This window comes from Mirounga leonina, unplaced genomic scaffold (genome assembly GCF_011800145.1).
Source record: "Mirounga leonina isolate KUSES-001 unplaced genomic scaffold, KU_Mleo_1.0 Mir_151, whole genome shotgun sequence".
Classification (NCBI taxonomy): domain Eukaryota; kingdom Metazoa; phylum Chordata; class Mammalia; order Carnivora; family Phocidae; genus Mirounga; species Mirounga leonina.
Window position 1 is genome coordinate 33,327,717 of NW_023270377.1, and position 55,587 is coordinate 33,383,303.

The 55,587-nt window shown below is 43.4% G+C and overlaps 2 protein-coding genes across 6 annotated transcripts; one reads left to right on the forward strand and one right to left on the reverse strand.

The window, feature by feature from the left end:
- The first annotated feature begins 388 nt into the window (after window positions 1-388).
- Window positions 389-26,344, forward strand: FLACC1 (flagellum associated containing coiled-coil domains 1). Its single transcript, XM_035008345.1, has 13 exons — window positions 389-540; window positions 1,078-1,152; window positions 9,192-9,371; window positions 10,598-10,691; window positions 11,433-11,494; window positions 13,185-13,282; window positions 14,301-14,353; window positions 16,222-16,321; window positions 17,942-18,045; window positions 21,787-21,849; window positions 24,522-24,611; window positions 24,744-24,853; window positions 26,224-26,344. The coding sequence occupies exons 1-13, from the start codon at window positions 428-430 to the stop codon at window positions 26,342-26,344; spliced, it is 1,263 nt and encodes a 420-aa protein (XP_034864236.1). The 5' UTR covers window positions 389-427.
- A 3,294-nt stretch (window positions 26,345-29,638) lies between these two features.
- Window positions 29,639-54,012, reverse strand: CASP8 (caspase 8). 5 transcript variants are annotated; one of them, XM_035007389.1, is made up of 12 exons: window positions 53,674-54,012; window positions 52,999-53,100; window positions 52,268-52,377; window positions 51,381-51,450; window positions 42,474-42,811; window positions 38,326-38,431; window positions 37,354-37,492; window positions 37,201-37,245; window positions 36,728-36,813; window positions 34,753-34,894; window positions 31,363-31,864; window positions 29,639-30,264 (listed from the first exon to the last, which is right to left on the reverse strand). In XM_035007389.1, the coding sequence occupies exons 5-12, from the start codon at window positions 42,776-42,778 to the stop codon at window positions 30,129-30,131; spliced, it is 1,461 nt and encodes a 486-aa protein (XP_034863280.1). In that variant the 5' UTR covers window positions 42,779-42,811; window positions 51,381-51,450; window positions 52,268-52,377; window positions 52,999-53,100; window positions 53,674-54,012; the 3' UTR covers window positions 29,639-30,128. The 5 variants fall into 5 exon arrangements, with proteins under 5 accessions (XP_034863280.1, XP_034863282.1, XP_034863279.1 ...); XM_035007391.1 differs by lacking the exon at window positions 52,268-52,377 and having other exon boundaries at window positions 53,835-54,012; XM_035007388.1 differs by lacking the exon at window positions 52,268-52,377.
- Between the last annotated feature and the right edge of the window lie 1,575 nt (window positions 54,013-55,587).

The window sequence follows — 55,587 nt, forward strand, 5'->3', positions numbered from 1 at the left end:
GTAGCCTGATGGAACAAGGGCTTGGGAGTCCAGTAGACTTGTGCTTATTTCCAGCCCTGCAACTTGCTACCTCTGTGATCATTCTGAGCCTCAGGATCTTCACCTGTAAAATTGGGATAACAATAATCGATCATTTGTTGTGCAACTGGCTCACAGTAAGCACTCAATGGAGGCAAAATTTAAATTGCTTTAGAGTCAAGTCTATGGGGTACCAAAGGGTGAGATGTTATTCTATAATCAAGACCTTACACCAGATCAACAGCTTCCAGAATCTACCATCTGTGATTTGGGCTTTTGCTGGGTCCTTCCTAATTTGTTTCTAAATGTTTTTGCTTTGACTATGAATGGTGTAACCCTCTGCTGTTACTTTCCAACTTCAGCAAGAGCCTCCTGATCTAGTGGCCAAGACCGCCTCTGACCTCCTGCCATGTACCCCAACCCTCTCATCTACTGCACCTGCTGGGACCCCTGGAACTTGGGACCACGGAAGCTAATCAAGACCCCTCGGCCACCAGCCAAGACCTCCATAGGGAAGCCCAAGTAAGGATAATAAGGATGGAGTTCGACCTGGGGACTAGGTTTCCATTTGTAGGCTCTTTTCTCTAACAATATTTCCAGTCAACTAGGCAACAAAATCCCAAGAAGATCAGAAAGCCTAGCTTTCCACAGCTTTTCCAGCCAACCTGTTGGCAGCACATCACTCTTGCCAGTCCTCCTTAGGCTCAGTGTCATTTTTTTTCGGTGTCATTTTAAATGAGGAAATCTCAGAGTGAGTGCAGCAGGGAAAGGGCGACTTCCAACCAAAGGGCCCCAGAGCCCCCCATGGGGGACGAAGAGCTTTGGGAGCTGGGGGACAAGCTATGCTGCCAACCCCAGGTCCCCTGGGAAGTGAACCTCCTCAAGTAAACCTCCTTCTGCTAGAGACTCCCCAAGACCTTCCTGACTTTAAAGATTTCAGCAGTTGGAGCATGTAGTCCAATTTTGGGTCATCATGGCCATGTACCTAATCTGGGAGTGCTAAAAGGGGTTTCTGAATTCCTAATTTTCTCTCTTCCATTATTTATTTTTCACTTTCAGGCTAACTCCTCTTCCTCCAGCTGCAAAAAAACAAAGTTGTGTTCAACCAACAACAAAACCTGTTGTTGCCCCAAAGTGAGTATTTTTACATCCATGCGGGCAGGAATTACCAGAATCCGCTGTGATTTCCCCCACACCTCAGATCCTACATGTAAATTGTGTGACCCTCTGCACCCACAGCTTTCAAAATCACAAGAAATGAGCTCTCATTTAGGATGCCCCTGAGAGCTGCTATTTCCTGCCCTAAAAGGAAACAAATATGTGATGCACATCACAGGCAAAGAGCCTTGGGGACCCTCCCTGGCATTTATAGTGGTGACTCACTTTTACTGATTACTTTTCTACGTCTACGGTTTTCTGTAGATTGCAGATCTGTTTTTACTCAAAAATTAAATTTTTATCCATATTTTGTAAACTTAGAAGTATAACTTAGTTTTAGGCCTTTGCATGAATCTTTGTATTCAATGTCTTTATTTATTTGGAAAATATTTATTGAGCCCTATTATTTTCTGGGCATTATTTCAGGTGCAAGGAAACAACAGTGAACACAGCAGAGTCTCTGCTCCTAGAGCTTACATTCTGGTGGGGAGAATAGATTTACACAAGTTCACACACCCAATGCATACACCCTACCTAGGGCTAGGTAGAAAATAACACAGGCAAAGGGAGGTGGGGATGCTGAGGGTGGGATTGTGATTTTATATAAGGAGTTCAGGGCAACCCTTGTGTAAAAGGGACAGCAGAAGCCTGCTGATATCTGGGGCTAGCACTCCTGGCAGAGGGAACAGCAGGTACAAAGGCCCTGAGTGGGAACCCGTTTGGCACATTTGGTCTTTTCCAGGAAAGCGTAGAGGCCCATGTGGCAGGAGTGGAGGGCATAAGGAGACAGTGGTGGGGAATGAGGTCAGAGAAGCAACAGAAAGGATGAACGTGGATGGCAGAATAATGGCCCCCCAAAGACATCCACATCTTAATCCCCGGAAACTGCGATTATGTTCTGTTACTCATCAAGGGGGAATTAAGGTTGCAGATGGAATGATGTTTGCTAATCAGCTGACTTTGAGATGGACAGATCACCCTGGATTATCCGGGTGGGCCCAATGTTATCACAAAGGTCCTTATGCCTGAAAGAGGAGATGTGATGTGGTCATTGGCTTTGATGGAGAAAAAAAGGCCACTAGGAACACAGGAAGCTTCTAGGAGCTGGAAAAGGCAAGGAAACAAATTTTCCTGTGGAAGCTCTGGGAGGATTATAAGCTTGTCAACACCTTGATTTTTAGCCCAGTGAGACCCATTTCGGACTTTGGCCTCTAGAACTGTAAGGTAAGGAGTTGGTTTTGTTTTAAGCCACTGAGCTTGTAGTAATTTTTTGCGGCAGCGATAGGAAGCTCATACAGTAAAGTCTGCTGGACAGTGTAAGGACTCCGGCTTTTACTTCCAAAGGGACAGTGTATTCGCTGCTAGGCCTGCCATACCAAAACAAACAAACAAAAAACACAGACTGTGTGGCTTACGCAACAGAAATTTATTTTCTCACAGTTCTAGAGGCTGGAGGTCAAAGACCAACGTGCCCACAGGGTTGGTTTCCTCTCGGGACTCTCTCCTTGGCTTGTAGATGGCCACCTACTTGCTGCCTCTTCATATGGTCTTTTCTTTGCGGGTGCTCATCCCTGGTGTCTCTCTGTGTGTCCTGACTCTCTTACAAGGACACCAGTAAGGTTGTATCAGTGCCCACCCTAAGGGCCTCATTTAACTTAATCCCCTTCTAAAGGCCTTGTTTTCAATACTGTCACATTCGAAGGTATTGGGGGTTAGGGTTGCAACATATGAAATTTTGGTGGACACAAATTTTCAGCCCATCATAGATGGGAAAACATCAGAGGATTCTGAGAAGAGTGACATGATCCAACTTGCATTTTGAAAGGACTGTTCTGGCTACTATGTCGAGAATGGACTACAGTGACCAACGGTAGAAGCAGGGAGGCCAATTACATCTTATCTGGATGTAATTCTAGGGACCCAAGCAAGAGAAGATGGTGCTTAGACCTGGTGGAGAACAGCACAGGTGGGGAGAAGTGGTTGCCTTTGAGATATATTCTGAAGGTAGAAACCGGTAGGATCTGCTAATGGGATGGGTGTTAAGTACGAGAAAAAAGCAAAAGGAGGAGTCAAGGATGACTTCAAGATTTGGAGCTGAGCAACAGGAAGGATGGAGTTGCCATTTTCTGCAACTGGGGAAGACTGCGGGAGATGCACATTTGTAGGGGTTTGAGCATAGCAAGTTCCAGATGCCTCGTACTATCCAAGTGGCAATGTCAAGTAAGCAGTTGGATATGTGGGTCTGGGAGAGAGGTCTGGGCTGCAGAAACACACTTGACAGTCATCAGCATATACGGGATACCTAGAGCCCTGGGCCCAGATGAGATCTCCAAGGCAGGGAGTGGAGCCAGAAGTAGGCAGAGGTGGGAGAACAGAGACCCAGAGCACTCCAGTGTTGAGAGGTTGGAGAGACCCCAAAAAGAAGACTGACAAGGAGTGGTCAGTGAGGTAGATGAATAATCATCTACCTGGTGTCCTGGAAGCAAAATGACAAAAATGTTCCAAGAAGGAGGGTCTAATCATCTGTGTCAGGTACTGCTGATAAGTAATTAAGATGAAGGCTGAGATGAACTATTGGATTGAATGGCCTGAAGTTCACTGGCGACAGTGAAGAGGATTGTTTCAATGGTGGAGGTGATAAAGTCTGATTAGAGGGGGACCCATTCATAGCAAGGGATCAACTGAATGGCCACGTAGGTGAGCTGGTTCCTAGTGCCTGTCTTCTGTGTGCTAGCTAGCGCTCCTGCCATGATCGCACCTGATGACCCCCATTCCTAGTCAAGCTCAAGGCCTCAGTCTCCCAGTGCCTCTTGTGGGAGCGACCTCACTCATATCCACCCTGCCCACCAATTAGCCTCTGCTAACACTGTCCTAGTCCTGCTTTGCAATATGGTGAGGGACACTTTGTGGGTACTTTTAAAATTCAAAGACCTGGTCACTGTATTTATAACTTTCCAGTGAGACCCTGCTGGGGCTCCACATCAGCCAGTCTCCAAGTCCTGCTGAGTCAGCACTGAGTGAGGCTGGGAAATGGAGCAGGGGGGGACCAGGAGGGCCTCACTCTCAGGAAGGGGCTCAGGTAGACGTTGACATGACCTACAAATGGGAACATGAAGAATCTGTTCACCGATCAACTTTTAACTTGGGCCTCCGGCCTCAAACACACATCTCTATGAATTACATCCTTTTTGCCACTCCTATAATTTTCTTGCAAACATACAATGTACTTTTTGTATTTCAAAAGTTTTAATTCTTACATGTGAACTGTAACACAGTTGTCGTAACCTTGTTTCGGCAATTTTTTTTTTATTCTTATGTTAATCCCCATACATTACATCATTAGTTTTAGATGAAGTGTTCCATGATTCATTGTTTGTGCATAACACCCAGTGCTCCATGCCGAACGTGCCCTCCTCAATACCCACCACCAGGCTAACCCATCCTCCCACCCCCCTCCCCTCTAGAACCCTGTTTGTTTTTCAGAGTCCATCGTCTCTCATGGTTCGTCTACCCCTCCGATTTCCCCCGCTTCATTCTTCCCCTCCCGCTACCTTCTTCTTCTTCTTTTTTTTTTCTTAACATATATTGCATTATTTGTTTCAGAGGTACAGATCTGAGATTCAACAGTCTTGCACAATTCACAGCGCTTACCAGAGCACGTACCCTCCCCAGTATCTATCACCCAGTCACCCCATCCCTCCCACCCCACCCCCCACTCCAGCAACCCTCAGTTGTTTTTTTTTTAATATATCAGTCGCCTTGAAAAATGGCAGTAGGCAGACTGCTCTCAATTCCTGGAAGACACAGTTAGCAAATGCTTTATCTGCAATTTTTATAGCACTTAACTTTTTGTTCTTCTATTTTCAGTATTTATGTGCCCCCCCCTTTTTTTTCTCTTCTAAAATAAAAAGAATCACATTCCATTTCTCTTGGTATGGAGCACTGGTTTGCATACATTAACCACTCATTGAATTCATTGAATGAGAAAACGTGAAGCCCTTTGACTGGCATCAATAAAGTCTCAAAATTTGGTTAGTGTAATCGGAGTAATCTGAGTAGGTTGACAAGGAAAAACAAGAGTCAAGGAAGAGTCATTCTGGACCGACCACACCTTTTACTTTTCAGACCGTGAAATACAATCCCAACAAAATAAGTGCGCATAAGCCACACTCGGACCCTTGGGGCGGTTCTGAAGTGAGTGTAATGTTGAGGAAGGTCTCTGTTTGCGCTCAAGGAGATCTACCAACAACAAAAAAAGACATAAACTCAATCCATGGTCAGCTTTTTAAAGACCCAGGCTACTCAGTGATTCCCCCACCACCATCACCCCAAGGCTTTCCTAAATTCAGAGTAAGCAAAAAAATTTGCATTGTAAAGAGTTTCCGGTTTATGGATGGGAGCATGTGGTTGATAGTTGAGTTGTATTTTAAGTGGCTTTAAATCTTTTTTTAAAAGATTTATTTATTTGAGAGAGAGAGCACACAAGCCAGGGGGAGGGGCAGAGGGAGAAGGAGAAGCAGACTCCCCACTGAGCTGGGATCCCAACATGGGACTCAATCCCAGGACCCCGAGATCATGACCTGAGCCCAAGGCAGACACTTAACCAACTGAACCACCCAGGTGTCCCTTGAAACTTAATTTTTAAAAAAGATTTATTTATTGGGGCGCCTGGGTGGCTCAGTTGGTTAAGCGACTGCCTTTGGCTCAGGTCATGATCCTGGAGTCCCAGGATCGAGTTCCGCATCAGGCTCCCTGCTCGGCAGGGAATCTGCTTCTCCCTCTGACCCTCCTCCCTCTCCTGCTCTCTCTCTCTCATTCTCTCTGTCTCAAATAAATAAAATCTTTAAAAAATAAAAAATAAAATAAATAAAATAAAAAAGATTCATTTAGAGAGAGACAGCGGGTGGGGCCAGAGAGAGAGAGAGAATCCCAAGCCGACTCCCCACTGAGCACGGAGCCTGACTCAGGGCTCCATCTCACGACCCTAAGATCATGGCTGAGCTGAAACCAAGAGTCAGATGCTTAACCAACTGAGCCACCCAGGCACCCCAGTGGTTTTAATTCTTTTAAATTTAATTCTTTTAAATTCTTTAAATTTAAATCTTTTAAATACATGTTAAGTCCCATTGTATTATCTTTTTTTAATTTAGATTTTTTTTTTTGTCAGTGAGAGAGAGGGAGCAAAAGCAGGGGGAGCAGCAGAGGGAGAGGGAGAAGCAGACTTCCCGCTGAGCAGGGAGCCCACTGCAGGACTCCATCCCAGGACCCTGGGATCATGACCTGAGACGAAGGCAGACACTTAACCGACTGAGCCACCCAGGCATCCAGTCCCATTGTATTATTAGTGTATATTGTGCATTCATGCCCATTTTTTATCACAAAGAGTAATGTATTTGCCAGTTAAAATAAAAGGTTGGTGGTCGTATCTGGAGTAGACAAATCCTTGGGCTGGTTTTCTCAAGAGAGTTTTCAATGCTTCCCTGGAGGCCCCTTTTCGGAGTGGGAGATATAGGATCAAAACCAGACTTTATTAACCCAGGTGGAACTGCCTCCACCAGGAAAAATCCTCCCAACCCCACACCCCACACCCAGCAGACTTGGGAAGAATCTCATCCTGGTAACCACTCCACGACCCTTAAAGATATTGTGTTTGATCATGGGGAAAATGGAACTCCTAAAGCAGGCTTCAGTTGTCTCTCTTCACAGCAGTTGCCTGAAGGAGGGGTGGAGGGTGGGGGTGGGGTGCGGTGGGGTGGGGGGGGTGTTTGTGTGTGTGTGTGTGTGTGTGTGTGTGTGTGTGTGTGTGTTGAGGCAGAGGGAAGAGGCCCTGGCTTCATATACCTAAGCCTAACTATTCTTGTCAGCATATCGGAAGCTTGTTACTCTTATTCCAATCTTTCAACCTTCCAGGTGAGTTCCCTTACAGCTACTCTTGATATGTGGACACCTGATATGTTCATGTTTCTGCACCTGAAAACAACAACTAATTATGACCAGGATTAACACCGGATCTCAGAATAGTAACCATTTCCTTATCCTGAATTCACTTCACTGACTGTTTCAGGTCCCACATCACCAATTTCTGGTGCAAATAAGAAAGGCTTTTGTGAAGACAATGTAAATGTCCCTCATGTGTGCATTTGAGATTATGCACCATGGGAGCCCTTTGGATTCTCACGCCAAGTCTGCTGGCTCTTATTTTAGGAGTGGTTCTAATAGGCATGATTAGTCAATTCCCCACTTTTTTACTACCTGCCTTTTGATCACAATCTGTATGCCAATGATCCCTGGACCGTTGAACATTCCCTAGTCCCTGAGTAGAACACTTTGAGAGCTGAAAGGGGCCTCAGAGATCATTCTGGTAATGTCACTTTTTACAGATGGGTGGGATCAGGGTGTAGCTTCTAAGCTTCGACCGTTTCCTTGCTCCCTGGGTGCTTTCTGAGCACGCCTTTCTCTTGCAGAGTGACAGTCGATTTAGGAAAACAAGAGGAGAGCAACACATTACCTAATGTGAGTAAAAACAGCAAGAGGGCCGGGGGACTAACATTTATTGAGTGCCTGCTGTGTGCGGGCATAGGCCTTTTACACGTACCTACCTCATTGAACCTTTGCAATGATCCTCTGAGGAGGGGCTATAATTACTGCATATAACGTAGCTGGTAAGTGGCAGAAAAACTGGAACTCAGCTCAGCCAGACCCGAGAGAGGGCGTCTAATTACCACACTCTACGGCCTTGTGTAGGGCAAGGAGAGTGTGCCAGAAACCAGGCACTGACAACCGGTCCAGGCGAGGGTCCAGCTCATGCCCACATGTCAGAATCCTGCTGCCACACTTGGGAGCCTACACATGTGGGGGGGAGGGGCATCAGGGCGCTCAAGGGGAGCAGGGCCAGGACCCTGCTGGAGAAAGAGATGGGGATTAACCCAGAAGGACCTCAATAGCTGCCAAAGAGTTTGGGCCTAATCCTTCTGGTGTCTGAGAGCCTTCACAGGTCTGACGCGGGCCCAGCACCAGGTAAGATTTACCTTCTAGAAACAAACATTATTTGATGGAATATTATTGATGCTTTTCACTACTTTCTGCTTTTATCTATTTTCTTCCCCCCCCCTAAACAAAAATCATGCAGTTCCTTAATAGTCAGGAAAAAATAATAAACAAACAAAAATGTAATTGCCCTCCAGATGGAGGGGATGATGAACTTTTGGGAAGCCAGAATGAAGGCAGAGAGGCCAGCTGGGACTGTATGGCCAAAGCCAAAGAGAAAGGTGAAGGTGGCCTCGGGCTCTGCCAGGGACAGGAGTATGGAGAGAGGAGACAAGAGAGAGGAGAGAAGAGGAAGTTGGGATACATTTAGGAGATAACAGTGACAGGGCTGGTGGGGCCTAGGGCTGTCCTGCACAACTCGAGAAGGTACAGTCTCATCTTGGTCCCCGCCAGCTGGGAACCCTGCCAGATTCCTGACTTTGATCTAGTGGGGAACAGAGGAAGAACTGACTAACATAGGTATGTTTGTTTGTTTTCATGACTGTGCTAGTCATTTTCTCATGTTATTTTGGTTTTCCTCACAAAAGTCCTTAGAGGAAGAGTTATTATCCTCTTTTCTGATGCGGAAACTGAGGCACACAGATGTTGAATAACTGTGGTTGGGGGCAGAGCCAGGATTTGAACACAGGCCTGTCTAGTTCCAAAAACTGAGCAATTTCCATGGCACCTGACTTCCTCCTGGCCTCTGGCCATGTGGAGAACGCAGATGAGATACAGGGCTTGGGGCAGAGTGCCTAATGGGGGGTCAGCAGTTAAGTTTTGCACATGTTGAGCTTGAGGGATCTTTGCGGACATCTATGAACCACTTGAGTCTTGCAACTGGATCTCAGGAGAGACATCTGAGCTGGAGGTATGAGGGTGAGTGGTATCTGGGGAAGGGCGCAGGAGAGACGTGGGCTCTGGAATCCTACCCGTCTTTTGTTTAAGATGTGAGTAGCACTCTAGTGAAAGATTTAGAGGACTCTCAGCACTCCAAGTCTGCAAGATTATCTCACCTTCCACCTTGATGCCCAGGAAGTGATAAATGTGTCACCTGGCTATCGCCTCATTCGAAATAGGGAGCAGATTTACGTCACCTTGGGAGATGAAATGTTTGATAAGAAAAAGCGGTCGAAAGCAGAGATCGTGGACAGAATCAAAATTTCCAGGTAATATCCTTGGACCTATATATCCAGCTCCTCCGAGCTATCCCCACTGGGCTTGGCCTGGCCTCAAGGAGAAGCCCCTAACTTCCATGCCCAGTCCACCGAGGCCCTGTTCTGAAGGTAGTACAAGGCCACTTCACTCCTCATCCCCGTGAGCTCCTCACCACCCCCACCTCTCTACCTGATCCCATTCGAGACAGGATGAGGGTCAAATCAGGAAGCTGATCTGGAAAATGACCGGGTGTAGTGTAGTTTGTACTAAAGGAAAGCAATTTTTCCTAGAGTGATGAACAGATGAAATATGCATAAAATAGTATAGTCTGAATTTGGAAGGTGAAAAGTAAGAGTAAAGTCAGGGTTTCTGGATGCATCTCTTTCTCATTATGCCCAAAGATCACTCAGTTCATGCTTCTGGGAGGCACAGTGTGGAAGACTCTGGCTGAGTCCCCCCCGGTGCCATCCTCTCTGTCATTCAGGCCCTACCCACTCGATCCTCCAATGCCGTAGAAAGTCAGTTCTCGCGTCTTTTTCCATTCTAACTCCTAGATCTCTCATTCATGTCTCTCCCTCCCTATCTCCTCCTACACCCTCTCTCTCGTTTCCTCGCCCTCTTGAATGGAGGACCTCATCTCTGCTGCCTCCCACACAGCACCGCCCGCTGCCCTGTCTACTCCAGCTCAACCAAATAGAGCTAAATAATTTCCAGACATCATGGAGGCTTCAGACCTGGAAACGCAGAACAATCGTTATCTATTCTGAAAGCCATGCTCTGAAATCCCCTCTTCGTCCTGTGTCTGAACAATTCCTCGTCTATGATTCACTGTCAGCCTCGATCCCATCCCCCACCTTCCCATTTCCCAATCCTCTGAATTCTTCCTCCTCCATTTCAACTGTCATTACTGAATCAAAGTCAAACCCTCACAGATTTCTGACATTTTCCTTTCTATTCAACAGGTAACCAATCCACTCCTCCACCCTACTACCCCTCCCCCCACTTCAGGCTAGCTTACCCAAAAGGGCTGGGTCTGAGGCTCAACCACCCTGCTGCCCAACTCCCTCTCCCAGACTACCCTTCCACCCTGGCCCCCAGCCCCATGATGATGCAGCCAGTGCAGAACATGGCCTGGCCCTCACCTGGCTCCCTGCCAGGGACAGTCACAGACCAGGAGGTGCCTGACTGGCACGGGATGGGAACTCTGTGGGTGATGGAAGGATGATTTGTCCTGTAGGACTGATATCATTACTGACCTCGAAGAGCAGATCTCAGAGCTGACCGTGATCATTGAGCAAATGAACAGAGACCATCAGTCTGCCCAGAAATTGGTGAGTGACCCTTGAGTTAGCTAACATCTCTGTGGGTGGGGGAAAGACGAGCGTTTTCAGATCAGCTGCTATGTTCCAGGCAAGACACCAAGCACTTTACTCGTGGGAGCTAACTCAATTTCCAGGAGCTCTTCAGGGGCCTCCAGTGTGTTCATTGCCACAAAGTCACCACACCACGGGGTGCCGGCCATTTCCCCTTGGGCTTGCTGTGGCTAGTTAAACTTCAGAGAGTGCTAAGGCTCTTCCCCATGGCAACAGTGTGGTTAATGCATCCACCGTGGTCCAAAATCTGCCCAGAAGCCTTCAGTACCCACTTCCGGTCGCTGTTAAAATTGCCAAAGCCTACTTTGGAATCTGCTGATGTCAGCTTGCGCACTCCGTGTTCCCTGGGGATTTGGGTGACACTTCCTTTAGACTTTACCATCTGTTTAATCACAGTCGCTTCTTCCCCACCTCAAGCAGGGGTGCCTGCCGGCCTGGTCTGGAGTGATAAACCTGAGCAATGCTCAAAAACAGCCTCCCCCACGCCCCACTTGCCTGTGCTTATTGAAACCCACTTGTGAAGGTCACTTTCCAGCAGTCCTGCTCTTCAGTGGCGATGTGCTCTCTGGGACTGCCGAACACAAACGGGAGGCGGCGGGGCACGGCATACCCCGTGAATGCGAAGGCTTCTCAGAAGTTGCAGCTTGCGTGGGAGTGGGGTCCTCCATCCTATATCGTTAATGCCGGCCTTGTTTCCAGCTCTCCGAGGAAATGGCTCTCCACTGTGCTGAGATGCGGGAGAACTTCGAAAACAAGAACAGGTTTGCTTTCTGGACAAGCCCGAAGGCTCCTGCTTCCCTGTGGGAGGGATGTCAGTTCACTGGGATTCCAGACGGGGCCAAATGGAGCTGGGTGGGCACAGGTGGGGGAAATGGGCAGGACGGTTTGACCTGAAGCCAACCAAACGTAGCCCGGAGAAGGTTGTTCCTGGCGTTGCACTTCCTCATCCCATCCTTTCCCTTCAATTATAATCTCCTTTTTTTTTTTTTTGGTGATTGCGGAGGAGAGCCCTTTTTTGTTCTTTATGAGAGTTCTGTGGTAAACAACTGTTGTTCTCAGCCCAGGCGCCTCCTCGCATTTCCCCTGCCTCTCTACTTCCTCCCCCTCTTTCTCTCTCTCTCTCTCTCTTTTTTTTTTTTTTTTTTTTTGTTCTGTCGTTTCTACTTTCCTTGGCTGCTCCCAGGATGTGGGCAGAATGGGAAGAAGGTATGGGAGGGGCAGCAGAGTCACAAAGACAAGGCGAGGTGCATTGTCTTGTGGGTGAGGAAACCTACAGGAGCTGCCTCAGGAGTCCTGGTGGAAAGAATTACACATGGTTGAGTCATAGCCTTGCTTTCAAAAAATAATGAGTAACTTATTTGTTTTATAATAGATTTCATTATTTTTTCAGAGCAATTTAAGGCTCATAGTAAAATAGAACATAAAGTACAAGAATTCCTGTAGACAGCCTGAGCCCACATTCCCACAAGCTGAGTAATCTTCCTGCAGCCCTGTGGTGCCTTTGTTACAGCTGATGAACCTACATGGATACATTATTATCACCCAAAGTTCGTAGTTTACATTAGGGTTCACTCTTGGTGTTGTATATTCTGTGGGTTTTGACCAATGTAAATTGACAGTGTCCACCGTTATTGGATCATACAGAGTAGTTTCACTGCCCTAAAGATCCTCTGTGCTCTGCGCATCCATCCCTCCCTCCCCAGTAGCCCCTGGCCACCACTGATCTTTTTACTGTCTCCATAGCTGTGCTTTACCCAGAATGTCATACAGCTGGGGTTGTACAGTATGTAGGCTTTGTGGACTGGCTTTGGCCACTTACTAATATGCATCTCATGTTCCTGCATGTCTTCTCTTGGCTTGGCCGCTCGGATAGCCTCTCACTTCCCTCAACTTGATCACTGCCAGCTTCTGCCTCCTGGAATGGAGGTTAAAGAGACCTTGGGCTCGGGGCACCTGGGTGGCTCTGTCAGTTAAGCGACTGACTTGCTTTCAGCTGGGGTCATGCTCTTGGGGTGGTGGGATCGAGCCCTGCACCGAGCTCTGTGCTCAATGGGGAGTCTGCTTGGGATTCTCTCTCTTCCTCTCCCACTGCTACGCCCCCCCCCCAAATAAATAAATAAATCTTTAAAATGAGAGAGAGACCTTGGGCTCTAAAATTATCCTGGATGCTAATACAGCCCACAGTTTCCCAAGAGAGCCATAAGCAAAGACTGTGCTCTTAGCAGGGAGTCATGGCCCCCACTGGCTCCATTCAAATAATGGTTGGTAAAAACGAGTCTTCTCACCTTCTTCTGGGTGAATGCCAAGAGAAACACATCAGGAAGCGAGGGCGCTGCAGGCTGCCCACAGCTTCCTGTGTGAGAGTAGGATCCGCTGAGTGTAACAGCTCAGCTCAGCTCTGGACTTCTTTTCACTGATTGATGATTGTAGCCTTTTCCCCGGGTCACACAGGGAGCTCAAAGAGGCTCACGCAGCAGAGCTCAGTCAGTTGGAGAACAACTACAAAGCATCATTGAAGGCAGAGAAGCTGGCTGCCCAAGAAAAACTAGGTACGGTCTGGACTGGGGAGAATGACCTTGGTGAAGGGCGAGAGGCTGACCATGGCGGTGGATGAGCTGTGGCTAAGCTTTCCAGATGTCCTCCTAAAGCTCAGGGAAGGGGAGTGACTGAGAATGAAACTGCAAACAGGAAAACCACGTCACCAATGTCCTTCCTACACCCAGGAGATAGATTGGCCTGTGACCAAGTGTTGGGATCTGAGCAAGTCCCTTAATCTCATTTATCCCATCTAAGAATTGAGAACAATAATACCTGCCTCCATCAGAGAGATAAGATTGTGAAAGCACTTTTTAAAATATATTTTTTAATTCTATAAATATACTATTATAATTCAGCAAGTTACCTCACCTGTGAAATGATGGTGTTTCATTATATTTTAATGGACACACTATGATTTGTATGGCCTTATAATACATTAGGGTTGTGTTGGCCATTTATCCCATTATTTATGCTACCCTCGGGAAGGGCAAAGTGTATATCCTTCAGAATTCTGAGGTTATAGACTAATCTCTACAGGGAGAAGGAGAAATTCTATAATCTTCTCTCTTTCCTTTGCCTTACATTTTTAAAAGATGGTATTTATAGCTTGCTGATTTTCCAATTTTCTAAAGAGAACATTTATCATTTTCAAAATCAATGTACACTAGGACACATTATTTTAAAAAGAGAGAAGCAGATGCATACTACAAAGTTTTACGCCTCTTTTCCCCCCAGGGATTAGTTCTCACATTTGATGTGCATCAGTATCACCTAAAAAGCCTATTATCCATAGATATTGGGCCTCTTCTCTGAGACCAAAATTCAGTAGGTTTGGCCGGGGTGGGGGGTGGGCAACACAGGCATTTGGATTTCTAATAAGCTTCCAGAGTGATTCGTAGGTACAAGACGGTTTTAACACGTAGAGGATGAGTTTGAGGTGGAAAAGGTATACATGAGAGCTCATACTTGACTTTGAAAACATGCATTTCAGAGGAATAATGATGACCCTGTTGTTTTCCTTTTGTCCAGATGAGATGGGAAAGGAATATAAGTATTTGAAGAATATGTTTCATATGTATCAGGTGAGATTCAGAGCTCCTTGGTGGATTATGAAAGTAAGAGGCAAGGCTCATTCCTGGCTGAGAACAGTGGGCTAAGTCTAGAACTCTTGCCCAGAAAATCATGTCCTGGGATTCCCAGCATCCTTGGAGCTGGGTAACACTGAGTACACCCAGGGAGAAGAGTGAACTGTGGACTGTGGTGGTTTCCACGTGTGACAAGTCAGTCTCTCAGACGCCAAAGAAGCCCATTGAAAAATATGCTTGTGATTACAAAAGTCACACCTGCTCACTGTTTTTTAGAAAATGGAAATACAAAAACCAACTACAACAACAACAACAAAAAAGAAAGAATAATCACCACCCCAAGACAAGCACTCTTAGTGTTTGTACTTGGTAACATCTTTGATTTTAGTGGAGTGCTGGGTCAAAAGGGATAAACATTTCAAAGGCTTTTGATACATTTGGCCAAATTACCATCCAAAAAACTCTATCACTGCACCCCCCACAAGCAGAGCATGGGGTGCTCTGGCCATCTCAGAATATAACTCCTTCATTTAAATTGGTTAATCTGATGGAGCTGCAGGGAAGCAGGCCATGATTTCTTCCTAGGAGGGTGAGAGAGTGGAGAGGAGAGGAATGGACAGGACAGGCTGAGGCAGCAAACCCCCATCCTATTGTGACCAGCTGGTCATGGTTTGCCTGGGACTTTCCAGATTTTAGCATTGAATGATCAGAGACCCACACAAGTTAGTTTCAAACAACAAGGACAGTTAACCACCATATAAAAGGAGAAAACCAAGTTAAGTACCAGCACCACCTCTGAAATTCTGTTTACCACAATTTCACTTTTGAGCTTCTATCTAAAACTTGTTTTTCAAGATGTATCTTGATACAGTCAGGGAAGACATCATAGAGCAAAGCCTAAGAGAAGCATCAGGTGGATGCCCCAATTTCCTAGGTAGGCCTTAACGTTTGCTTCAGTCTGGACCTCTCCAGAGAGTTTGACCTCTATCTGCCCACCAGTCTTGCAAATGATGAGAGAGAACCTTTATCTAAATGGCCACAAGCAATTACAAATGAGCTCTGATGCCTGGCCCCAGTGTGAATTGTACTGCTAACCTGGAAAAAAGGGGGTCAGGGTCCTGAGACCTTACTGGCAGCATCCAGGTTCTAGGCCTTCTTCCTCCTGACGTCCCACTCCCACGAAGTCTGAGCCAACCAAAAGGACTGGCATCGGGTTAGGCTTATTTAACCTCAACCACAAAGGAAGCTAGATTTGCTGAGGAAAAATAAACACACTCTGAAAAACATGCCATTGTTTTCTAAGTGTTCAAATTAACTACTAGGCATTTCCCTTGTTTCTCCATGGGCTAGTGATGAGTGATTGATGATTCAGGGAGCTGACATGTGAATCTTCAACAGGAGAATCCTACCTGTCCTCAAAGAAAACCCAGTTCCAGTGGGACAAACACCAGGCAGAGCCTGCCCTTGACTTTGAGGGTTCTGCAGGCTCGCAGGTGGCCTGGGCTAGAATTTGCTGCCACCAGCCACCCACAGAGGGACTCCTAGAAAGCATTCCAGGTGAGGGAAGCTGCAAAGGGCCCCATGCTGTGCCTGGAGCTGGTGTGCAGCCTTTTTCAGGACCCTTTTCGGGCGCCTGGGTGGCTCAGTCGGTTAAGCGACTGCCTTCGGCTCACGTCATGATGCTGGAGTCCCGGGATCGAGTCCCACATCGGGCTCCCTGCTCGGCAGGGAGTCTGCTTCTTCCTCGGACCCTATCCCCTCTCAGGTGTTCTCTCTCTCTCATTCTCTCTCTCTCTCAAATAAATAAATAAAATCTTAAAAAAAAAAAGGACCCTTTTCTTCATGGTGCCTTTGTGCCTCCACAGGACAGCATTTATGATGAAATGGAGGACAAGTGGTCGAAGAAGAAGGCAGAATGGGAAAAGGAGGAGAAGTTGGAGTGGGAAAAGATCCTGCTACAGCAAAGTGAGTACAGAAATTTCTGTCTTTTTGATGGCACGTGCACCGAAAAAACCTGCCATTAAGTTTGGTCTCAACTAGAAAGGCAGCCTTGGATCCACTAAGGGTGACGGCCACATGGCTGGACTCCTGAATCAGAGGTGCATGGAGTTTTCAAGAAGGTGACAACCAGGATGGAGTCTTTATAAAGTTCAGCCACTTGAGGGTCTAAGCCTGTACCTTCCAAAGCTCACTCTCCAAGTTTGGCCATCACGGGCTGGAGCAAGCTCTAGGACAACTGTAGGAGTGCTGACTTGTTACATGGATACAAGTGACCCCAAAGTTCCAGAAAAGATGTTCTTGAATTAGAGTTTCAAATATTCATTTGTTGGGGGAGGGACAGCACAATCGATTATACTGAGAGCCTCTGGATTCCCACATCCTCCACCCCAAAAAGGATCTCAATCTTTGAGATACAATTGACATATAACATTGCATATGTTTAAAATGTACAACATGTTGATTTGATCCATTTATATATTACTTTATATTTTTAATATTTCCAACACCTAGCACAGAGTTTGGATCATAGAAAGTGATTTATAGATGAGCCTTCTACCCACACTGAGCATCTTCATAAATGGAAAAAGGAGAGACGAATTTACAGAGACTCTGCTCCCTGACCTAGAGGACAGGTTGAGGTAGGAGTAGGGCCTCTACAAACCTGTACCGCATCCTGCCTCAACCCAATTCGTATCAGATTTGTTTGATTTCAACAAATTACTCATTTAAATGCAGAAACCCCCTGGGGATGTTGATCCTCAAGGCCATTCCCACCCCACTGGGGACTCTGACTGCCAGAGGCAGCAGGAAGACCCTGGCATTAAGCTGAGGGAAGGAATGCGGAGCTGCACCTATTTGAGGCTTTAGCTAGGACCCTGGTGTAGCATGACCCTGTCTTCTTCCAGACTTCTAGCTACCCACACTATACTCATTCCATGTTGTCAAAATCTAAGTTAAGATGTTCACTCAGTTTTGAAAAAGCAGATTTTAGCTGTGCACAGCGTAGCTCAGCCCAGACCCATCCTGTGAGCCTAGAGGTTGCCTCCCTATCCATCCCCAGCACCATGAGGCTGCAGAAGAAATGTGTGTCAGCCCCTTACCCCTTCCTTCTACCCCCTACTAACCCCTGTTTGGTATTGGGCCTCTGTTGGCAGGCTCCCCTGCGCCAGAAACAGTTTAAGCCTATCTCTACCCCAGGGCTAAGTACAGAATAAATATTTATGCTGGAGGCATCACATTAGCCAAGAGCTGTATTTTAAGGTAAGGATATCGAAGAAAGCATACTGGTTACTTTGGCGGTGAGAATGGACAAAATAATAAGCAAGAGATCTAAAATAAATTACACATACACAGAAAAATCAGAGACATTGGGGTAAGTCCCATATGACTGACATCCCTGAAAACCACCGCCATGTTCACCTGACTCTCACACTCCAGGTAAACATCAGAAGCCGAACGCCAGGCTGAAAGGACCTTGAGTTTGACCCAGTCTGGAATTTCTATTATCTTCAAACATTTGGAGTTTCCTTCGCATCTGCTTTCCCCACATTTCCTCATACGTGTAATTTCTTCTCACCTCCACAGAACATAAAATGACAAAAAAGTTTGAGTTAGAGTCAATAGAAGAAAAGAAGAAAATAAATGATTCCTACAGTGCCGTCTTTGAGAACTTCATTCGAGAGAAGGAGGTAACTTAGGCCCCATGCACGTGAGGGGTTGAAGGTGCAGCCTTGCTGAGACATCCCGGTCCCAGGGGTGTCTCTGTAATTAGGCGAGCTTTTTGTCTTTGTGGGCATATTCCTCCTTTTCCAGCTTCCCTGGAAATGTATCCAAGTGGACTGGCAGTCTTGCTGTCTTTATCTAGACGGTCTTACCACAGGGTTATGGTGGAATGAAAATTTGAATTAAAGGGGAATAATAGAACGCTAAACACATACAGAACCCGAAATTCCCTATTTTGCCAAAACCCCAGGCTCTGAATGTTCCTCCTCATCCTTGACTGGAGCTGAAGAGAAAGGGCAGTGGAGCAAACTAAACTAAGCAAGTTTGGTCATGTATAGCTCTGAGTAAGTAAGAGGAGCTACCTCAAAGTTAGAGGGGGTGAGGGTGAGCTACTCCTGTTCATCACTCCCCCACCACCTTGATCCTGCTACAGGTCTCAGACATATGGGCATTTCCTAAACAAACCTGCATTAGCAAGCAGGCCCCAAGTGGTTATACCACCAGCTCTCTGAGCTTTTACGTCCACGAAAGATTCATCAGAGGTATCTACAAAGGCCTGACAGGGATAGGATTCTGCAACTCCTGGAGTCAGCCTCAGGCAGCCAGGGCACCTCCTAAGCAGCATAGGACTATCTAAGAGTCAAGTCTTAGACATCATTCCTGAGTGCACAGCCTACAGGTTTTGTTAGATTCCTGTACTCTTTTCCTGCAAAGTGGACTGTGCCTCTAAAATACTGTCTACCTTGAATATTCCATTTTTAAGAGCCCATTTCCAATCAATCATGCTAATTAAAAGACCACTAATTTCACCAATCAAATCCCATTTCTGGCATTCACTATAACTGAGCAAGACAGTAATGAGGATATGGGGCATGTATGCAGTGTGGCTAGCGCTTCTGGGGTCTGGAGGGCTCAGACATCTGAATAAGAAGGAGCAATTCCTCTAATGGGGAGAGATTTGATCATCCGCATGCATCCTTTCCTCTCTCCTATTTTCTCTCCGGCGACGCTGACTATAAATCTGTAAATGCTGCTCTGTGTCTCACTCTCTTTCTCATGAAAGCATAGTTTACAATTAAGAAAATGCACAGATCGTAAGTATACAGTTTGATGAGTTTTGACAAATGTACGTATCCATGTAAGTAAAACCCAAGTAAAGATCTAGAGCATTTTATCAACCCAGAAATCACTCCTGTATTCCTTCCCAGTTAAACCCTCTCTCCCTCAAAACTTGCCCCAAGACAGCCACTATTTTGATTCCTACCACCATAGATTAGTTTTGGGGTTTTTTTTAAGATTTTATTTGTTTATTTGACAGAGAGAGAGAGACAGCGAGAGAGGGAACACGAGCAGGGGGAGTGGCAGAGGGAGAAGCAGGCTTCCCAGACAAGCAGGAGCCCGATGCGGGGCTCCATCCCAGGACCCTGGGATCATGACCTGAGCGGAAGGCAGACGCTTAACGACTCAGCCACCCAGGCGCCCCCCACCACAGATTAGTTTTACCTGTTTTTAAGCTTCATATAAATGGAATCATGCAGTATATGCTCTTTTGTATACAGCTTCTTTTTCCTCAACACAATGTCTGTGAAATTTATCCATTTGTTGTTTATATCAGTAATTTCTTACTTTTTATTGCCCATTAGCATCCCTTTGTAGGAATATCCCACAATGTGTTTACCATTTTCCTGTTTTTGGAGGTTTAGGTTGTTTCCATTTGTTGTCCTCCCTATTTTATAAAGGTTTTGTAAACACCCTTGTACAAGTATTTCTGTGGACACAATTTTTCATTTCCTTTGGGTGTATACCTAGCAGTGTTATTATTGGTTTCTAGGGTAGTTATAGTTTAACTTTATAAGAAATTGCCAAGCCAGGGCACCTGGGTGGCTCAGATGGTTAAGCATCTGCCTTCAGCTCAGGTCATGATCCCAGAGTCCTGGGATTGAGCCCCGCATCCCATCCGCTCCCTGCTCAGCGTGGAGTCTGCTTCTCCCTCTCCCTCTGCCTCTCCCCCTGCTCATGCTCTCTTTCTCTATATCTGTCTCAAATGAATAAATAAAATCTTTTAAAAAAAAAAAAGAAAGAAATTGCCAAGGCACTTTCCACAGTAGCTGTGCCATTTTACTCTTGCGTCTTAAACATGAGAATTCCAGTTGCTCCACATCATCAGCAACTAGTATTGGCATCCTTTTTTTTTTTTTAAAGATTTTATTTATTTATTTGAGAGAGAGAGAGAATGAGAGAGAGCACATGAGAGGGGGGAGGGTCAGAGGCAGAAGCAGGCTCCCCGCCGAGCAGGGAGCCCGATGCGGGACTCGATCCAGGGACTCCAGGATCATGACCTGAGCCGAAGGCAGTCGCTTAACCAACTGAGCCACCCAGGCGCCCTTTTTTTTTTTTTTTTATTAAGTGGCATCCTTTTTATTTTGACCCTTCCAATGGGTATAAAGTGATATTCCATTATAGTTTTAGTTTCCCTGGTGACTAATTATGTTGGGCAATTTTTTATATGCTTATCAGACAATTTATATGTCTTCTTTTGTGAGATGCTGGTTCAAGTCTTTTGCCATTTGAAAAAACTTAGATTGTTTATCTTTTATTATAGATACGTAGGAGTACTTTATGTAACGTGGATACAAGTTCCTTGTTAGGTACATGTGTCACGAACACAGTCTCCTAGCCTGTAGTTCGCCTCTTCATTTTGCTCATGTTATCTTTTGATGTGCAGAAGTTTTTTATTTTGATGAAAGCCAAATTATTAATTTTTTCCTTTTTACAGGAAAGTTACAGCTTTTTGTGTCCTTTCTATGAAATTGTTGCCTAGTCCAGGAATACAAAGATCTTCTATTTTATTTATTTTTATATTTTTTGAAGATCTTCTATTCTAAAAAAAAGCTTTATAATTTTAGTTTTTATGATTCTATGATCCATTTTGTTTTGTTTTGTTTTTAAAGATTTTATTTATTTATTTATTTATTTATTTATTTATTTGAGAGAGAGAGAGTGTCCATGAGTAGAGGGAGGGGTAGAGGGAGGAGGAGAAGCAGGCTCCTTGCTGAGCAAGGAGCCCAACGCAGAGCTCGATCCCAAGACCCTGGGATCATAACCTGAGCCGAAGGCAGACGCTTAACCGACTGAGCCACCCAGGCACCCCTCTATGATCCATTTTGAATAATTTTTATGTATGGAGTGAGGTAGAGGTCATAGGCCATTTTTTTCTGTATAGATATCTAGTTGTTCCATTCTATTCCATTGAACTCTTTGTCCATACCTAGGTCAAGACAACCATTGTCTCAGTTACTATAGTTTGAAATCAGGGAGTAAAAATCCAGTTTTGCTCTTGTTTTTCAAGGTTATTTTGGCTCTTCTATATCACTTACATTTCTATATAAATTTCAGAATTAGTTTGTCAAGAAAGTATTCTGACTGGGATTGTACTGAATATAAAGATCAATCTGTGGCAGAACAGAATATTCAACAATGTTAACAATATTCAACAATAGTAACCCTACCAAGGTTGCACATAAGTAAGATTTTCAAAATTTAACTTCAACATGTCATGTCATTAGTTTATAATGTGTGCTTCATTATACCAATATCTAAACTTTGGTGAATATGATATTCCAGAATCCTATTCTGGCTTTCTTAATTCTCTGAAAGAAGTACTAGAAACCCCAGTGCTGACCCTTTCCAAATAAAATTATTTTTAGGAGCTACTGAAACAACATGAAAAGGATACCTTACAATTAGAGGAGCTAAGAAAGACCAAACAGGTAAGTTTTTTCATTTTTCCTGTGGAATTAGCATCTTACAAATGCATCAATAAAATTATGTACTCCCAAAAAATGGAATCTATGATAATTTTCCAAAACCAAAAAAAAGGGTGGGGGAGGCCCTAAAGCTGAGTTTGCTGGATTCAACAGGTCAAAAAGAACTTTAGAACTATAATACAAAGTCATCTGTAAAACAAAGCCTTTAGCATCTTTTTAGAGCGATTTGAAGAAATATATAAGCAATATGCTTGTGATCTTCAGTGTCAAATGCCTTCCATTTCTAGTAAGTCTCAAACCACAAGAGTCTTGACTTCTGAAATACCAAATTCTTCCTTTAAGCTCTAAAAATTACAATACTGCCCCTGGGAACTCTAACTCCAAGCCTCTCCTTAAGATTCTGAGTGTGCCTCATGTCCAACAGTTTCTTCAAAGAATTCTGTTCTTCTGGGACAAATTATGGCACTTCCATGTGGGAGACACCTGAAGGGAAACTGTTCAAACCCATGGTTTTCTTTCACAGAGAATTTAACTTGGATCCAGAATGGACATGTTTGGGAAAAGACTAGCCGTTATAAAATCGTGGAATGATATCTTAGAGATTAGGCAAGGCTTCATCGTTGTTCGGTAAACAGACCTCAGTGTCCTGCATGGTAGAGGGATAGGTCAAAACAAGGAACAAGGAAGACCCAGTGTATTATAATAACTGCTTTATTGAGCTTGTCTTCTAATTCTACCATTCCTTTCTGGATCTGTTTCTATTAATTGACTTTGCTCCTCATTTGTGGCCATATTTTCCCACTTATTTGCATGCCTGGTAATTTTTTATTGGACAACCACCATTGTGAAGTTCAACTTTTTGGGTGCTGAATATCTTTGTATTCCTTTAAATATAGTTGTACTTTGTTCTGGGATGCCATTAAGTTACTTAGAAACAGTTTGATATTTTCAAGCCTTACCTTTAAGCTTTGTTAGGCAGAATTAAAGCAGTCTTTGGTCTAAGGCTAATCCCCCCCCCACACACAGAGATAATACCCTTTTGAGTAGTCTACCCAATACTCTGTGTACTCTGGCTTGTGGGAATATAACTATTCACAGTCCTGTGTTGACCCTGAGGATTGTTCTACCTGCTCCATGCTCATGGTTCTTTCCCCCATCCTCATCTCCTTCTACATCTTCCCCTCCTCCATCATGCTACCCCAGTGGCACTGGACCCCTTGCTGTTTCTTTAACACACCAGGATCCTCTACTTTGAGGTTTTTGCAGTTGACATTCTGTCTTCCTAGGAAGTTGTTTCCCAGATATCCACATGACTAACTTCCTTACCTCTTTCTGGTCTTTGCTTAGATGCCACTTCTGAGGGGCCACTCTATTTAAAGGCTTAACAACCCACCCAACACTTCCTTTTCCCTGTTTTATTTTTCTATACAGATTTATAATTGTCTAACCTGATAAACTCAATGAAGGCAGAGATTTTTGTCTGTTTTCTCTACCACTAATCTCCAGTTTCTAGAACATGCCTGGCACATCAAGACATTCAGTGACTACCAATTGATTTTTTGAGTGAATAAGTGAATAAAAGAATGCTAAGTGAGTTGGTACAGTGCTTTGTACAATGTGGTTGCAGTAAGTGCTGGTACCTCTCTAGTCTATACATCTTGGGAGGATGCTTATCCCATGGGAAGAGCTCTGAGGACATGTAGGAGTTAAACGGAGCTGACACCTGAAAGCAGAGACCCATCTGGTTCATTCTTATAGTCTCTTCAGCATCTATCTAATGTAAATTCCACATTTGTCCCTTCCCTGCACTTACACTGCATCTTCTATCTTATCCTTGGTTTGTTTTAAATTTATTATTGTAATTATTTTATTAACTTTTATTTAATTTTTTCCATCCCCCTCACTAGAATGTACATCCATAAGAGTAGGAATTATATTTTTCTTGTTCATCATAATACTCCTGGTGCCTACAACAGGAGGGGTTTTTTTTTCCTAATTAAAAGACTGGGTTTTTTTTAGAGCAATGTTAGGTTTACTGAAAAATTAAGCAGAAAGTGCAGGGATTCCTCATATCCTCCCCCAACGCAAACATACAGTTTTCTCTATTATTAACGTCTTACATTGGTGTGGTACTTTTGCTACAGTTGATGAACCATTATTGATACATCCCTTTTAACTAAAGTCCATAGTTTACCTTAGGGTTCACCCTTTGTGTTATACATTCTATAGGTTTTATCGAATGCATCAAATGCAGCATGCCATGTACCACTGCAATATCATACAGAGTAGTTTCTTTGCCTAAATGTTCTCTGTCCTCCACCTATTTATCCCTTGCTTCCCTTCCCAGCCCCTGGCAATCACTCCTCTTTTTACTGTCTCTGTAGTTTTGCCTTTTCCAATAATAAGTATTTGTTTAATGAATGAGTGATTGGTAGCTATTGTGACAACCCATGCAAGCCCCAGTGAGGGCTGGATCTGAGACAGTGATAGTGAGTCTGCAGAGGGGAGTATAGATGGGCAAGACATACAAGAGGTAGAATTAACAGGGTGAAGTGACTGAACAGTGTAAAGAGTTGCTAAAGTTGATGCTTCACCTTCTAGTCCAGGTGCCCTGCAGAAGAGAATAAATGGGTAGATATTGTCATGTTGTCCTGAAACAGTTTCTTCTTACACAGGTCATGGAGGAAGAGTTGAATACACAAGCTGTTATCCTAGAAACACTTAACACAACCCTCTACCAAACCCAGATGGAACTTCAGAGAGAGGCAAGTCCTGGCTGGAGTGGGGATGGGAGTTGTGCAGAGGAATCCAGGTCTCTGGGCAGCTCTACCATATAGCTCTGCTCTGGGTGACTCTGGTTTGGGAAAGATGGGTATTAAAATTTATATGTCCTTCAGAAAGCTACTGTGGGAAATCTGGAGAAAATGTTCCAGATCAAGCTTGCTGAAGCTGAAGAAAATTTTAAATATACCATACAGCTTCTGACAGAAGAAAACATTCATCTAAGGTATGAAGGACACTGCTCAAAAAGATATGGCTGAGTTATCCTTAGAAAGTGGGAGGGAGTTTGGGTGAGGAATAGATGAAGATGAACCCAGGTATTTCCTGATAAGGTCAAGGCACAGGGACTTTCAGGAGGGAGATACTCACTCAGAGCCAGGCCACAGAAATCACCTGCGAAGGTCAGACATTTCATCTGAAGTGGTGTCGGGAATGTGTCTAGACTCCTCTCTCTTACCCACGTCTTAGTTTTAACGTAAAACGGCACATGAAATTTATCTGAGGGTCTCTGAGTTTATTCAGTTCTGTGTATATATTTTAAATCCCTAAAGTCCTCTGCCCTTCACCTATTCATGCTTGGCTTCCCCTCCCAACTCCTGGCAATTACTGATCTTTTCAGTGTCTCTGTAGTCTTGCCTTTTCCAGAATGTCATATGCTTGGAATCCATAGTAGATATATAATAAATACTTGTTGAATGAATGATTGGAAACTGTCATAACACATGTGAGCTCCGAGTTTTTACCGTGTCCCCTGAGAGTTTAGGGGTTTAGGTGTCAGTGCTTTACACTTAGATACAGCTGCATTTATTTCCTGTGGAAATCAACTTTAGGTCAGAAATTATACTGTTACCTGAAGATGCATTTTAAATCACTGAGATAAATTTTGGTCAATATTTTAATAAAGGCAAGTGATTCATTGCATTGATTTGGTGGTATAGGAGAGTAAAGCTTTTCCCTTCTTCCCTTGTAGGTTGTTTGGTCTAATAGTTAAATTGACATGAGACAGATTAACAGGAGAAAAACAAATTAAATTTTGAATGTACAGGAGCACATAAAAATATGAGACTCAAAGAAGTGACCAAAGTGGGCAGCTTTTATACCTTTTAGACAAAAAGACAATCTGTAAAGAATTGACAAGACAAAGGAGTTTGGGCTCGGGGTGGTAAATGAGTGAGGAAGTAACAGGTCTGTTTATACAGCCTCCTTGGCCCTAAATTCCCTGTTTCTGGTGAGAAGCATGTCTCTTTACCTTCTTGTGTAGGGCGGGTAATTTTATTTCCTGCTTTCAGGGGGACAAAGGAGGGTCAGAGTATCTTTCTTGTACTGGCTGTTGGCTTAAGTAACTTTAATTCAAACTAATCAATATGCAAGGTAGCGTATTTTGGGATGGCATACTCTGTTTCCCCTCAGAAGAATATTCCTCATCTGGGAATTTGGTAACATAAATATCATATCTCACTAAATTCAAAACCACTGCAAGTAATGTGTGCGACTTCCCCCAGTGAAGGAATGAAACCATGTTTCTCTCCCCCCAGATATCGTAGAGGCCCTTCTACCCATTGAGTCTATAGTGATACATCTTCTCTTTCTTTATAGGCAAAAAATAATTGCCAAGAATGAAGAAATTTATGAAGAACGATCTGGGAAGTCAACCTCTATTTATGAGGATGATTCTGACACTTTAGAAGATGACAGCAATGAAAAACAAGAATTGTGAGCAGAAAAGTTGTTCTCCAGTACAGAAGATGGTAGGAACACCATCTCTGTAGACTTTGAGAACTCTGGTGAGGTTTACTTGAGAAGTGTGTATTATGAGTTTAGTTCCTGGGTTGCCTTGGTTCTACTTTTGTCTTTTCACAGTTTGCTTTCTTCTAAGTGGTTGGGAATGTTTGAATTCTCATCTCAATTATACAGATTTTCAAGACTCTTCAATGAAAGGTGATGTTCTCTGTATCTGGATCTGAGCTTTCTCTGGGCATTGTACTATTTTCTCTTCCACATTTATGTATTTCATTATGAAAACACTAATCTGAAGAACTTCTCCCTATTAAATGTTGACTGTACTTTGAAGTTTAGCTTTTGTCCCCCGGGGCATTTAGCTAGCAAGAATGATAATTTATTGATTCAATTCCAAAAACCTTTTCTCTTATGTGTGTCCCCACTGCTCCACTTCTCAATCATCTTCCCTGTAACTATGATTTGGGGAAAGTTTCTGATGATTCTTGCCACCTTCTCTAAATAATCACCAGAATTCAAATCCCCACAGTGCAGGCAATATAAGTAAGTGAAGTGGCCTGGACATAAGGAAAAATAACCACACAAACAAGCACGGTGATAAATGGTCATTGGCATCAGCCTAAATGTAGGGGATTGAGTGGGGTGGACCCATTCCACACAAGAGCATGGGATCAATGTGGTCAGATATTCTGATTTTTCAAAAGAAAGTATTGTGGGTTTTTTTTTTTAAAGATTTTCTTTATCTGACAGAGCGAGACACAGCGAGAGAGGGAACACAAGCAGGGGGGAGTGGGAGAGGGAGAAGCAGGATTCCCGCGGAGCAGAGATGTGACGCAGGGCTGGATCCCAGGACCCTGGGACCATGACCTGAGCCGAAGGCAGACCCTTAACGACTGAGCCACCCAGGTACCCCAGTACTAAATTTATGATGTTACATTTCTTTTAAACTTTCTATATTTTCTTATCTACTCTAAGTTTTTTAAAAACTTTTTCATTGAATCAAAAATAAAATTAAAATCCTACCTATGTCCCAGTCTTAAATATGGGCAAAAAATTTTCTTAAAAATTAACTGCATGACAGGCGCCTGGGTGGCTCAGTTGGTTAAGTGACTGCCTTTGGCTCAGGTCATGATCCTGGAGTCCTGGGATCGAGTCCCGCATCGGGCTCCCTGCTCGGCAGGGAGTCTGCTTCTCCCTCTGACCTTCCTCCCTCTCATGCTCTCTGTCTCTCATTCTCTCTCTCTCAAATAAATAAATAAAATCTTAAAAAAAAAAAAAATTAACTGCATGAGCCAACATTGGGAGATGCTAATGGTAAAAAAAACAAAAACAAAACTAATAAAAACAATCTCCAAACAACATAAGTTAAAATTCTATTTTCTATTAAAAATATTATTAAAAATATATATTATTGAAAAAATATTCTTTTAAAAAAAGCTTTAAAAAAAGACATTCATGCAGATTTAGAATGAACTAAATACATAAAGAAACAAAATGCAACTGCATGAATGGAGTACAGTATCACTAGCAAAAAAGCAAATGAGGTATTGATTATATAGAAGCAAATAAGAGAAAAGGCTGTTAAAAGATTTTAACATAAGAAATAACAGCTTCAAACTTATATTTTTTTAAAAAAACTTACAAATTAGTGTAGAGGATGGCTTGGAAAGGGAGAGACTGGAACTACAAAAAGATGTTAATGTGTTATTAACATCAGTCTTTTCAAATATGGATTTAATGGTACTTATAAATAATAAGAACAAGGAAACTAATTCCTGGGTTTTGTGAAATCTAAATCTAAACAGAGTTAGGGTGTCTTTTACCACTGAAACAAGGTCTCCTCGTAGCTCAGGAGAGGAGGCTCAGGTGTTTCTGGGATTGCCTGTCACACACATCAGAAGAGATCAGGTTGGATGTAGGAGCATTACATATGAGGTTTTTTTTAGCTAGGTCAGATCACAAAAATCTCCCTCAGTGACCTTTGAGAGAGGGTCACTGGCATCCCCCTGCAAACCGTTAAACAACAGAAATTCAACTGAGTAAATTTAAAGATCAGATTGGATCAAATTGCATTAGGTCACTTTCCTAAGGGGAATGGAAGGAGTTTATCAGGCAGATTATTTCACCAGTGCTGACCAGGTAATTCCATGTTGCCTGCTTAAAGATTACATTCCCGGGGAATTAAAACTGCATTTTGGTTAGGTATTAAGTCTTGGTTTGCTGACATGGGGTTTAGCACAAGTGACTCTATTTGGGGCTGCTGTCTCTCTCTCTCTCTCTCTCTCTTTTTTTAAAGATTTTGGCAGAAAGAGAGAGAGAGAACACAAGTGGGGTGAAGGGCAGAGGGAGAAGCAGGCTCCCGGCTGAGCAGGATGCCTGATGCAGGGCTCGAGCCCAGGACCCTGAGATCATGACAGACACTAGAGCCAAAGGCAGACGCTTAAAGACTGAGCCACCCAGGTGCCGCTGCTGCCTTTTTTCTTTTTTTTTAAGATTTTACTTATTTGACAGAGAGAGATACAGTGAGAGAGGGAACACAAGCAGGGGGAGTGGGAGAGGGAGAAGCAGGCTTCCCACTGAGCAGGGAGCCCGATGCGGGGCTCAATTCCAGGACCCTGGGATTATGACCTGAGCCAAAGGCAGATGCTTAACGACTGAGCCACCCAGGTACCCCTCTCTCCTTTTTAACAATACCTTTTAGGGGTGCCTGGCTGACTCAGTTCATAGAGCGTGTGACTCTTGACGTTGGTGTTGTGAGTTCAAGCCCCATGTCGTGTAGTGGGGGTCAGCGGGGGGCGGGGGGGAGGTAGTGGATAGAGCTTACTTAAGGAAAAAAAAAGTCCCAACAGTACCTTTTAACAATTTTACCTCACATTCTGCTCCATAGAAGCACATCCAGTTAGCTGGAATGTAAATATGACAAATTCTCATAAGAACCAGGAATGAGGAATCAGCCCTTTCACAGAAAGGAGAAGGATTATGGTTTTCTTGACTTTGTCTCCCAGTACTTGAACAACATTCACTTATTCTGAGGCCTCAAGTGGGAAACTGCTTTCCTCATTCCCCATCTCCTTATGCCTTATAAAATCTCTGCACTACTGGGGGCACCTGGGTGGCTCAGTTGGTTAAGCGACTGCTTTCGGCTCAGGTCATGATCCTGGAGTCCCGGGATCGAGTCCCGCATCGGGCTCCCTGCTTGGCAGGGAGCCTGCTTCTCCCTCTGACCCTCCCCCCTCTCATGTGCTCTCTCTCTCTCATTCTCTCTGTCTCAAATAAATAAATAAAATCTTTAAAAAAAAAAATCTCTGCACTACCATTAACTCTGTGTTCCAGGTTAAAGCCTTCGCATGATATCCTTAACTTTTTTTTAAATACTTAACAATTTGAAGGGAATCAAATTATTCCAGGCTGGAAGCAGATGAGAGATGTGCAAAGAACATTCATTCTGACACCGTTTTTGAACCTAAATTTATGATGTTACATTTCTTTTAAACTTTCTATATTTTCTTATCTACTCTCAGTGTTTTAAAAACTTTTTCATCGAATCAAAAATAAAATTAAAATCCTACCTAGGGCTATAAATCTCTAGCTATTACTGCAAAGCCAGAGATTTAGGCTTAAATTTGCACAGGAATTAGTTTGTCCTGACTCCGATTCTCTCCCCTGCCTGCCATCCAAAAGAAAAAAAAAAAAAAAAAAAGGCAAATAGCAGCATTCTACTAACAAATAAATTAAGCATAGTGTTATACAGCTAAACAGTAGCATCAATTAGGAGGGAAGAAGAGTTTTTTCCTCAGTGTGAAAGTAGGTTGTGGCATTTGCTTCCCCATGTTTTTTCTGTCATCCTTATTGCTCACTTCAAAGTTCACCTCGGTAAGGATGGTGAGAATATCTTCACCCCTGAAAAACAACAACACTGTGACCATCTGTGGGGAAACAATACCAGCAAACCCTTTCATCTGCTCTTAGTTAGTGACAGTTCCTTCCTTCAAAATGCCAGGCATTTGAAATCATAAGCTGATAAACTAAGATGTGTCAAAGCTTTCTAGGAAAAGGAGTAGTTTCAGAGCTTAATAACTTACCTTTGGTTTACTCAAGATCTCTACTGATCATCAGAAACCTCAGAGTCAACATCAGATTTGGGTTCCTTCCCTCCTGATCTGTTTGTACCTTACTCTTCCACGTACTATGCCTCTTGCCCCCATAATCACCTCAGTGCCCCCCCCAAAAAAACATCCTCTGCTTCTGTGATCATCTACAATCACTTTGGGCAAGGGAAAACCCAATGCCTCCTGCAACCACTCCACCCCTTTCTCACCAGCCTCTGTAGGACTCGTGGTCTAAGTTACAAAAGGAAAACATGGTGTTGATGTTATGTTTCACTCCTTGATCTGCCATGGGAAATTCTTACTCTTCATACACTTAAAGCATGATGAGATATAGAGCTAGAAGATTTCTCGCTATTCACCTGTCAGTTATGTGTGCATCTGAGTGAACTATGACTACAAAACCATCATTCAACTAAAGGAGGCATAGGGTATAATAAATGAGGGAGGGATATTTTCCCACATTTTGTAGCTTCACATCAGGCCAAATTAGTGGGAATATAAAGGGTTTCTACTCTTTGGTACTTCTCTCCCACAACACACCAAGAGGGTTGATTAGCTATGATAGAACTTTAACAGAGCTGGAGGATGTTAACCATTGAAATGGGTTATTACCTTGTTGGAAGACTTCCAAAACTAGTTGAGTTGGCTGAGTCATGTTTCTGCCTAAAAACAGAGCTGAACTGACTTTACCATCACTCCCTGCTTTATGATACCCCGACTGTCCTTTCAGGCACTAAATAAAAGAAACTCTGCTGTAAGTGTCTCTATGAACTAATGATGTTAACGCTTGCCCCCCTCTCCCACTTTGCAACTGACCTGGGAAGTACAGCTATGTCATCCATAACTAGAAATTTAGAAACGAATGAAGGGCAGAGTAGGCAAAAATTACCTAGGACATCTTTCTCTTAGGCTCTGGCAAAGTGACTGGATATACCAGGTCCCCTCCATGGGGTTTCGGTAGGAAACACAATTGTTCACAGTGGCCATCCCCAGCAGAAAGTCAGCATCTTCTGGGATATATCTCTTCTGCCGTGACGAGTCCATTTCTAAATAGGCTTCCTTCTGTTCGGAGTCAGTCTCAACAGCTATACCTTTCTGGTAGTTATCCCCTTGACAAGCCTGAATAAAAAAGATTTTGGGCTTGCCTGCAAGGGAAGGGCACTTTGAGCCAGTGAAGTAAGAGGTCAGCTCATAGATGGGGACTTCCCGCCCATCAGAGCCATAGATGATGCCCTTGTCTCCATGGGAGAGGACACAGCAGATAAAGCAATCCCTGCTAGTGTGGTCCATGCTTTGGTAGGATTTCAGAACCTCACAGATTTTCATGGCTGTAGAGTCTCTGAAAGGCACGATCTCAAAATGAAGCTCACTAAAGGTCTGACACAAAGCATCTGAAAAGTGAAACAAGAAAAGTCATATTACACCAGAATAAGCCCCAAACCACAGTCCAGAGCTAGAGAGAACACTGATCAGATTAAGAATCTGAACCAGAGGGCGCCTGGGTGGCTCCGTCGCTAAGTGTCTGCCTTCTGCTCAGGTCATGATCCTGGATTCCTGGGATCGAGCCCCGCATCGGGCTCCCTGCTCAGCGGGAAGCCTGCTTCCCTCTCTCCCACTCCCCCTGCTTGTGTTCCCTCTCTCACTGTCTCTCTCTCTCTCTGTCAAATAGATAGATGACAGAGAGAGAGAGAGAGATGCTAGAGTACAAAGAATCTGAACCAGAACTGAAGAACAAGACCCTTATATCACTGGCCGAATTACATAGTTTTCTAATATTTATTGCCCCCAGCTGAAAACACTTCCAGTCCCGAGGCAAATGAGAAAGGGGAGAGTGCTATTGTTGGCCTTCTGTCTCTGCTCAACTAGTCTATAAGATGGGTAAGCTATTATTTAGGCTTACTACCAAACCAATCTAAATAATGATTGTATTACTTACATAATCAAAATAAAAAGCAAAAAAAAATTTTTAATAGAAGCTTCATACTTATTTTATCTTGAACACTCAAATTTGTTTATCAAAATACAAAATATGAGGGGCGCCTGGGTGGCTCGGTCGGTTGAGTGTCTGACTCTTGATTTTGGCTCAGGTCATGATCTCAGGGTCGTGAAGATTGAGCCCCATGTCAGGCTCCACGCTCAGCATGGAGTCTGCTTGTCCCTTTCCCTCTTCTCCTCCCCCCCCACTCACACTTGCTCTCTCAAATAAATAAATCTTTTAAGAAAAATACAAGATATGAATGTTTAAAAAATCAAGTAGAACTAAAAGGCCTATTACAAAAAGCTATCCCTTCTCTAACTCTCCCTATTACCCAGTCATGTTCCATGAAGGCAACCACTTTCAACTTTTTACAACTATTTTTTGGTATTCACCTCCATTTTGTAATGAATTTGACCTCTTTGCTATTTATTTACTTATAAATTTTAGACTTTGTATTGAGCTCTTATTATGGAGGATGAGCATTTGATGCTCTTATACAGTTATTTACAACTTTTAATCGAATCAATAGTACTATGTAAACAATATTCTTTAATTATGTTTCCTTTTTTATTAAATTTTTTGTCTTTCCTGGAATTAGTAATTGCATTATTTTTTCATTGCTTTGTTTTCCATATGCATAACCTTATTTTTTGTCCAAGTTCTCTAAGATCTAGTCAGTCTTTCAACATTTTCAGGGTGCCTGATTTTTTTTTAACTAAAAATTGTATATACTTAAGGCATAAAACTGATTATATATACAGTGAAGTAATTATCACAGTCAAGCTAATAATATATCTCCTCACATACTTAATTCCTTTTGTGTGTGTGTATGTGTGATGAGAGCACCTGCAATACACTCTCTTAGCATATTTCTAGTATTCAATACAGTATTATTAACTATAGTCATTATGTCATTCATTAGATCTCTAAATAAGTTACAAATCTGCAACTTTGTACCTACCCTTTGACCAAAGGACAGAAATTCAATCAAATATTATTTTAATAAAAATGTTTTGATAGTGGGGCACTTGGGTGGTTCGGTCAGTTAAATGTTCAACTCTTTTTTTTTTTAAGATTTTATTTATTTATTTGACAGAGACACAGTGAGAGAGGGAACACAAGCAGGGGGAGTAGGAGAGAGAGAGGCAGGCTTCCCGCTGAGCAGGGAACCCGATGCAGGGCTCGAACCCAGGACCCTGGGATCATGACCTGAGCTGAAGGCAAACGCTTAATGACTGAGCCACCCAGGCGCCCCCATAAATGTCCAACTCTTGATTTCAGCTCAGGTCATGATGCCAGGGTCACGACATGGAGCCCCGCAATGGGCTCCGCACTGGGTGTGGAGCCTGCTTAAGATTCTCTCTGTTCCTCTCCCCCTGCCCCTCCCCATGCTTGTGCTCTCTCTCTCTCTACAAAAAAAATGTTTTGATAGTAAATGAATGGAAATCAAAGGCCTGAATTCTCTTCTTCAAGACCAAGGTATATGATGTTGAGTGATATAGCCAATGGACTTAAAGCTCTGTGGCTTTTGAAATCTTAGAATAGATTTGCTTGAATATGTGTTAAGAGACCATTAGCAGAGTCTTGATGATTAAAATCAACCTACATTAATTTTCTAAACTTTATTCAGTTAAAAAAATAAGGCATTACCTGATGTTATGACTCATAAACACCATTTTCAAAAATATATTGGATGAGTTGGATTATTTCTGTCACTTTTAGTAGAGCCATTTCTATGTTCACACACTGAAAATTATTTTTTCATTTAAATTATAAGTTCTCACAAGTTTTCATTTAACCTGTAAGTTCTTATAAGTTCTCTTTTAAGTTGCTCCTCCTAAAGAGGCTGAGCAAAAGAATTTCTGGCTAGTTTAATATTTGACAATGGTATTTCTATTAAAGACTCACAATTTCATCTGCCCAACTTTTATAATTACAATATGTGGTCTTGATCCCAAGGCAATGTTTTCACCTAATACTTAATACATTCTACAGAAGCACTATTCATTAAGTTGAATTAAAAGCAAAGCTTATTGTTGTTGCTTTTTACTATAAGCCTTTTAGTAAGATTTGATATTTTATCTTATATACATTACTTTGATTAAAAAATTAATTTAAAAAAACAAAAGCAGAAAATTAGCAAATATACAAAAATGTTCTTCATTTCCACAAGGAAATATGGTTTTATCCATTTTTTTTCCTGAAACATGAGGCCCTATTGGTACAATTTTTGTTCTCCCCTTTTGATAAAAAAACTTAGGTATTAGAAATATTTCACTTCTTTTCAGGGTTCTACTGTACCTGCATCCAAGTCTGTTCCATTCCTATCCTTAATGTTCTGAAGTTTGGGTACTTCCTTCCGTGCTATGCTAAAGTCATAATTGTTAAAGATCACACAATATCCTCGAGGTTTGCTTTCCATTCGGTAAACTTTCTCCGATGCCTGGAAGACAAAAATCCAACCCAGGAGCTGACTCTGAGGGTCAAACACTTGAGATGTGAACAAACAACTCCCTAGTAAGAAGTTGGGCTGTCCCCTTAGCCAAACTGGGATGCAAGGGTCCTTTCACCAGCCCTCCCTCAACTTGACGTCATTTCTCTGGTGAACCAGTTTCCACCCGTTCCCTTGACGCAGGATCCCCAGACTTCTGCCCCACAGTTAGTATGTAAAATCAGGGTCCCAGTACTTGGGCCTCTTGAGCACTTTGCACATCTATTAATACTGTCGTCATCATAACATATTTTCATATGTTCTTGTTTCTGCTCAAGGCAGCTAACATTTGCAGCAGGAACTAGAATTTATTAATTTGTGAGAGCTCAATCAGGAGTTGCTGAATGAATGAATGTCTTCATGCTGTCTTTGGGCTGCCTGTCAGTCACCTTGTTATTCTGTTGGCCATCTAGTCAACTCATCTATTTTTCTGGGCTAACAGCTGAGGGCCGGCCCTTCACACAGGACATAGCACGGTCCCAGGACTTTGAAAGCCGACGACTTAATTTGGCTCTCAGGACCACAGGGCCTGGAGGAGAGAGACGGACTAGTCAGGCAGGTCTTGGCTATGTTGCAGGTTACAGTATCCAGACTCTCGTACCTGACAGTATCAGTCAGAGACAGCCCTGCATCCTGACTTTCCCAGGGCCGTTTCTGTGCCAAGATACTCAGCATTTGTTGGGAAATCCATGCAGCTCCTCAAGGTAGAGAAAAGTGCTCTGCGCTAAGGGCTCAAATTCCTGGCTCTACTACGTAATAACCTTAAGACTCTGTGCAAGTTACCTAATCTCTCTGGCACTCAGTACAGTTAGCTGTTCAGTGGGGACGACACTCAGTAGAGTGCTTTGCTATTTGCAAAGTGCCACATGACTTTGGCAAATCCTTGGTTTTCAGACCTAGAGAGGTCTGGTAATTTGCTCAGGAGCCCACCTGTAACTGGTCTCTCTCAGCTTAATTTCAAGTCTCCCACTGGACTGATAGCATTCAGGGTTTCCTCTGCTTCCCATCACAGAGAGGAGTGAACAGGCTAATGAATCAGAATGTGGCTGGTGAATCTTTGAAGGTTAATAAACTAAAGTGATTATCTAGAAAGGCAATTCTTGCACTGGCTCATTGAGATGAGAACATAGAGATGGCTAGATCATGAGCCTTTGCTGCTTACCCCTAAATCACCGTGGAGAAACAGTTTTGAAATGTCAGCCTAAAAGAAAAGGCTTTGCTTTTCCCAGGCCTGCTAGAGTTTTCTCCCAAAGCCTTCTCCCACTTCGGCTGAGGCAGCTGCTGAAAGGGTTGCCAGGAGGCTTCTTGCTTTCTCGGCCCTCCAACTATTCCAGTGCCTTTGTCTTTGGTTTTAAAATAAAATTTTAGGGGTGCCTGGGTGGTGCCGTTGGTTACACATCTGACTCTTGATTTGTGCTCAAGTCATGGGATTGGGTCCCGCATGGAGCCCCACATCAGCCTCTGCACTCAGCGAGGAGTCTGCTTAGGATTCTCTCTCTCCCTCTTCCTCTGCCCCTCCCCTGCTCACATGCGCTCTCTCTCTCTCTCACTCTCTCAAACAAATAAATAAATCTAAAAACTAAAATAAAATTTTAACACTTTTTTTACTTTTGAAACTTAAAAAATCACATTTTAAATTTGTCTGTTTCTGAAAATTTTCTATAGTTCTCCAAATTTCCAGTAAGCATCTGCCCCTTACTAGTTTATCTGAGCGCTTAAAAGCTGAGGAATGCAAGAACTAGAATGAGCAACTAAAGAGAAAAAGGAGTCCAAATTTCTACACACCTCTGATTCATAGTCCTGTTCTCCTGGAGAGTCCGACATTGGCAGTACCCTCAGGGATTCCTCCCCTACAAGCAACTGAGACATATCTGGAATGAAATATAGCAGAGAAGGGATTTTGGTAAAGAAACACAGAGCACCCAGGATATCATAAGGTCCCCTTTAAAATGAAAACTCACAGACTGCCTTGAACATAATATCCTTGCAGTCCACAGAATAAAAATCTTTTTACTGACTGACTCTTCACCTATTTTAAACTTGTCAGCCTGGGGCTGCAAGGTCTATGTCTTTTGACAGCAGGCGTGTATCTTTCAATGTGTAAAGAAGGGGACAAGTAGGCACGGAGCCTTCTTGATTTTAGGAGAGCAAGACCATTAAGATGTGGATGTGTGAGAAGGTTGTGGGGAGAGGAGGCAATGGGGGTATCTGATAGTAAATTAACTGAATAAGCCTTAAATACGTATTTCGCAAATTACCATTTGAAACTTCATCTAGACTTCTTTGAGGGCTCATTGTTTGCTCTGAATTAAAAAACAAACACATATTTGATTAGAAACAATCTCGACGTAGAGGGATTTGTCAATTTAAGAATACATTTTGCTAATTCACAGCTGTCAAGTTATTTCTACCTCTGCTTAATTCTTCATAATCCGTGATTTTCTTCAGCAGGCTCTTGTTAATTTGGTCACAGATTCTTTTCAGGGTGTCCAAATTTCTTTCCCCGAGGATGACCCTCTTCTCCATCTCTATGAAAATATCAAGCAAGTTCTAGAAGGAAGAGAAATAAAGTTGGAAGCCTGGATTGAGGCATACCGGGTTTTAGATGAGATTTTCTTTTTTTTTTTGTAAGTCCACTTTGTCCAAAGAGAGGGCCCACCCTAGCTTCCCAAGCTGACCCTCCTGACAGGATATCCTGGTCTTATAAAGCCAATAGAGCACCGGAGAATCAATTTTGTCTTTTCTGGCCCAGGAAGAGAGAAATGAGAAGGTAGAGGAAAAGTGACATCAGGTGTCACCCAGGCCCCAGCCCCCAAGCCCTGTGCTGCAACCACCGGGGACACCTTTAGGGGACGTCTGTGAAATAGCCCAGGTGCATGGCTGAGACAACTGTAGCCTGGTCCCCAGAGTGACAGCCCTGGGGACTGCATCTCTCCCGACACTGCCTCCGGCACGTGATCCACGTCCGGTCCGGACGCACGCACGCACAGAGTCCGCACGCACGCACGCACACGCATGCACGCACACGCACAGAGTTCCAGGTCCCAGGTGTTGCAGAAGCTGCAGAAGCTGGAGATGTCTCCAGCTCACCACTGTCTTGCCTGGCTCTGCGGGGCCCCGCAACGGGCTGTGCCTCCACAACCAGTCTTCTTCCCCTCCCTACTGACCCTGCCCTGCTCCTGACAATGTGAGCAGCACTTCTCAGTATACGAAGGAATCGTATCTGCAACGCTGCTGTCTGTCCAACCACTCTTTTCTTCTCCCCTGGTTGAAAAGTGAGAGTCCAGGTTGCTTTTACTGGACCAGCCCTCTCTCCAGTCGCAGCAATCCCCACCGGCCAACTCAACCTCAGGACCAAATCTTGGTGAAGCACCAGGTCTTACCAAATCATCATGCAGTTTACATCTGGAGATCTCCTGGCTCAAAAGAAACTTAAAGGACCTCAATTCCAATTTGCTTACATCTTCTGAAATCTGAAAAAGCATGACCCTGTGGTGGGAAATGGAGACACTTTAGAAATGGTTTCTCAAATAATTTCCCATTTGATAAGAGGAGTGGCAGTGGAAACTTGATTCCGGTCACCTCCCCTTAAATGAAAGACAGCTAATGACATAATTTATGAGTTGAATCTTCGCAGAGAGGATGCTGCAGTGACATGACAGACTACTGACTCAGGCCCAGCTACTCCACCCTTAACAGAGTTAAGGTCCGCTAACTATGCCGTTCAGTTAGTTTCAGTTAAATGAATTGTGTTTTTCCTTGGTCCTTCACTATAAAATCAGGAGCTTGTTGCAGTAGGGGAAAAAAAAAAGTTTTTATTGTGGAAATTATGCTTTTCAAAATGCAAACTGGATCATCACCTCCTGGTCTTTTTAAAAGATTTATTTATTTATTTGAGAGAGAGTGCGTGCACAAGCAGGGGGAGCTGCAGGCAGAGGGAGAGGGAGAAACAGGCTCCCCACTAAGCAAGGAGCCCAACGCGGGGCTGATCCCAGGTCGCCAGGATCATGACCTGAGCCGAAGGCAGACACTTAACTGACTGAGCCACCCAGGTGCCCTGGATCATCACTTCCTAAATTAAAACTTGTTAGTGCTCTCCTGGCCATCAACGTCAGTAGGAAGGCCCCACACTTGGTTCTGGAATACAAACCTTTGTGCACTGAGCCCAGCCTACCTCTTCAGCTTCTCTAGCCACTCCTCAGCCCCTGCCCCCATCTCCTCTCCAAACACACGCAGCTGCCCTGCCCCCACCCCTGTATGCTGTGCCGCTCACACCCCCATTCCCTTGTCCCATCTGCAGACACAGATTCACCCACTAACAGCTCAAGTACTGCCTGAGTGTCCTCAAGGCTGCATTCACCACACTGTGCCTTTGTATCGCCAGAAAGTTTACACACATGTTATAATTGTCTGCTTACAAAGCCCTCTGAGTCCCCTGAGAGCAAGGTCTGTGCCCTTTCTGTTTCCATAAGCCCAGTGGGTCATGAGGTGCAGAGGTTAAGTGCAGAGGACCTGGGCTACTGGCGTTGGAACTTTGGTTCCATCATCTAAGAACTGTGTGACTGTAGACGTGTTTTACACTTTTTCCCCTCATCTGTAAACTTGTACATGATACAATATACCACTGGGACATATTAAGAATAATACGAATAAATTTATCTGAAGTGCTTAAACCAATCTTTGGCAATACATCGAGTGTTCGATACACAACAGGCATTATTATTTCCTAATCCATGAGAGGTTCTTGGGATATGTCTGTTGAAGGAACAAAGGAATGTTTAATATGTCAGCAAACCTTTCACCATTGTGGTGTAAAGGAAAATAACACAAAAACATGCTAACTTCAAATTAAATTAGAAAATTAAAGTTCTGAAAATAAAAATAGTGTACAAACAGAAGTTTCTCAGGATTGTCATCTATTTCATCCTTCCTCTCCTGGAATCTCTACCCTAGAAGTATTTCTCCAAAGTTTTCTCAGTTTGGCCAAGATTGGGTCCAGTCAAAAGTTACCGGCCCTTTTATCTTTCTTATAAGGTGTTTTGCCCTCTTACTTTCCTCATTACTAAAATCTACTGGCTTTCTTGTACCGTCACTGTCTAGAAATAAACCTGGGTAGTTTATAAGATACTGATTTTATAGGCAGCAATTATAATTTGAAAATAAAAATGTCTAGTGCTTTCTCGTAAATGGAAAGTGGCCACTCTAGCATACTTTTTATTTCCTGGCTAATATCCAACAATGATGAACAGTAGATTGTATTTGTGCTGACCCTTTTGTTCCCAAGCTAACATGTTAAAGATTTAACAGACAGGGATGCCTCGGTGGCTCAGTCGGTTAGGCAGCTGCCTTTGGCTCAGGTCATGATCTCGGGGGTCCTGGGATCGAGCCCCGCATCGGGCTCCCTGCTCAGCGGGGAGCCTGCTTCTCCCTCTCCCTGCTGCTTCTCCTTCTTGTGTTCTCACTCTCTCTCTCTCTCTCTGACAAATAAATAAATAAAATCTTAAAAAAAAAAAAAAAAGATTTGACAGACAGATCTTCCCTTGTCTGGGACTCAGCCTTCCACCAGAGAAGTACAGGTCACTGTCTGACATTGACAATTTGCCTTAGCCTTGCTTACATGACAGAAGGAGAGCAACCTTCAGAAGACCAAGATGGTGGGCACAAGATAAGACCCTCCTGGTTCTAGGGTTGTTGTTTTTTTAAGATTAATTGCTGCCTTAATGAAAAAAAAATCATTAGGAAGATGTCACAGTCCCATTAAAACAAAGTTACCCAGTATTGAATGATGTCCTCCCGGACTCTCCTCCCCAATTCATGTCCACCCTGGATGGATGAATGTGACTTTATTTGGGAAAAGGACCTTTGATGATATAATCTTGTTAAGATAAGGTCACACTAGATCAGGGTTGGCCCTAGTCCAACAACTGGTGGCTTTCCAAGAAGAGGAAATTCAGAAAAACAGGCACAGAGAGGAGATTGGAGTGATGCATCGAAAAGATGAGGAAGACCAAGGATTGCCTGCAAACACCTGAAGCTAGGGGAGGAAGGAACATGAAACAGACTCTCCCTCAGAGCTCCAAAGGAACCAACCCTGTTGACACCTTCATTTCAAACTTCTAGCCCCCAGAACTGTGAGAGTATGAATGTCTTTACTGTGGTAAGCCACCCAGTTTGTGGGACTTCCACAGCAGCCTTCGGAAACTCATACACCCAGCGTATCTCTTTTGTCACTTATCAAAATGCTCAAGCTTCGAGCAGAGAAAGATATGGTAGGGAACATGCCAGAATCTCAGGTCTCTGAGACTGAGGACCAGGGCATTCATAAATAGGCCAGGCTAGTAGGGGATAGTGAGAACGTACCATCACACTCGCCATCATTACTAACAAGAGAGAAGAGGCCGTGAAATGCATCACAGCTAAGGCTGGAGTAGAAGTTTTCAGAAGGGAAGCTAAAAATAACGCTGAGGAGCATCTGGTAATAGGGCATGTTGAAAGACAGAAGTTGGTAATGTGTGCCTGTTTTTATTTTATTTTATTTTCTTATTTTTTAAAGATTTTATTTATTTATTTGAGACAGAGAGACAGAGAGAGAGCATGAGAGGGGGGAGGGTCGGGAGGGTCAGAGGGAGAAGCAGACTCCCTGCCGAGCAGGGAGCCCGATGCGGGACTCGATCCAGGGACTCCAGGATCATGACCTGAGCCGAAGGCAGTCGCTTAACCAACTGAGCCACCCAGGCGCCCTGTGTGCCTGTTTTTAAAGTCTGTTACCTATATAATCAGTCATCCCTCACAACCCCGGTGCTGCTCTTTCTGCCCGTGTTTTAATAAAATCACCATTTTGCACACACACACACACAAAAGTCTGTTACCGACTCATGAAGACATAAGAGAACATGGCTTGTTATCAGCCCTGGGTCCCGCTGCCCCACAGGCAGGGAGAGGCCCAGCTGCAAGGCAGAGGCTGGACAGACGACTGAGGTTGCCACTGTCCACACAGGGGCTCGGCAGTCTTTGTGGGGCCCAGCCTGGCCGGTCCAGCACGACGGGCAGCACACAGCCCCCATTGGAGAACCTTATGAAGCAAGTCTTTCAGGGTGGAGTAAAAGCCTAGAACCCCACTGAGAACGTCCACAGTCAACCACATGCAGGTGGGAGGGGGATTTCGGAGAAGCAGCAGGGATGCTTTATCCAATAATGGGCAAAGTAAGCACAGGACGTGGACATCAACAGAGCAGACGCAAACAGAAGAGGAGACAGAACAGGGAGAGAGACAATTCAGAAGATGGCTGTTTTAATATCAGCATACCTACAGGTCCTATTTCACTTTGGAAACAAATTTTTTATTTTATGGTTTAACTTTTTTTCTGAATTATATATAAGATCTCTAAATTCCTTAATCTGGCCCTGGTGGGACATCTTCGAGGAACTTCCAAAGTCATACGACATAGACACTCACAATCAGCCCTACCCACGAAGATGTGTCCATTGCACCCGCACCTCCCAATGCCCGCACTGTGGAGGCTGTCCCCACCTGTAGGCAGAGATCTGGGCTCTGCCTGGTATCTGAAGTTCCTGCTCCATCTCCTCTTTGCTGGTGTCCAGGTAGGTGACCAGCAGATCCAGTCTATTGATTCGGAAAAGCAGCTCCTTCAAGAAGGACAGGTTGCTTTCCTCCAACATTCTCTTTTCCTGGAGTCTCTGGAATAACATCAAGGGATCCTTGATGGGTTCCTGCTTTTTCTGTGGGATGTAGTCCATGCTAAGGAATTTGAGGGAGGCCAGCTCATCACTGTCCAGCTGCTCTCCAATATTATAGAGGCATTTGCTGAAATTCATGTTGGTCAAGTATCAGGAGAGTGTCGTCGTAGCCTAGGTCAAAATACAATATTATGTTCAGATGAGGAGGAGAAGTACCATTTACCAGTTCCGTCATTAAGTGCTGTTATCTACTATACTCTAGACATTTTACTGAGGACACAGGGAAGAAAAAAACAAACAGGACACGTTTCTGCTCTCAACTAGCTCACTATTTTGGAAGGTAGATACACAAATTAGCCAATAGTCAGAGAGTTGTGACCAGGGCACCATAGGAATATAGAGAAAGGAACCCTAACGCAACCAGGGAGAAGGGCTTCCTGGAGGGAAGAAGGTGGGAAAGGACAATTCTTGCAGGAAATAATTTATGCAAAAGATGGAGGCGAGAATGTTCTAGTCAATTCAAGCAACCACAAGGAGCTCAAAAAAGTAACCACGAAGTGTCTGGGAGGAGGAATGGTGGGAAAAGGGATGAAGCCATGGCCTGGAACCATTACAAAGGGCCTCGTACTGTGGGGGAAAGGGCTCAGGTTTTGTCCCAGAGGTGATGGGGAACTAAGAAAGGACTGTAATGTCATCCAGTTTGGGATTAACATTTCAAGTGTGGCAGGTAGGGGCGCCTGGGTGGCTCAGTGGGTTAAGCATCTGCCGTTGGCTCAAGTCACGATCTCAGGGTCCTGGTCGGGCTTCCTGCTCTTCGGGGAGTCTGCTTCTCCTTCTGCCCCTCTCCCTACTCATGCACTCTCTCACGCTCTCTTTCTCAAATAAATCAAATCAAAAAAAAAAAAAAAAAGTGTGGAGGATAGACTGGAAGGGCTGGAGGCTGGAGAAGTGATGGCGTCTGACTGAAACAATGGTGCTAGGAAAACATGATGCAGTGCCGTCCCCCAAAGGCCTCGGGACCGGCCCCCACAACCGACCAAGGACCCACAGCTGGAAATGAAACCAAGTCAACTTTGTCAGCCTTCCAATGCAGAAATGAAACCAGGTCAACTTTGTCAGCCTCCATTTCAAACAGTCTCCAAATCAGATGACGTGATATTTTCACACACACACGTTTGAGCAGATAGAAAAGGAGAGGGCAGTGTTTGTGGAAATCCCGGACAACCTTCACGCAAACAGCCCAGAATCTGGGGGTCCTCCTCCTGTGAGCCCCTGAGTCACCCCTCCTCCTCCCTGCTCTGATAGGCCCATGTTGGTGATAAAACAAGCCCTCAGAGCAGGGTTTGTACTGGATTCTTCAGAGGAGCAGGTGTGGGACCCAGCTCATAAGACGGCCGCAGTATCATCATAAAGGGCAGGAAGTGGCAGGAAGCCACCTGCAGCTGACTGTCGGGGAGGGGGAAAGTGCAGTGGTTCAGAGTAGGGGGCGTTAGGGTCTGACAAAACTTAGATAGAAGCTGTCTGGGGCACTGGCCCCAGACCTAGGCAGCTCAGGTCCTCTGAGAGTTAGGTGCTCCCTCTGTAACATGGGGATCAGAACACCCACCCCCTAAAGTGTTTGACTAAGTCCTGTAAGGCATGTGCAGTGATGGTCAGCAATTAATGAACAAATGAGGGTTAACCCAAAAGAAGGAAACAGATCCTAGCTGTGGGGACCCAACAGGAACTGGGCACTTGAGTACTTTCCTCACCCTCCTGCTTTCCCGTTTCCCCAGTGGAAAACTCGTTGGGAAGTAGTGTTTTTCAAACTCTGTAAAGTTGAAGAACTCTTGGTTGACTCCTTACTCAGATGCTCCCATACCTTAGGAGGTGGTCCCGGAGGGCTGCAGTTTGAGAAACTTGAACTAGAAAACCTTTAACTTCCTGTCCACCTCCACCATTTCCTTGATCCCACAGACTCTGTGCTCCTGGGCACTTTCCTTAACCTCAAATGACCTTAACCTGTTTGTACCTCTTTCCTCCCAGAAGCAAAGTGGATGAGTTCCTGGGTCCTTAAGCTCCCTGCACTAACATTCTTGGATGAAAACACAAATCCTGATTCTATCACTTGAAATAATGATCAAGTGAACCAGGACCCATGTATTTTCTATATCTGATGTTAAAATAGAAGTATTTGGGGGGCTCCTGGGTGGCTCAGTGGGTTAAGCATTTGACTCTTGATTTCGGCTCAGGTCATGATCTCAGGGTCATGAGATCGAGCCCTTCATAGGACTCTGCACTGGGCATGGAGCCTGCTTAAGATTCTCTCTTTCCCGGGCGCCTGGGTGGCTCAGTTGGTTAAGCGACTGCCTTCGGCTCAGGTCATGATCCTGGAGTCCCTGGATCGAGTCCTGCATCGGGCTCCCTGCTCGGCAGGGAGTCTGCTTCTCCCTCTGACCCTCCCCCCTCTCATGTGCTCTCTCTCTCAGTCTCTCTCTCTCAAATAAATAAATAAAATCTTAAAAAAAAAAAAAGATTCTCTCTTTCCCTCTCCCTCTGCTCCTCCCAACTCCCACTCTCTAAAAATTAATTAATTAATTAATTAAAATAGAAATATTTTTTATTTGCACAATAAGGTTAAGTTTTAATCTTTTTATAAAGTACCGTGAAAGACTAGGAAATTTTTAGTTTTTCCTTTAAAAACACCTTCCCTCTCCCCGCACCCACTCTGATTGTAGAAGCAGTATTTTTTGTGTGCGTGAAAATTGAGAATATAGTAAATTATAAAATGGTCAGTTATCATTATCATACACACACACACACATGCACACAAGATATCATACATCAGACATACACGCAAAGATACATTTATATAAAAATCAGAATCAGGCTGCTTATCCAGGTGTATACACCTATTTTTTTCCCCCACTTAATATTTAGAATGAATATTTACCCCACCATTAAATATTCTTCTTTGGCATATTTTTAATGTTTCTTGATCTCCAGCATGCAGATATAGCAAAATTTAGTTTAAGGAATTTTCAATTTCTTTACTCTTAAAAATAATATTGTATTGCAAAGCTTTTTCACATATCCTGTGCATATCTCTGATTATTTCTCTCTTAGAATTGGAATTATGGGACAAAACCCTTTTTCTCCCTTTTAATCTAGAATTTACATCATTATTTAGACAAGTTTTCTTGACTCTGGAAACTAGAAGAAAGTGTTTTGGACAGATACACTTTGCACTGGATTCCCAAAGCCTGCAGAGCCTAAATCTTTCACAAAGCAATCAATTATCACGAAAATACTTTTATTTAGAAAAGACATCTTAAATATGTGGCTAGCACCTAACAGCATATGTTCAAAATGTAGCAAACAAAACCTACTGGACCTATAAGGGGACAAACTAGCAAGTTCATTCCCTAAATCACACTCCCTAGAAACACACGTGTTTAGTTTTTGATGTAGTGTTCCATAGAAAGAAAAGAAAAAAAAAAAAAAAGAAACACACGTGTACTCAACAGGATATGTGCACGGACTGTCACCACAACACAATGTGTAACCCTGAACAACTGGAAACATCCCTAATGTCCATCAACATAGAAATGGCTAAATAAACTAAGGTATAGTCACACTACAGAATATTGTGCAGCAGTTAAGAAAATGCCCTCCATCTTCTGAAATAAAAACGATAGCTATCCAAGTCATGTTATTATGACAGTAAAAAAACCATAGAAAAAGCAGTTGCAATATAAAAAAATACATCTACTTTTTAAAAAATACTCAAAGCAATACAATGAGATTTTCAGTGGTTACAGATACATATGCAAAAGCAGAAAATAAAAAGGTAACAGGGTTCTGGGAAGAGACTTAACAAATTCAAAAGTTTCTTCTGGGGAATGAAGGAGAAAACTAGAATTTGGGGGTGAAGGAGTGAGGAAAGAGAATTGCTCTTTTCCTGTAATATGGTAAGAAGAATGTATGCACATATTCTCAGGTAAATGAAACTACTGTTAAAATACTTGAGTGTGTTCTTGGGCTTAAGGTTATGTAAGAGAGTGAATGAAGGAGGAGGCAAGAAATGACAATCTTTGGAACAGGAAATGACATACCATGGGCACATTAACCAGGAAAGGAGACCAGATCAGAGGAGCAAGCAACACAACCACATTTGTGTTTTGTTTTGTTTCATTTCATTTTTTTTTAATTTTATTTATTTATTTATTTATTTATTTAAGATTTTATTTATTTGACAGAGACAGAGATAGCGAGAGCAGGAATACAAGCAGGGGGAGTGGGAGAGGGAGAAGCAGGCTTCCCACCGAGCAGGGAGCTCGATGTGGGGCTTGATCCCAGGATCCCGGGATCATGACCTGAGCCAAAGGCAGACACTTAATGACTGAGCCACCCAGGCGCTCCTGTTTCATTTTGCTTTTTAAGTAGGCTCCACATCCAGCACCCAGCATGTAGCCCAAGGGGGGCCTTAAACTCACGACCCTGAGATCGAGACCTGAGCTGGTATCAAGAGTCGGTCGCTTAACCGACTGAGCTCCCCAGGTGCCCTTACATTTGTGTTCTTAAAAGAAAAGAAAGTATTAGATGAACTTAAACTTTAAAAAAGAACTTAAGAGAACTCAGAGAACCTATTTGCCCCCAAAATAGCAGGAAACTTCCACACACCATTCTCGAAAATAGAAATCTAGTAGAAGAGACTGGAAGATTGAAGTGGCCCAAGTGAAAACTCTGTTTCCTCCCAGTAGCAAATACACGTCCTTTCAAACACATACCAAATAGTCACAAAAATTGTCCACAAAGAAAATCTTAATACGAGATTCCCAAAGAGCACAAATAGTACAGTCCACATTCTCTTTTAGAAGTTAACGATGAAATTAGAAATTAACATGTTAATTAGAAGTTAACAATGAAAAATAACCAAACTGAACACACCTACAAAAAGGGCTATCGACATTGAGGTGGCTTTTTCCACATGTGCTGTTAGAACAATTAGGCAGACTTCTAGAACAAACTGAAATGGATCATAACTGAATTCTTCACATTAAAATAAGCTGCAGATGGATCAAAGCCTCAAACCTGAAAATTAAAATACTAAGGAAAGAAACATTGGAGAATTGTTTAAAATAATCATGCAGTGGTAAAGAATCTTTCTAAGTACAACAGAAAACCTGGAAGCCATTACAGAAAGGTTGATAAATGTCCTTAAATAATAACTAAAATAATCTGCCAAAATAAGCCAGACAAAATTTAAAAATAAATAAATCTTGCACTTGGGGGAAAAAGGACTGATTTTCTTAAAGTCATTTTTTTAAAAGAAGGATAAAGACCAACGATCCAATGCATAAACAGGTAAACATCGTAAGTACACAGTTCAGAGAAAAGTACCAGTGGCTTTATTTTTTAAAACCAATGGTTTTAAACATTTGAAAAGATGTTCAACTTCATTCACCAAAAAAAAAAAAAAAAAAAAAGGCAAACTGAAATTACAAAAGACCATTTTTCAACTACCAAATTGGTGAAGCACAAAACTTGCAATACCTAGTGTTTTGAGATGGTGGGAAAAAAAATAGGTAGGTGGGTAATTTGGCCCCTATCGGTCAAAATATAAAATGACCCCACAATTTAACTTCCACGAGTTTCTCCAACATTAGCTTAAACGTGCTGTACTTAAAAACAGGTACAGGGCTGCTCATGGCAGTGTTGCTCGACAGAACAAAGGGGCAGAAACCACTCCTTATCGGTATCAGAAGTTCAATGAAACCTTACTCAGATATTTAAAAAGAATAGGAAGACCACCATGATTGGATTTGTGTGATCTATACAAGGCCTTGTGAAGTGGTGCGTGGATTTGTGTATTTACAGAAGATCTTTGAACAGAACCAACACACAGGAAGCTGTTTCAGTGATTGCGTGGGAGGAGAGGAACTAGAAGCCCCGTGATGGAGTGGACGCCGGGGCGGCAGAGAAGTCAGGCTTGCCGCTTAAATTTTTAGGAGGTGCATGTATTACTTATTCTACGTGGACTTATATGTAGATGAAAATCACTACTTTTTTTTTTTTTTCCCAAAGATTCCATTCATTTATTTGACAAAGACAGAGAGCAGGAGAGCACAAGCAGTGGGAGAGGCAGAGGGAGAAGCAGGCTCCCCACCTAGCAGGGGGCCCGATGCGGGGCTCGATCCCAGGAGCCTGGGACCATGACCTGAGCCGAAGGCAGATGCTTAACCAACTGAGCCACACAGGCGCCCCAAAAATCATTACTTAAAGACCCATTTTCATTCATAAGGAGGAAAGGATCTAAACTAGGCCCAGCCCTGTTTAGCACCATTAGCTCCAATGTCCTTAAATTTTTAAATCAGTTCTAATCTCTGTTAAAATCTCCTTTTACAGAATTAAATGATTATCAAACGAAAGCGGAATCTTTTTCCCTCGATATTTTTTTCTGATAACAACGCTTATTGTATTCATTTTAGAAAGTACAGAAAAGATAAAAAGGAAAATAAAAATTACCTATAATTCTCCCATCCAAAGATAATCACCTAATAATATTTTACTATCTTTCCTACCAAGCATTTTATATATATATATATTTTTTTTTTTTCCCCTCATATTGTATCATACCACATTTCTGAGGTATAAGTGGAATTTTCACTGGTAATATTGTAAGTACATCTTGATACCATCACTTTTTTCTTCTACAGCACAGATTTTAAAATTTGTAAAGTATGAAATCATAGGATCGGACCATAATGTATGTAACCAGTTTCTGCTTATATTTAGAATAAGATCTTAAGATGTAAATCTCCCTGTACACCTCTGATTATTTTCTTAGAATAATTTCCTAGAAGTAGTAATTACTGAGCCCAAAGGAATAAACCTTCTTTAAGTCTTTTGTTACATATTTAATAGCATTTTCTGACAGTATATAATAATAATAATAATAATAACAACAACAATAATAATATAATCCAAGGCCAGGATGATATGAGTTTGGTTATAACATGATTGGCACTTGGCTCCTGTCCTCTGTAGCTGCCTCATCTCATTCATTTTATTATCTTTGCAGTAATTAGAAAATGCTTTCTAAATGACTTCTGCATCACATGAAAATGGAGAGTTAGTAGGGAAAATGTTGGCAAGGCCTCTTTCTGGTCCAGGTTTTACAGGACACACTATGACATAATATTCAGTCTTGGTTTGTTTACGTCACACACCTCTCTAGTCATAGTGCCTGGAAAGCAATTAGCTGCAACAGAATTTTATACCTTTGACAAAGGGCCACCTCTGGGCACTGAGATCCATGGGTACACGGACCGTAGGATGGTTCTTGTTTTATGGCACCGAGGTTTACTGCATAAGATCATGGGCTAGAAACTTTGTTACAGTAATATTTTTAAAAGAGCATTTATTGGGGCGCCTGGGTGGCTCAGTCGTTAAGCGTCTGCCTTCGGCTCAGATCATGATCCCAGGGTCCTGGGATCGAGCCCCGCATCGGGCTCCCTGCTCCGCGGGAAGCCTGCTTCTCCCTCTCCCACTCCCCCTGCTTGTGTTCCCTCTCTTACTGTGTCTCTCTCTCAAATAAATAAATAAAATCTTAAAAAATAAATAAAAGAGCATTTATTGTTGTATTTTTCTGATCCTAAAATAGTGAAAGTCACACTTATTCCTTAGAGAAAGTACAGCAATGTATAAAAAGAAAAAGAAAAATCACTTAGAAACTCATCATTTAGAAGTAACTCTTTTGTTACACTTAGTGGTTTCCTTCCACTTATATTCGCGTGCGTGTGTGTGTAAATACATATATATAATGTGTTCATATACATACATAAAAGATATAAATTTGAATATTTTCATATATAATGCATACAAGGCAGAAGAAAGAGATGGGGATGCGATACCGCCAGGAAGTTTTGTTTTACTTTCAGTTATATGATATCTGTTAAATCATAACTCTATATAAATAGATTTGTACTATACAATAAGTATCTTTAATATTTTTAATAATAAATTTATGCCCCAAAGTATTTGATGTAAATAAATGTTTGTATTATGATATACAGGTGTTTATATCTATGTAAACGTAAAAATATCTTTTTGACTTATTTTACTACCAGTCTCTGAAGAAATTGGTATTATCGTCTTCATGTTACCATTGTGAAAAATCAGTTTAGAAATAAGCTCGCAGGAGAGGCGTCAGGCTCGGATTTGAGCATCTCCCTAGAGGGTTTCAACGACAGGCCCTGCAAAGATTTAGATTTTATTCTGCTTGCAGCTGGAAGCCAGCGAACGAATTTAACCAAAAAAAAAGGACATGTAATCATAATATTTTCAAAGATTAAAATATAAAAAAATTTTTGAAAGACAAAAATACTCCCAAAACACAAAACCAGGAATTCTTAATAAATCCACTACGGCAGAGAGAGTGACCCCACAGAACCTGACGAATCAGAGTGGTATGTGCCGGAGCCCAGATTTAGATGGTGTCACCGCCTTCCAGAGTCCCAACTCTACCCCTGCTTAGGCCACGATTCAATTAAGGATAAGGTCTCTGTACAAACAGTCATACTCGGAGCATTCCAGAAAAACCTCACCTAAGCTGGAGAGGGCCTTAAGCTCTGGAATCTATGGGGCTCTCGCCATGGCTCTCAGAGGGCCTACTAATTCTTACGGTTTTCCCACCCTCAGCAGCCTAGAAAATTCTAGAATCAAAGGTCTTTCTCCCAGGAGGCCCAACCAACCTTACCAAAGAAGCCAATCCTGGGACCCTCACAGTGGCAGCAGCTTCTTCACAGGCCTGTTTTCTCCTGAAGCGACTAAAACAAGAGAGAAGGGCCACGACTGAAACAAGAGTGAAGGGCTGAGGAAGAATAGGCACCGCTCGCTCTACTTCCTGTTTACGAAACCACTGACTCATTTAGGCTGAGTAAGGCCGGCTTGCGCCTGAGCAGCCACCTCTTCCCAGAATGCAAGAATCCAGAGGAACAGGGGACACGGTGTTCGGGGCGGGGGGCGGGGCGGGGGGACTGGGCCACCTGAGCTTTGGCTCTGGCTGTGTGACTTTGGATGGGTCATTTTGCCTTTGGGGCCTCTTTTACCACATTCCAAAATGAGGAAGTTGGACTGGATGGTAATTAAGAGCCTCTTCATTCCGTATTTCAGAAATTTACAGATTTTTCTGGGTTCATTATGAAGACTTGAATGTTTTCATTCAGTAATATTGATTGAGCACTTCTGAGAGATCTGAAAACTGTGGGGTCCTCATCATGGCTCTCAGAGGGTCTGCTAAGCTAACTCTCATGGTTTCCCATCTACACTAGAATATGGTGGCCCTGAGCCCACCATATCCTACCCTCAGCAGCCTGGAAAACTCTAGAATCAAAGCCCTTTCTCCTGAAAGGCCCAGATGACCTTACCAAAGAGACAAACAAATCCTAGGGTCCTCAGCATGGTCTGGGCCCTGGAGACATAACTGCACAAAACACACTTAGCCCAGCCTTTTTGCTGTGAATCAACTGAAATGTTTTCTGATGTTCTAAGTAGAAAGAAAAAAAATCAAACACTGCTCTTCTTTGAAATTGTCTTTTTTCTTTCCCCAAATAGAATATAAGCTCTCAGGAGGCTGAGACCCACCTAGAGCTGAGAGCATTAAAGGAGGTGTCTGGAAGTGCCTCTTCACCTGTAGAGGGCCAGGTAAAGTACTATCGATGCCCTTCACTCCCACTTCATTCTGCCCATCAAGTCTGAGTGAGAACACAGCAACACAAGGAGTTAAATCCTAACCCAGGAGGGATTCCCTGATGTTCTTCCTGAGCATCACCCCAAGCATTCATTCCACTGTTTTGTGACCGGTTCCTGTGCTGGGCTGGAGCTTCACAAGGGCAGGAGCACATCTTTCATGTCTGTGTTCCCAGAACCTACCACGGGAGGAGCAATTATCTATGACCTCCAAACAGTTCCTACAAATCGACAAGAAGAAGAAAGCCTGTAAAGAGACAATGGGTCTGAACATGGAGTTCCTTGACAGGGACTTGCTTACAAAGCCAAAGTGTCCGAGGTGATGCTCAGACACTTTAATAATCTGAGAAATGCAAAATAAAGCAACATGATACCCACTTTCTACCCAACAGATTGGTCAAGGTTTGCAAGTGGGATCAGACCAAGGATTGGTGGGCAAGTTATGTCGTCCTTATAGAGGATTGTGAAGACTGTCCAGCATGTAATACCCCATAGGGCTTAGAAAGTGGGACCTGGCAAAACATAGAACTTCAAGTGCCAGAGTGCTCCCTTAAAAAAAAAGAAGCAGAATGAGCAAAATACAATCCAAATAATACTAATAAATAGTAATAATTGCAAGTACTTACTGAGAATTTAGCAGCGCCAGTCACTGTTGCAAGTGGTTAACGTATATTATCTCATTAAATCCTCAGGACCGCCTCATGAGGTAGTACGAATCCCATATGATGCTGAGGAAACAGAAGCACAGAGAAATTACTTACTTGTTCCAGCTCATAGTTAAAAAAATAGTGTGTTCACACAAAACAACGATACATTTTGCTTGCAAAGATACAGATCAATTCAGGGATAGTTATCAAAAGATTTAGAGAGCTGTCTTTTGGGAGGCAGTGGGCGGGGGGGGGGGGGGGAGGGGGGGGGGGGGGGGAAGGGGGGGGGGAGGAGATGGAAGAAAGTGCCAATGAGGCGGTGGGCGGCATCTGAGAGATTAACTCAACCCTCTGCCCAAATGGGAAAGAAAACCAATGAAGTAGGTAAAGGATGTCTGCTGGAATCTCCAAAATGATCGGGTGGGAGGGAGACACTGTGTCTGTATTTGAAGGGGAGGCACTAAGAAGAGAAATGTAGCAGAGTATTGGAGATCCCTCAGAGTTAAAATGTAGCAAGGCCCTCTGCTGTGGTGCAGAGAGAAAGCCCACTCAGAGATGTGGGGCCCTGGCAGGATCCTGAGGTGTCCCCACTCTGCCCACTGAGTGAGTCCCGGAAACATGGTATTCAGAAGCCATTCTGCACCAGGCACTCACCTGCTCCACCCTGTCCCAGCGACATCACAGAGTGCCCGGGGCCAAGACCCCTGAACTGCCCAATTTCACCCAGACTCTTAAGTCCTGTCCACCCAACCAGAGAGAAGTCCCTTGAAGGAGGGTGGGGACAGAAACACCTCCAGGAAGAAGTTTTCTTTTACTTTCGATAACTCCACTTTCTGCCTCCCTCAGCGGATTCACTTCTTGTTCTCCACATTCAGAATTTAGTAGCGAATTCAGCAGGGCTTAAAAAAAAAAAAATCCCAAGAGACAAGAGCAGAATCTGGTCTTCAGCAAGCAAGGAAGAAAATTCCTCAACAGAAAGATCTAGAAAATAAATTTGATTCCCAAAGTGAGAGGACAGAGATGACTCACTCGAACAAGAAATGTTTCTTAAAGGAACAGGTGTCCAATTTCCAACCATTCAGAAGAGGGACTTTGGCAATTTGTCAACATGTAAACTAACTGGTTAGTGAGGGGGGGCAGAGTATGCCACCCCAAAATATACCACTTTGCATATGAATTATTTTTAATTAGAGTTTCTTGAGAAATAACCAGTGCAAGAAGGACAGTTGGAACCTCCTTTTCCTCCTGAAAGCAGAAAATAAATCTCTGATGTGAAAGCTACCCTCCCTTAGCAGGAGGTAGAGAGACATCCTTACAACCAGAGATGGGAAGTTAGAGCTGAGAAGACTGTGTAAGCAAACCTTGTTGCTTCCTCACTAATTTACTACCCCAAGCCCAAACTTTTTCTCTTGTCAATTTTTCACAAAGTTATTATTTGTCTAAAAGATATAAAAGCTGCCTGCTTGGGGGTGCCTGGTTGGTTTAGTCGGGTAAGTCTCTCTCTCTCTCTCTCTTTTTTTTTTAAGATTTTATTTATTTATTTGAGAGAGAGAGTCAGAGATAGTGACCGAGAGCATGAGTAGGGAGGAGAGGGAGAAGCAGGCTCTCTGCTGAGCAGGGAGCGCCTCGTGGGGCTCGATCTCAGGACCCTGGGATCATGACCTGAGCTAACGGCGGATGCTTAACCGACTGAGCCACCCAGGCACCCCTAAGCCTCTGACTCTTGATTTCAGCTCAGGTCATGATCTCAGGGTCATTGGATGGAGCCCCGCATGGGGCTCAGTGGGGAGTCTGCTTGAGATTCTCTCCAGCTCCCTCTGCCCCTCCCCCCATTTGCTCGCACATGTGTGTGCGCATGTGCCCGCACTGCCTCCCCCTAATAAATAAATAAATCTTTAAAAAAAAAAAAAGCTGCCTGCTTCAGTCATTTCTTTGAGTCTGATATTTCTATGAGCTCTTATACATATGAAATTAACTTTATTATTCTCTTGTTACTCTGTCTTTTGTCAATTTAATTATTAAACCGGCCAAAGAACCTAGGAGGGAAGAGAAAAGCTCCCCACCCCCCCGTCCCCCCCTCCCCCCGCTACACCTGGAAGCTGGACATGCTTTATCAGAAAGCATTTATACTGACTACACTTAATATTAATAACCCCTGTAATTTTCAAACCCCTGTAACTTAAAGACTGCCTGTGGCTAGTAAAATGCCATTCTCCTTTGAAAGGGGTCTGGGGAGAGGAATTGTCCTCTGTTCTCAAACCTCAGCACTGATGACATGCACCACCACCCGCCCCTACAAACACACACACCACCCATGGGTTCATATGGCAGGGGCTCTTCTAGGGTCCAAATGGGCCTCTAGCTGAAATGGGAGATCCTGCACAAGAAAACAGGTGGGTCTGGCCCAGTCCTAAGTAGGGGTAACAACACTGTTTGCCTTAGGCTGTGCTCTTAGGTTTAGTAGTAACCAGTGCTTCCTCCATCACTGAGCCTGGAGTCGTGGTAACATGCAGATTTGTCTCCCAGGCCCTCCCCAGCTTTTCCTCATCCTCTAACTCCTCCCCACCC

Bases quoted from the DNA above. Each gene is read 5' to 3' on its own strand.
- FLACC1 (XM_035008345.1), top strand. From the start codon at position 428: ATGTACCCCAACCCTCTCATCTACTGCACCTGCTGGGACCCCTGGAAC. The intron at 9,372-10,597 runs GTAATATCCTTG...TTTGTCCTGTAG, and splicing joins GACAGAATCAAAATTTCCAG to GACTGATATCATTACTGACC. The intron at 10,692-11,432 runs GTGAGTGACCCT...CCTTGTTTCCAG, and splicing joins ATCAGTCTGCCCAGAAATTG to CTCTCCGAGGAAATGGCTCT.
- CASP8 (XM_035007391.1), bottom strand. From the start codon at position 42,778: ATGAATTTCAGCAAATGCCTCTATAATATTGGAGAGCAGCTGGACAGT. The intron at 37,493-38,325 runs GTAAGACCTGGT...TCTTCCTTCTAG, and splicing joins GTAAACTGCATGATGATTTG to AACTTGCTTGATATTTTCAT. The intron at 34,895-36,727 runs GTGTGTAGAAAT...TTTGTCTTCCAG, and splicing joins AACAGGACTATGAATCAGAG to GCATCGGAGAAAGTTTACCG.